Here is a 72,089-nt window from a genome sequence, read left to right on the forward strand (position 1 = left end):
CTCAGAGCCCGGCAGGCCCAGTGGAGTGTCACAAGCATTTAGGCCCAGGCCAAAGGGCGCTTTCTTTGTCTGCACAGCTGCCCAAACTCTCACCTTTCCACTCAGGCCGCCCACTTACTTGAAGTGTGTGTGGAACCTGTCCGCGCAGTACACCTCGCTGCACAGCTAAGCATAGGTCTGGGCATCGTAGCTTCCTGCCAGGTGACCGAGGCTCACAGGCAGATGGGTCCCTGGGACACACGCGGAGAGGCTCCTGCCCGGGCCACAGGCCGCCCACTACCCCTGCCCCAGATCGGGGGCCGCAAAGCAGCCCTGTCTGAGTCCCCTGCCTCTAGAGGGAGTATTGGACCAACACTTGTAGAAAACGGGGTCCTTGAGGGCCACTCATTGGAGGGACACAATTAAATCTTTGCCGACTTTCTGCTGAAACTTTCGAGCGTTCACACCTAAGCCTCTTACAAGGTCAGCTGTTTAGCTAAACATGAGCTCATGATCTAAATATACACAATAATGAAGAAAGCGGCTACAAGGGGAGACAATCAGCCAAAACAATCAATACCAGAATTAGATTCCCAAGGCCATCCATCAGATGTAGGAATAATCGGGTGCAAGGCAGAAAATATACATAAAACTGGAACTGAAACAAGGCACGAGGATGTTTTCAAAGACTGGTAGGATCTCTCAAACATTTTTAAAGGACATGTCATTGATAAAGCTAAATACACAAAGGTTGTGTAATACAACAGATTAATCATTTAGAAGAGTGAAATTATGCTGTTTTGAAAACTATGGCAGGTCAGATTTTCTGCCTAATTATAGAAGAAGATTTCTCTAAAAAATACACATTATTTCAAAGCCTTATTGGCTGTGAAATAAGTTAAGGGTATTTCAAATGGCTTGTCTGCAAAGAAAGGTGAGATGTAGTGGATCACAGAAAGTCGAGGGGAAAATAGGTCAATATATACATTGCTATATGGTGAACTAAGCCTTAGGCCGGCAACAGTGGAGAGAACCTGACCCTTAGAAACGTACAAGTAAGCTGGAAACTTCAAAAGTTCAAATCTTTATAAGTAAAAAGATTTATTAAAATGAATAACCGAGTGTTTTAATTGACATCAGAAGATGAAAACAATAAACCCTGAGAACATAGAAAAAAGTTAAATAAAGATATGAGCAGAACTTAATACAACAGAAAACGTTTAAAATTCAGGTGATTTAGTAGGTCCAAAGAATCTTCTTTGAAAAGATTTAAAAGACACACTTTGATTAAGGAAAACAAAAACATAAGTAAAGAATATACAGAAAGAGTCAGGACAATGTTAGAGCAGAGAATATATGAAATGCCAGTAAATTTGAACATTTCTGTCAAGTGGACCATTTCCTAGCTCCTAAAGTTTACCAAAACTGACACAAGAGGAAATCATTTAAGGTCATCATGTCTGCCCTTGGCATTCTCGGAACGCCCTGGCCTCAGAATGCAGCCTCTGTAGTCCATGGTACCCTGCGGAGTGGGGGCGGGGCTGAGGGAGGTTGGAACACTGCCCTCACTGAGGGAGTGGGTGTGGCCATCTCTGCTGTGACTGAACAAAGGGCAGGGGAGCAGGGGGCCCAGGGCAGGGCCCTCAGAGCCCGGCAGGCCCAGTGGAGTGTCACAAGCATTTAGGCCCAGGCCAAAGGGCGCTTTCTTTGTCTGCACAGCTGCCCAAACTCTCACCTTTCCACTCAGACCGCCCACTTACTTGAAGTGTGTGTGGAACCTGTCCGCGCAGTACACCTCGCTGCACAGCTAGGCATAGGTCTGGGCATCGTAGCTTCCTGCCAGGTGACCGAGGCTCACAGGCAGATGGGTCCCTGGGACACACGCGGAGAGGCTCCTGCCCGGGCCACAGGCCGCCCACTGCCCCTGCCCCAGATCGGGGGCCGCAAAGCAGCCCTGTCTGAGTCCCCTGCCTCTAGAGGGAGTATTGGACCAACACTTGTAGAAAACGGGGTCCTTGAGGGCCACTCATTGGAGGGACACAATTAAATCTTTGCCGACTTTCTGCTGAAACTTACGAGCGTTCACACCTAAGCCTCTTACAAGGTCAGCTGTTTAGCTAAACATGAGCTCATGATCTAAATTTACACAATAATGAAGAAAGCAGCTACAAGGGGAGACAATCAGCCAAAACAATCAATACCAGAATTAGATTCCCAAGGCCATCCATCAGATATAGGAATAATCGGGTGCAAGGCAGAAAATATACATAAAACTGGAACTGAAACAAGGCACGAGGATGTTTTCAAAGAGTGGTAGGATCTCTCAAACATTTTTAAAGGACATGTCATTGATAAATCTAAATACACAAATGTTGTGTAATACAACAGATTAATCATTGAGAAGAGTGAAATTATGCTGTTTTGAAAACTATGGCAGGTCAGATTTTCTGCCTAATTATAGAAGAAGATTTCTCTAAAAAATAAACATTATTTCAAAGCCTTATTGGCTGTGAAATAAGTTAAGGGTATTTCAAATGGCTTGTCTGCAAAGAAAGGTGAGATGTAGTGGATCACAGAAAGTCGAGGGGAAAATAGGTCAATATATACATTGCTATATGGTGAACTAAGCCTAAGGCCGGCAACAGTGGAGAGAACCTGACCCTTAGAAACGTACAAGTAAGCTGGAATCTTCAAAAGTTCAAATCTTTATAAGTAAAAAGATTTAGTAAAATGAATAACCGAGTGTTTTAATTGACATCAGAAGATGAAAACAATAAACCCTGAGAACATAGAAAAAAGTTAAATAAAGATATGAGCAGAACTTATTACAACAGAAAACGTATAAAATTCAGGTCATTTAGTAAGTCCAAAGAATCTTCTTTGAAAAGATTTGGAAGACACACTTTGATTAAGGAAAACAAAAACATAAGTAAAGAATATACAGAAAGAGTCAGGACAATGTTAGAGCAGAGAATATATGAAATGCCAGTAAATTTGAACATTTCTGTCAAGTGGACCATTTCCTAGCCCCTAAAGTTTACCAAAACTGAAACAAGAGGAAATCATTTAAGGTCATCATGTCTGCCCTTGGCATTCTTGGAACGCCCTGGACTCAGAATGCAGCCTCTGTAGTCCATGGTAACCAGCGGAGAGGGGGCGGGGCTGAGGGAGGTTGGAACACTGCCCTCACTGAGGGAGTGGGTGTGGATATCTATGCTGTGACTGAACAAAGAGCAGGGGAGCAGGGGCCCAAGGGCAGGGCCCTCAGAGACCGGCAGGCCCAGTGGAGTGTCATAAGCGTTTAGGCCCAGGCCAAAGGGCGCTTTCTTTGTCTGCACAGCTGCCCAAACTCTCACTTTTCCACTCAGGCCGCCCTCTTACTTGAAGTGTGTGTGGAACCAATCCGTGCAGTACACCTCGCTGCACAGCTAAGCATAAGTCTGGGCATCGTAGCTTCCTGCCAGGTGACCGAGGCTCACAGGCAGATGGGTCCCTGGGACACACGCGGAGAGGCTCCTGCCGAGGCCACAGGCACCCCACTGCCCCTGCCCCAGATCGGGGCCACAAAGCAGCCCTGTCTGAGTCTCCTGCATCTAGAGGGAGTATTGGACTAACACTTGTAGAGAACGGGGTCCTTGAGGGTCACTCATTGGAGGGACACAAATAAATCTTTGCCGACTTTCTGCTGAAACTTATGAGCGTTCACACCTAAGCCTGTTACAAGGTCAGCTGTTTAGCTAAACATGAGCTCATGATCTAAATTCACACAATAATGAAGAAAGCAGCTACAAGGGGAGACAATCAGCCAAAACAATCAATACCAGAATTAGATTCCCAAGGCAATCCATCAGATGTAGGAATAATCGGGTGCAAGGCAGAAAATAAACATAAAACTGGAACTGAAACAAGGCACAAGGATGTTTTCAAAGACTGGTAGGATCTCTAATACATTTTTAAAGGACATGTCATTGATAAAGCTAAATACACAAAGGTTGTGTAATACAACAGATTAATCATTGAGTAGAGTGAAATTATGCTGTTTTGAAAACTATGGCAGGTCAGATTTTCTGTCTAATTATATAAGAAGATTTCTCTAAAAAATACACATTATTTCAAAGCCTTATTGGCTGTGAAATAAGTTAAGGGTATTTCAAATGGCTTGTCTGCAAAGAAAGGTGAGATGTAGGGGATCACAGAAAGTCTAGGGGAAAATAGGTCAATATATTCATTGCTATATGGTGACCTAAGCCTTAGGCCGGCAACAATGGAGAGGACCTGACCCTTAGAAACGTACAAGTAAGCTGGAATCTTCAAAAGTTCAAATCTTTATAAGTAAAAAGATTTATTAAAATGAATAACCAAGTGTTTTAATTGACATCAGAAGATGAAAACAATAAACCCTGAGAACATAGAAAAAAGTTAAATAAAGATAGGAGCAGAACTTAATACAACAGAAAACGTATAAAATTCAGGTGATTTAGTAAGTCCAAAGAATCTTCTTTGAAAAGATTTAAAAGACACACTTTGATTAAGGAAAACAAAAACATAAGTAAAGAATATACAGAAAGAGTCAGGACATTGTTAGAGCAGAGAATATATGAAATGCCAGTAAATTTGAACATTTCTGTCAAGTGGACCATTTCCTAGCTCCTAAAGTTTACCAAAACTGACACAAGAGGAAATCATTTAAGGTCATCATGTCTGCCCTTGGCATTCTCAGAACGCCCTGGCCTCAGTATGCAGCCTCTCTAGTCCATGGTAACCTGCGGAGAGGGGGCGGGGCTGAGGGAGGTTGGAACACTGCCCTCACTGAGGGAGTGGGTGTGGTCATCTCTGCTGTGACTGAACAAAGGGCAGGGGAGCAGGGGGCCCAGGGCAGGGCCCTCAGAGCCCGGCAGGCCCAGTGGAGTGTCACAAGCATTTAGGCCCAGACCAAAGGGCGCTTTCTTTGTCTGCACAGCTGCCCAAACTCTCACCTTTCCAATCAGGCCGCCCTCTTAATTGAAGTGTGTGTGGAACCTGGCCGCGCAGTACACCTCGCTGTACAGCTAAGCATAGGTCTGTGCATCGTAGCTTCCTGCCAGGTGACCGAGGCTCACAGGCAGATGGGTCCCTGGGACACACGCGGAGAGGCTCCTGCCCGGGCCACAGGCCGCCCACTGCCCCTGCCCCAGATCGGGGGCCGCAAAGCAGCCCTGTCTTAGTCCCCTGACTCTAGGGGGAGTATTGGACCAACACTTGGAGAAAACGGGGTGCTGCGGGCCAGTCATTGGAGGGACACAAATAAATCTTTGCCGACGTTCTGCTGAAATTTACGAGCGTTCACACCTAAACCTCTTACAAGGTCAGCTGTTTAGCTAAACATGAGCTCATGATCTAAATTTACACAATAATGAAGAAAGCAGCTACAAGGGGAGACAATCAACCAAAACAATCAATACCAGAATTAGGTTCCCAAGGGCATCCATCATATGTAGGAATAATCGGGTGCAAGGCAGAAAATATACATAAAACTGGAACTGAAACAAGGCACAAGGATGTTTTCAAAGACTTGTAGGATCTCTAAAACATTTTTAAAGGACATGTCATTGATAAAGCTAAATACACAAAGGTTGTGTAATACAACAGATTAATCATTGAGAAGAGTGAAATTATGCTGTTTTGAAAAATATGGCAGGTCAGATTTTCTGCCTAATTATATAAGAAGATTTCTCTAAAAAATACACATTATTTCAAAGCCTTATTGGCTGTGAAATAAGTTAAGGGTATTTCAAATGGCTTGTCTGCAAAGAAAGGTGAGATGTAGTGGATCACAGAAAGCCGAGGGGAAAATAGGTCAATATATACATTGCTATATGGTGAACTAAGCCTTAGGCCGGCAACAATGGAGAGGACCTGACCCTTAGACACGTACAAGTAAGCTGGAATCTTCAAAAGTTCAAATCTTTATAAGTAAAAAAGATTTATTAAAAGGAATAACCAAGTGTTTTAATTGACATCAGAAGATGAAAACAATAAACCCTGAGAACATAGAAAAAATTTAAATAAAGATATGAGCAGAACTTAATACAACAGAAAATGTATAAATTTCAGGTGATTTAGTAAGTCCAAAGAATCTTCTTTGAAAAGATTTAAAAGACACACTTTGGTTAAGGAGAACGAAAACATAAGTAAAGAATATACAGAAAGAGTCAGGACAATGTTAGAGCAGAGAATATATGAAATGCCAGTAAATTTGAACATTTCTGGAAAGTGGACCATTTCCTAGCTCCTAAAGTTTACCAAAACTGACACAAGAGGAAATCATTTAAGGTCATCATGTCTGCCCTTGGCATTCTCGGAACGCCCTGGCCTCAGAATGCAGCCTCTGTTGTCCATGGTAACCAGCGGAGAGGGGGCGGGGCTGAGGGAGGTTGGAACACTGCCCTCACTGAGGGAGTGGGTGTGGCCATCTCTGCTGTGACTGAACAAAGTGCAGGGGTGCAGGGGGCCAATGGCAGGGCCCTCAGAGCCCGGCAGGCCCAGTGGAGTGTCACAAGCTTTTAGGCCCAGGCCAAAGGGCGCTTTCTTTGTCTGCACAGCTGCCCAAACTCTCACCTTTCCACTCAGGCCGCCCTCTTACTTGAAGTGTGTGTGGAACCTATCCGCGCAGTACACCTCGCTGCACAGCTAAGCATAGGTCTGGGCATCGTAGCTTCCTGCCAGGTGACCGAGGCTCACAGGCAGATGGGTCCCTGGGACACACGCGGAGAGGCTCCTGCCGGGGCCACAGGCCGCCCACTGCCCCTGCTCCAGATCGGGGCCACAAAGCAGCCATGTCTGAGTATCCTGCATCTAGAGGGAGTATTGGACTAACACTTGTAGAGAACGGGGTCCTTGAGGGTCACTCATTGGAGGGACACAAATAAATCTTTGCCGACTTTCTGCTGAAACTTATGAGCGTTCACACCTAAGCCTGTTACAAGGTCAGCTGTTTAGCTAAACATGAGCTCATGATCTAAATTTACACAATAATGAAGAAAGCAGCTACAAGGGGAGACAATCAGCCAAAACAATCAATACCAGAATTAGATTCCCAAGGCCATCCATCAGATGTAGGAATAATCGGGTGCAAGGCAGAAAATATACATAAAACTGGAACTAAAACAAGGCACGAGGATGTTTTCAAAGAGTGGTAGGATCTCTCAAACATTTTTAAAGGACATGTCATTGATAAATCTAAATACACAAAGGTTGTGTAATACAACAGATTAATCATTGAGAAGAGTGAAATTATGCTGTTTTGAAAACTATGGCAGGTCAGATTTTCTGCCTAATTATATAAGAAGATTTCTCTAAAAATACAAATTATTTCAAAGCCTTATTGGCTGTGAAATAAGTTAAGGGTATTTCATATGGCTTGTCTGCAAAGAAAGGTGAGATGTAGGGAATCACAGAAAGTCGAGGGGAAAATTGGTCAATATATACATTGCTATATGGTGAACTAAGCCTTAGGCCAGCAACAATGGAGAGGACCTGACCCGTAGAAACGTACAAGTAAGCTGTAATCTTCAAAAGTTCAAATCTTTATAAGTAAAAAGATTTATTAAAATGAATAACCAAGTGTTTTAATTGACATCAGAAGATGAAAACAATAAACCCTGAGAACATAGAAAAAAGTTAAATAAAGATATGAGCAGAATTTAATACAACAGAAAACATATAAAATTCAGGTGATTTAGTAAGTCCAGAGAATCTTCTTTGAAAAGTTTTAAAAGACACACTTTGATTAAGGAAAACAAAAACATAAGTAAAGAATATACAGAAAGAGTCAGGACAATGTTAGAGCAGAGAATATATGAAATGCCAGTAAATTTGAACATTTCTATAAAGTGGACCATTTCCTAGCTCCTAAACTTTACCAAAACTGACACAAGAGGAAATCATTTAAGGTTATCATGTCTGCCCTTGGCATTCTCGGAACGCCCTGGCCTCTGAATGCAGCCTCTGTAGTCCATGGTAACCTGCGGAGAGGGGGCGGGGCTGAGGGAGGTTGGAACACTGCCCTCACTGAGGGAGTGGGTGTGGTCATCTCTGCTGTGACTGAACAAAGGGCAGGGGAGCAGGGGGCCCAGGGCAGGGCCCTCAGAGCCTGGCAGGCTCATTGGAGTGTCACAAGCATTTAGGCCCAGACCAAAGGGCGCTTTCTTTGTCTGCACAGCTGCCCAAACTCTCACCTTTCCAATCAGGCCGCCCTCTTACTTGAAGTGTGTGTGGAACCTGGCCGCGCAGTACACCTCGCTGCACAGCTAAGCATAGGTCTGGGCATCGTAGCTTCCTGCCAGGTGACCGAGCCTCACAGGCAGATGGGTCCCTGGCACACACGCGGAGAGGCTCCTGCCCGGGCCACAGGCCGCCCACTGCCCCTGCCCCAGATCGGGGGCCGCAAAGCAGCCCTGTCTTAGTCCCCTGACTCTAGGGGGAGTATTGGACCAACACTTGTAGAAAACGGGGTGCTGCGGGCCAGTCATTGGAGGGACACAAATAAATCTTTGCTTACGTTCTGCTGAAACTTACGAGCGTTCACACCTAAACCTCTTACAAGGTCAGCTGTTTAGCTAAACATGAGCTCATGATCTAAATTTACACAATAATGAAGAAAGCAGCTACAAGGGGAGACAATCAACCAAAACAATCAATACCAGAATTAGATTCCCAAGGGCATCCATCAGATGTAGGAATAATCGGGTGCAAGGCAGAAAATATACATAAAACTGGAAGTGAAACAAGGCACAAGGATGTTTTCAAAGACTGGTAGGATCTCTAAAACATTTTTAAAGGACATGTCATTGATAAAGCTAAATACACAAAGGTTGTGTAATACAACAGATTAATCATTGAGAAGAGTGAAATTATGCTGTTTTGAAAACTATGGCAGGTCAGATTTTCTGCCTAATTATATAAGAAGATTTCTCTAAAAAATACACATTATTTCAAAGCCTTATTGGCTGTGAAATAAGTTAAGGGTATTTCAAATGGCTTGTCTGCAAAGAAAGGTGAGATGTAGTGGATCACAGAAAATCGAAGGGAAAATAGGTCAATATATACATTGCTATATGGTGAACTAAGCCTTAGGCCGGCAACAATGGAGAGGACCTGACCCTTAGACACGTACAAGTAAGCTGGAATCTTCAAAAGTTCAAATCTTTATAAGTAAAAAGATTTATTAAAAGGAATAACCAACTGTTTTAATTGACATCAGAAGATGAAAACAATAAACCCTGAGAACATAGAAAAAATTTAAATAAAGATATGAGCAGAACTTAATACAACAGAAAACGTATAAATTTCAGGTGATTTAGTAAGTCCAAAGAATCTTCTTTGAAAAGATTTAAAAGACACACTTTTGTTAAGGAGAACAAAAACATAAGTAAAGAATATACAGAAAGAGTCAGGACAATGTTAGAGCAGAGAATATATGAAATGCCAGTAAATTTGAACATTTCTGGAAAGTGGACCATTTCCTAGCTCCTAAAGTTTACCAAAACTGACACAAGAGGAAATCATTTAAGGTCATCATGTCTGCCCTTGGCATTCTCGGAACGCCCTGGCCTCAGAATGCAGCCTCTGTTGTCCATGGTAACCAGCGGAGAGGGGGCGGGGCTGAGGGAGGTTGGAACACTGCCCTCACTGAGGGAGTGGGTGTGGCCATCTCTGCTGTGACTGAACAAAGTGCAGGGGAGCAGGGGCCCAATGGCAGGGCCCTCAGAGCCCGGCAGGCCCAGTGGAGTGTCACAAGCATTTAGGCCCAGGCCAAAGGGCGCTTTCTTTGTCTGCACAGCTGCCCAAACTCTCACCTTTCCACTCAGGCCGCCCTCTTACTTGAAGTGTGTGTGGAACCTGTCCGCGCAGTACACCTCGCTGCACAGCTAAGCATAGGTCTGGGCATCGTAGCTTCCTGCCAGGTGACCGAGGCTCACAGGCAGATGGGTCCCTGGGACACACGCGGAGAGGCTCCTGCCGGGGCCACAGGCCGCCCACTGCCCCTGCTCCAGATCGGGGCCACAAAGCAGCCCTGTCTGAGTATCCTGCATCTAGAGGGAGTATTGGACTAACACTTGTAGAAAACGGGGTCCTTGAGCGTCACTCATTGGAGGGACACAAATAATTCTTTGCCGACTTTCTGCTGAAACTTATGAGCTTTCACACCTAAGCCTGTTACAAGGTCAGCTGTTTAGCTAAACATGAGATCATGATCTAAATTTACACAATAATGAAGAAAGCAGCTACAAGGGGAGACAATCAGCCAAAACAATCAATACCAGAATTAGATTCCCAAGGCCATCCATCAGATGTAGGAATAATCGGGTGCAAGGCAGAAAATATACATAAAACTGGAACTGAAACAAGGCACGAGGATGTTTTCAAGAGTGGTAGGATCTCTCAAACATTTTTAAAGGACATGTCATTGATAAAGCTAAATACTTACAGGTTGTGTAATACAACAGATTAATCATTGAGAAGAGTGAAATTATGCTGTTTTGAAAACTATGGCAGGTCAGATTTTCTGCCTAATTATATAAGAAGATTTCTCTAAAAATACAAATTATTTCAAAGCCTTATTGGCTGTGAAATAAGTTAAGGGTATTTCATATGGCTTGTCTGCAAAGAAAGGTGAGATGTAGGGAATCACAGAAAGTCGAGGGGAAAATAGGTCAATATATACATTGCTATATGGTGAACTAAGCCTTAGGCCAGCAACAATGGAGAGGACCTGACCCGTAGAAACGTACAAGTAAGTGGTAATCTTCAAAAGTTCAAATCTTTATAAGTAAAAAGATTTATTAAAATGAATAACCAAGTGTTTTAATTGACATCAGAAGATGAAAACAATAAACCCTGAGAACATAGAAAAAAGGTAAATAAAGATATGAGCAGAACTTAATACAACAGAAAACATATAAAATTCAGGTGATTTAGTAAGTCCAGAGAATCTTCTTTGAAAAGATTTAAAAGACACACTTTGATTAAGGAAAACAAAAACATAAGTAAAGAATATACAGAAAGAGTCAGGACAATGTTAGAGCAGAGAATATATGAAATGCCAGTAAATTTGAACATTTCTATAAAGTGGACCATTTCCTAGCTCCTAAACTTTACCAAAACTGACACAAGAGGAAATCATTTAAGGTTATCATGTCTGCCCTTGGCATTCTCGGAACGCCCTGGCCTCTGAATGCAGCCTCTGTAGTCCATGGTAACCTGCGGAGAGGGGGCGGGGCTGAGGGAGGTTGGAACACTGCCCTCACTGAGGGAGTGGGTGTGGTCATCTCTGCTGTGACTGAACAAAGGGCAGGGGAGCAGGGGGCCCAGGGCAGGGCCCTCAGAGCCTGGCAGGCCCATTGGAGTGTCACAAGCATTTAGGCCCAGACCAAAGGGTGCTTTCTTTGTCTGCACAGCTGCCCAAACTCTCACCTTTCCAATCAGGCCGCCCTCTTACTTGAAGTGTGTGTGGAACCTGGCCGCGCAGTACACCTCGCTGCACAGCTAAGCATAGGTCTGGGCATCGTAGCTTCCTGCAAGGTGACCGAGCCTCACAGGCAGATGGGTCCCTGGGACACACGCGGAGAGGCTCCTGCCCGGGCCACAGGCTGCCCACTGCCCCTGCCCCAGATCGGGGGCCGCAAAGCAGCCCTGTCTTAGTCCCCTGACTCTAGGGGGAGTATTGGACCAACACTTGTAGAAAACGGGGTGCTGCGGGCCAGTCATTGGAGGGACACAAATAAATCTTTGCCTACGTTCTGCTGAAACTTACGAGCGTTCACACCTAAACCTCTTACAAGGTCAGCTGTTTAGCTAAACATGAGCTCATGATCTAAATTTACACAATAATGAAGAAAGCAGCTACAAGGGGAGACAATCAACCAAAACAATCAATACCAGAATTAGATTCCCAAGGGCATCCATCAGATGTAGGAATAATCGGGTGCAAGGCAGAAAATATACATAAAACTGGAAGTGAAACAAGGCACAAGGATGTTTTCAAAGACTGGTAGGATCTCTAAAACATTTTTAAAGGACATGTCATTGATAAAGCTAAATACACAAAGGTTGTGTAATACAACAGATTAATCATTGAGAAGAGTGAAATTATGCTGTTTTGAAAACTATGGCAGGTCAGATTTTCTGCCTAATTATATAAGAAGATTTCTCTAAAAAATACACATTATTTCAAAGCCTTATTGGCTGTGAAATAAGTTAAGGGTATTTCAAATGGCTTGTCTGCAAAGAAAGGTGAGATGTAGTGGATCACAGAAAGTCGAAGGGAAAATAGGTCAATATATACATTGCTATATGGTGAACTAAGCCTTAGGCCGGCAACAATGGAGAGGACCTGACCCTTAGACACGTACAAGTAAGCTGGAATCTTCAAAAGTTCAAATCTTTATAAGTAAAAAGATTTATTAAAAGGAATAACCAAGTGTTTTAATTGACATCAGAAGATGAAAACAATAAACCCTGAGAACATAGAAAAAATTTAAATAAAGATATGAGCAGAACTTAATACAACAGAAAACGTATAAATTTCAGGTGATTTAGTAAGTCCAAAGAATCTTCTTTGAAAAGATTTAAAAGACACACTTTTGTTAAGGAGAACAAAAACATAAGTAAAGAATATACAGAAAGAGTCAGGACAATGTTAGAGCAGAGAATATATGAAATGCCAGTAAATTTGAACATTTCTGGAAAGTGGACCATTTCCTAGCTCCTAAAGTTTACCAAAACTGACACAAGAGGAAATCATTTAAGGTCATCATGTCTGCCCTTGGCATTCTCGGAACGCCCTGGCCTCAGAATGCAGCCTCTGTTGTCCATGGTAACCAGCGGAGAGGGGGCGGGGCTGAGGGAGGTTGGAACACTGCCCTCACTGAGGGAGTGGGTGTGGCCATCTCTGCTGTGACTGAACAAAGTGCAGGGGAGCAGGGGGCCAATGGCAGGGCCCTCAGAGCCCGGCAGGCCCAGTGGAGTGTCACAAGCATTTAGGCCCAGGCCAAAGGGCGCTTTCTTTGTCTGCACAGCTGCCCAAACTCTCACCTTTCCACTCAGGCCGCCCTCTTACTTGAAGTGTGTGTGGAACCTGTCCGCGCAGTACACCTCGCTGCACAGCTAAGCATAGGTCTGGGCATCGTAGCTTCCTGCCAGGTGACCGAGGCTCACAGGCAGATGGGTCCCTGGGACACACGCGGAGAGGCTCCTGCCGGGGCCACAGGCCGCCCACTGCCCCTGCTCCAGATCGGGGCCACAAAGCAGCCCTGTCTGAGTATCCTGCATCTAGAGGGAGTATTGGACTAACACTTGTAGAAAACGGGGTCCTTGAGGGTCACTCATTGGAGGGACACAAATAATTCTTTGCCGACTTTCTGCTGAAACTTATGAGCTTTCACACCTAAGCCTGTTACAAGGTCAGCTGTTTAGCTAAACATGAGATCATGATCTAAATTTACACAATAATGAAGAAAGCAGCTACAAGGGGAGACAATCAGCCAAAACAATCAATACCAGAATTAGATTCCCAAGGCCATCCATCAGATGTAGGAATAATCGGGTGCAAGGCAGAAAATATACATAAAACTGGAACTGAAACAAGGCACGAGGATGTTTTCAAGAGTGGTAGGATCTCTCAAACATTTTTAAAGGACATGTCTTTGATAAAGCTAAATACTTACAGGTTGTGTAATACAACAGATTAATCATTGAGAAGAGTGAAATTATGCTGTTTTGAAAACTATGGCAGGTCAGATTTTCTGCCTAATTATATAAGAAGTTTTCTCTAAAAAATACACATTATTTCAAAGACTTATTGGCTGTGAAATAAGTTAAGGGTATTTCAAATGGCTTGTCTGCAAAGAAAGGTGAGATGTAGGGAATCACAGAAAGTCGAGGGGAAAATAGGTCAATATATACATTGCTGTATGGTGAACTAAGCCTTAGGCCAGCAACAATGGAGAGGACCTGACCCTTAGACACCTACAAGTAAGCTGGAATCTTCAAAAGTTCAAATCTTTATAAGTAAAAAGATTTATTAAAATGAATAACCAAGTGTTTTAATTGACATCAGAAGATGAAAACAATAAACCCTGAGAACATAGAGAAAAGATAAATAAAGATATGAGCAGAACTTAATACAACAGAAAACGTATAAAATTGAGGTGATTTAGTAAGTCCAAAGAATCTTCTTTGAAAAGAATTAAAAGACACACTTTGATTAAGGAAAACCAAAACATAAGTAAAGAATATACAGAAAGAGTCAGGACAATGTTAGAGCAGAGAATATATGAAATGCCAGTAAATTTGAACATTTCTGTCAAGTGGACCATTTCCTAGCTCCTAAAGTTTACCAACACTGACACAAGAGGAAATCACTTAAGGTCATCATGTCTGCCCTTGGCATGCTCGGAACGCCCTGGCCTCAGAATGCAGCCTCTGTAGTCCATGGTAACCTGCGGAGAGGGGGCAGGGCTGAGGGAGGTTGGAACACTGCCCTCACTGAGGGAGTGTGTGTGGCCATCTCTGCTGTGACTGAACAAAGGGCAGGGGAGCAGGGGGCCCAGGGCTGGGCACTCAGAGCCCGGCAGGCCCAGTGGAGTGTCACAAGCTTTTAGGCCCAGGCCAAAGTGCGCCTTCTTTGTCTGCACAGCTGCCCAAACTCTCACCTTTCCACTCAGGCCGCCCTCTTACTTGAAGTGTCTGTGGAACGTGTCCGCGCAGTACACCGCGCTGCACAGCTAAGCATAGTTCTGGGCATCGTAGCTTCCTTTAGTTGACCGAAGTTCGCAGGCAGTTGGGTCCCTGGGACACACACGGAGGTGCTCGTGCCCGGGTCACAGGCCGCCCACTTCCCCTGCCCCAGATCGGGGGCCGCAAATCAGCCCTGTCTGAGTCCCCTGCCTCTAGAGGGAGTATTGGACCAACACTTGTAGAAAACGGGGTCCTTGCGGGCCACTCATTGGAGGGACACAAATAAATCTTTGCCGACTTTCTGCTGAAACTTACGAGCGTTCACACCTAAGCCTCTTACAATGTCAGCTGTTTCGCTAAACATGAGCTCATGATCTAAATTTACTCAATATTGAAGAAAGCAGCTACAAGGGGAGACAATCAGCCAAAACCATTAATACCAGAATTAGATTCCCAAGGCCATCCATCAGATGTAGGAATAATCGGGTGCAAGGCAGAAAATATACATAAAACTGGAACTGAAACAAGGCACAAGGATGTTTTCAAAGACTGGTAGGATCTCTAAAACATTTTTCAGGGACATGTCATTGATAAAGCTAAATACTCCAAGGTTGTGTAATACAACAGATTAATCATTGAGAAGAGTGAAATTATGCTGTTTTGAAAACTATGGCAGGTCAGATTTTCTGCCTAATTATAGAAGAAGATTTCTCTAAAAAATACACATTATTTCAAAGACTTATTGGCTGTGAAATAAGTTAAGGGTATTTCAAATGGCTTGTCTGCAAAGAAAGGTGAGATGTAGGGAATCACAGAAAGTCGAGGGGAAAATAGGTCAATATATACATTGCTGTATGGTGAACTAAGCCTTAGGCCAGCAACAATGGAGAGGACCTGACCCTTAGACACGAACAAGTAAGCTGGAATCTTCAAAAGTTCAAATCTTTACAAGTAAAAAGATTTATTAAAATGAATAACCAAGTGTTTTAATTGACATCAGAAGATGAAAACAATAAACCCTGAGAACATAGAAAAAAGATAAATAAAGATATGAGCAGAACTTAATACAACAGAAAACGTATAAAATTCAGGTGATTTAGTAAGTCCAAAGAATCTTCTTTGAAAAGAATTAAAAGACACACTTTGATTAAGGAAAACCAAAACATAAGTAAAGAATATACAGAAAGAGTCAGGACAATGTTAGAGCAGAGAATATATGAAATGCCAGTAAATTTGAACATTTCTGTAAAGTGGACCATTTCCTAGCTCCTAAAGTTTACCAACACTGACACAAGAGGAAATCATTTAAGGTCATCATGTCTGCCCTTGGCATTCTTGGAACGCCCTGGCCTCAGAATGCAGCCTCTGTAGTCCATGGTAACCTGCGGAGAGGGGGCGGGGCTGAGGGAGGTTGGAACACTGCCCTCACTGAGGGAGTGGGTGTGGCCATCTCTGCTGTGACTGAACAAAGGGCAGGGGAGCAGGGGGCCCAGGGCAGGGCCCTCAGAGCCCGGCAGGCCCAGTGGAGTGTCACAAGCTTTTAGGCCCAGGCCAAAGGGCGCCTTCTTTGTCTGCACAGCTGCCCAATCTCTCACCTTTCCACTCAGGCCGCCCTCTTACTTGAAGTGTGTGTGGAACGTGTCCGTGCAGTATACCGCGCTGCACAGCTAAGCATAGGTCTGGGCATCGTAGCTTCCTGCCAGGTGACCGAAGTTCGCAGGCAGATGGGTCCCTGGGACACACGCGGAGAGGCTCCTGCCCGGACCACAGGCCGCCCACTGCCCCTGCCCCAGATCGGGGGCCGCAAACAGCCCTGTCTGAATCCCCTGCCTCTAGAGGGAGTATTGGACCAACACTTGTAGAAAACGGTGTCCTTGCGGGCCACTCATTGGAGGGACACAAATAAATCTTTGCCGACTTTCTGCTGAAACTTACGAGCGTTCACACCTAAGCCTCTTACAATATCAGCTGTTTAGCTAAACATGAGCTCATGATCTAAATTTACTCAATATTGAAGAAAGCAGCTACAAGGGGAGACAATCAGCCAAAACCATCAATACCAGAATTAGATTCCCAAGGCCATCCATCAGATGTAGGAATAATCGGGTGCAAGGCAGAAAATATACATAAAACTGGAACTGAAACAAGGCACAAGGATGTTTTCAAAGACTGGTAGGATCTCTAAAACATTTTTAAAGGACATGTCATTGATAAAGCTAAATACTCCAAGGTTGTGTAATACAACAGATTAATCATTGAGAAGAGTGAAATTATGCTGTTTTGAAAACTATGGCAGGTCAGATTTTCTGCCTAATTATATAAGAAGATTTCTCTAAAAAATACACATTATTTCAAAGACTTATTGGCTGTGAAATAAGTTAAGGGTATTTCAAATGGCTTGTCTGCAAAGAAAGGTGAGATGTAGGGAATCACAGAAAGTCGAGGGGAAAATAGGTCAATATATACATTGCTGTATGGTGAACTAAGCCTTAGGCCAGCAACAATGGAGAGGACCTGACCCTTAGACACCTACAAGTAAGCTGGAATCTTCAAAAGTTCAAATCTTTATAAGTAAAAAGATTTATTAAAATGAATAACCAAGTGTTTTAATTGACATCAGAAGATGAAAACAATAAACCCTGAGAACATAGAGAAAAGATAAATAAAGATATGAGCAGAACTTAATACAACAGAAAACGTATAAATTTCAGGTGATTTAGTAAGTCCAAAGAATCTTCTTTGAAAAGATTTAAAAGACACACTTTTGTTAAGGAGAACTAAAACATAAGTAAAGAATATACAGAAAGAGTCAGGACAATGTTAGAGCAGAGAATATATGAAATGCCAGTAAATTTGAACATTTCTGGAAAGTGGACCATTTCCTAGCTCCTAAAGTTTACCAAAACTGACACAAGAGGAAATCATTTAAGGTCATCATGTCTGCCCTTGGCATTCTCGGAACGCCCTGGCCTCAGAATGCAGCCTCTGTTGTCCATGGTAACCAGCGGAGAGGGGGCGGGGCTGAGGGAGGTTGGAACACTGCCCTCACTGAGGGAGTGGGTGTGGCCATCTCTGCTGTGACTGAACAAAGTGCAGGGGAGCAGGGGGCCAATGGCAGGGCCCTCAGAGCCCGGCAGGCCCAGTGGAGTGTCACAAGCATTTAGGCCCAGGCCAAAGGGCGCTTTCTTTGTCTGCACAGCTGCCCAAACTCTCACCTTTCCACTCAGGCCGCCCTCTTACTTGAAGTGTGTGTGGAACCTGTCCGCGCAGTACACCTCGCTGCACAGCTAAGCATAGGTCTGGGCATCGTAGCTTCCTGACAGGTGACCGAGGCTCACAGGCAGATGGGTCCCTGGGACACACGCGGAGAGGCTCCTGCCGGGGCCACAGGCCGCCCACTGCCCCTGCTCCAGATCGGGGCCACAAAGCAGCCCTGTCTGAGTATCCTGCATCTAGAGGGAGTATTGGACTAACACTTGTAGAAAACGGGGTCCTTGAGGGTCACTCATTGGAGGGACACAAATAATTCTTTGCCGACTTTCTGCTGAAACTTATGAGCATTCACACCTAAGCCTGTTACAAGGTCAGCTGTTTAGCTAAACATGAGATCATGATCTAAATTTACACAATAATGAAGAAAGCAGCTACAAGGGGAGACAATCAGCCAAAACAATCAATACCAGAATTAGATTCCCAAGGCCATCCATCAGATGTAGGAATAATCGGGTGCAAGGCAGAAAATATACATAAAACTGGAACTGAAACAAGGCACGAGGATGTTTTCAAAGAGTGGTAGGATCTCTAAAACATTTTTCAAGGACATGTCATTGATAAAGCTAAATACTTACAGGTTGTGTAATACAACAGATTAATCATTGAGAAGAGTGAAATTATGCTGTTTTGAAAACTATGGCAGGTCAGATTTTCTGCCTAATTATATAAGAAGTTTTCTCTAAAAAATACACATTATTTCAAAGACTTATTGGCTGTGAAATAAGTTAAGGGTATTTCAAATGGCTTGTCTGCAAAGAAAGGTGAGATGTAGGGAATCACAGAAAGTCGAGGGGAAAATAGGTCAATATATACATTGCTGTATGGTGAACTAAGCCTTAGGCCAGCAACAATGGAGAGGACCTGACCCTTAGACACCTACAAGTAAGCTGGAATCTTCAAAAGTTCAAATCTTTATAAGTAAAAAGATTTATTAAAATGAATAACCAAGTGTTTTAATTGACATCAGAAGATGAAAACAATAAACCCTGAGAACATAGAGAAAAGATAAATAAAGATATGAGCAGAACTTAATACAACAGAAAACGTATAAAATTGAGGTGATTTAGTAAGTCCAAAGAATCTTCTTTGAAAAGATTTAAAAGACACACTTTGATTAAGGAAAACCAAAACATAAGTAAAGAATATACAGAAAGAGTCAGGACAATGTTAGAGCAGAGAATATATGAAATGCCAGTAAATTTGAACATTTCTGTCAAGTGGACCATTTCCTAGCTCCTAAAGTTTACCAACACTGACACAAGAGGAAATCATTTAAGGTCATCATGTCTGCCCTTGGCATGCTCGGAACGCCCTGGCCTCAGAATGCAGCCTCTGTAGTCCATGGTAACCTGCGGAGAGGGGGCAGGGCTGAGGGAGGTTGGAACACTGCCCTCACTGAGGGAGTGTGTGTGGCCATCTCTGCTGTGACTGAACAAAGGGCAGGGGAGCAGGTGGCCCAGGGCTGGGCCCTCAGAGCCCGGCAGGCCCAGTGGAGTGTCACAAGCTTTTAGGCCCAGGCCAAAGTGAGCCTTCTTTGTCTGCACAGCTGCCCAAACTCTCACCTTTCCACTCAGGCCGCCCTCTTACTTGAAGTGTGTGTGGAACGTGTCTGCGCAGTACACCGCGCTGCACAGCTAAGCATAGTTCTGGGCATCGTAGCTTCCTTTAGTTGACCGAAGTTCGCAGGCAGTTGGGTCCCTGGGACACACACGGAGGTGCTCGTGCCCGGGTCACAGGCCGCCCACTGCCCCTGCCCCAGATCGGGGGCCGCAAATCAGCCCTGTCTGAGTCCCCTGCCTCTAGAGGGAGTATTGGACCAACACTTGTAGAAAACGGGGTCCTTGCGGGCCACTCATTGGAGGGACACAAATAAATCTTTGCCGACTTTCTGCTGAAACTTACGAGCGTTCACACCTAAGCCTCTTACAATGTCAGCTGTTTCGCTAAACATGAGCTCATGATCTAAATTTACTCAATATTGAAGAAAGCAGCTACAAGGGGAGACAATCAGCCAAAACCATTAATACCAGAATTAGATTCCCAAGGCCATCCATCAGATGTAGGAATAATCGGGTGCAAGGCAGAAAATATACATAAAACTGGAACTGAAACAAGGCACAAGGATGTTTTCAAAGACTGGTAGGATCTCTAAAACATTTTTCAGGGACATGTCATTGATAAAGCTAAATACTCCAAGGTTGTGTAATACAACAGATTAATCATTGAGAAGAGTGAAATTATGCTGTTTTGAAAACTATGGCAGGTCAGATTTTCTGCCTAATTATAGAAGAAGATTTCTCTAAAAAATACACATTATTTCAAAGACTTATTGGCTGTGAAATAAGTTAAGGGTATTTCAAATGGCTTGTCTGCAAAGAAAGGTGAGATGTAGGGAATCACAGAAAGTCGAGGGGAAAATAGGTCAATATATACATTGCTGTATGGTGAACTAAGCCTTAGGCCAGCAACAATGGAGAGGACCTGACCCTTAGACACGAACAAGTAAGCTGGAATCTTCAAAAGTTCAAATCTTTACAAGTAAAAAGATTTATTAAAATGAATAACCAAGTGTTTTAATTGACATCAGAAGATGAAAACAATAAACCCTGAGAACATAGAAAAAAGATAAATAAAGATATGAGCAGAACTTAATACAACAGAAAACGTATAAAATTCAGGTGATTTAGTAAGTCCAAAGAATCTTCTTTGAAAAGAATTAAAAGACACACTTTGATTAAGGAAAACCAAAACATAAGTAAAGAATATACAGAAAGAGTCAGGACAATGTTAGAGCAGAGAATATATGAAATGCCAGTAAATTTGAACATTTCTGTAAAGTGGACCATTTCCTAGCTCCTAAAGTTTACCAACACTGACACAAGAGGAAATCATTTAAGGTCATCATGTCTGCCCTTGGCATTCTTGGAACGCCCTGGCCTCAGAATGCAGCCTCTGTAGTCCATGGTAACGTGCGGAGAGGGGGCGGGGCTGAGGGAGGTTGGAACACTGCCCTCACTGAGGGAGTGGGTGTGGCCATCTCTGCTGTGACTGAACAAAGGGCAGGGGAGCAGGGGGCCCAGGGCAGGGCCCTCAGAGCCCGGCAGGCCCAGTGGAGTGTCACAAGCTTTTAGGCCCAGGCCAAAGGGCGCCTTCTTTGTCTGCACAGCTGCCCAAACTCTCACCTTTCCACTCAGGCCGCCCTCTTACTTGAAGTGTGTGTGGAACGTGTCCGTGCAGTATACCGCGCTGCACAGCTAAGCATAGGTCTGGGCATCGTAGCTTCCTGCCAGGTGACCGAAGTTCGCAGGCAGATGGGTCCCTGGGACACACGCGGAGAGGCTCCTGCCCGGACCACAGGCCGCCCACTGCCCCTGCCCCAGATCGGGGGCCGCAAACAGCCCTGTCTGAATCCCCTGCCTCTAGAGGGAGTATTGGACCAACACTTGTAGAAAACGGGGTCCTTGCGGGCCACTCATTTGAGGGACACAAATAAATCTTTGCCGACTTTCTGCTGAAACTTACGAGCGTTCACACCTAAGCCTCTTACAATATCAGCTGTTTAGCTAAACATGAGCTCATGATCTAAATTTACTCAATATTGAAGAAAGCAGCTACAAGGGGAGACAATCAGCCAAAACCATCAATACCAGAATTAGATTCCCAAGGCCATCCATCAGATGTAGGAATAATCGGGTGCAAGGCAGAAAATATACATAAAACTGGAACTGAAACAAGGCACAAGGATGTTTTCAAAGACTGGTAGGATCTCTAAAACATTTTTAAAGGACATGTCATTGATAAAGCTAAATACTCCAAGGTTGTGTAATACAACAGATTAATCATTGAGAAGAGTGAAATTATGCTGTTTTGAAAACTATGGCAGGTCAGATTTTCTGCCTAATTATATAAGAAGATTTCTCTAAAAAATACACATTATTTCAAAGACTTATTGGCTGTGAAATAAGTTAAGGGTATTTCAAATGGCTTGTCTGCCAAGAAAGGTGAGATGTAGGGAATCACAGAAAGTCGAGGGGAAAATAGGTCAATATATACATTGCTGTATGGTGAACTAAGCCTTAGGCCAGCAACAATGGAGAGGACCTGACCCTTAGACACCTACAAGTAAGCTGGAATCTTCAAAAGTTCAAATCTTTATAAGTAAAAAGATTTATTAAAATGAATAACCAAGTGTTTTAATTGACATCAGAAGATGAAAACAATAAACCCTGAGAACATAGAGAAAAGATAAATAAAGATATGAGCAGAACTTAATACAACAGAAAACGTATAAAATTCAGGTGATTTAGTAAGTCCAAAGAATCTTCTTTGAAAAGATTTAAAAGACACACTTTGATTAAGGAAAACCAAAACATAAGTAAAGAATATACAGAAAGAGTCAGGACAATGTTAGAGCAGAGAATATATGAAATGCCAGTAAATTTGAACATTTCTGTAAAGCGCACCATTTCCTAGCTCCTAAAGTTTACCAACACTGACACAAGAGGAAATCATTTAAGGTCATCATGTCTGCCCTTGGCATTCTCGGAATGCCCTGGCCTCAGAATGCAGCCTCTGTAGTCCATGGTAACGTGCGGAGAGGGGGCGGGGCTGAGGGAGGTTGGAACACTGCCCTCACTGAGGAAGTGGGTGTGGTCATCTCTGCTGTGACTGAACAAAGGGCAGGGGAGCAGGGGGCCCAGGGCAGGGCCCTCAGAGCCCGGCAGGCCCAGTGGAGTGTCACAAGCTTTTAGGCCCAGGCCAAAGGGCGCCTTCTTTGTCTGCACAGCTGCCCAAACTCTCACCTTTCCACTCAGGCCGCCCTCTTACTTGAAGTGTGTGTGGAACCTGTCCGCGCAGTATACCGCGCTGCACAGATAAGCATAGGTCTGGGCATCGTAGCTTCCTGCCAGGTGACCGAAGTTCGCAGGCAGATGGGTCCCTGGGACACACGCGGAGAGGCTCCTGCCCGGGACACAGGCCGCCCACTGCCCCTGCCCCAGATCGGGGGCCGCAAAGCAGCCCTGTCTGAGTCCCCTGCCTCTAGAGGGAGTATTGGACCAACACTTGTAGAAAACGGGGTCCTTGCGGGCCACTCATTGGAGGGACACAAATAACTCTTTGCCAACTTTCTGCTGAAACTTACAAGCGTTCACACCTAAGCCTCTTACAAGGTCAGCTGTTTAGCTAAACATGAGCTCATGATCTAAATTTACACAATATTGAAGAAAGCAGCTACAAGGGGAGACAATCAGCCAAAACCATCAATACCAGAATTAGATTCCCAAGGCCATCCATCAGATGTAGGAATAATCGGGTGCAAGGCAGAAAATATACATAAAACTGGAACTGAAACAAGGCACAAGGATGTTTTCAAAGACTGGTAGGATCTCTAAAACATTTTTAAAGGACATGTCATTGATAAAGCTAAATACTCCAAGGTTGTGTAATACAACAGATTAATCATTGAGAAGAGTGAAATTATGCTGTTTTGAAAACTATGGCAGGTCAGATTTTCTGCCTAATTATATAAGAAGATTTCTCTAAAAAATACACATTATTTCAAAGACTTATTGGCTGTGAAATAAGTTAAGGGTATTTCAAATGGCTTGTCTGCAAAGAAAGGTGAGATGTAGGGAATCACAGAAAGTCGAGGGGAAAATAGGTCAATATATACATTGCTGTATGGTGAACTAAGCCTTAGGCCAGCAACAATGGAGAGGACCTGACCCTTAGACTCGTACAAGTAAGCTGGAATCTTCAAAAGTTCAAATCTTTATAAGTAAAAAGATTTATTAAAATGAATAACCAAGTGTTTTAATTGACATCAGAAGATGAAAACAATAAACCCTGAGAACATAGAGAAAAGATAAATAAAGATATGAGCAGAACTTAATACAACAGAAAACGTATAAAATTCAGGTGATTTAGTAAGTCCAAAGAATCTTCTTTGAAAAGAATTAAAAGACACACTTTGATTAAGGAAAACCAAAACATATGTAAAGAATATACAGAAAGAGTCAGGACAATGTTAGAGCAGACAATATAGGAAATGCCAGTAAATTTGAACATTTCTGTCAAGTGGACCATTTCCTAGCTCCTAAAGTTTACCAACACTGACACAAGAGGAAATCATTTAAGGTCATCATGTCTGCCCTTGGCATTCTCGGAAAGCCCTGGCCTCAGAATGCAGCCTCTGTAGTCCATGGTAACGTGCGGAGAGGGGGCGGGGCTGAGGGAGGTTGGAACACTGCCCTCACTGAGGGAGTGGGTGTGGCCATCTCTGCTGTGACTGAACAAAGGGCAGGGGAGCAGGGGGCCCAGGGCAGGGCCCTCAGAGCCCGGCAGGCCCAGTGGAGTGTCACAAGCTTTTAGACCCAGGCCAAAGGGCGCCTTCTTTGTCTGCACAGCTGCCCAAACTCTCACCTTTCCACTCAGGCCGCCCTCTTACTTGAAGTGTGTGTGGAACGTGTCCGCGCAGTATACCGCGCTGCACAGCTAAGCATAGGTCTGCGCATCGTAGCTTCCTGCCAGGTGACCGAAGTTCGCAGGCAGATGGGTCCCTGGGACACACGCGGAGAGGCTCCTGCCCGGGTCACAGGCCGCCCACTGCCCCTGCCCCAGATCGGGGGCCGCAAAGCAGCCCTGTCTGAGTCCCCTGCCTCTAGAGGGAGTATTGGACCAACACTTGTAGAAAACGGGGTCCTTGCGGGCCACTCATTGGAGGGACACAAATAAATCTTTGCCGACTTTCTGCTGAAACTTACGAACGTTCACACGTAAGCCTCTTACAACGTCAGCTGTTTAGCTAAACATGAGCTCATGATCTAAATTTACACAATATTGAAGAAAGCAGCTACAAGGGGAGACAATCAGCCAAAACCATCAATACCAGAATTAGATTCCCAAGGCCATCCATCAGATGTAGGAATAATCGGGTGCAAGGCAGAAAATATACATAAAACTGGAACTGAAACAAGGCACAAGGATGTTTTCAAAGACTGGTAGGATCTCTAAAACATTTTTCAAGGACATGTCATTGATAAAGCTAAATAATCCAAGGTTGTGTAATACAACAGATTAATCATTGAGAAGAGTGAAATTATGCTGTTTTGAAAACTATGGCAGGTCAGATTTTCTGCCTAATTATAGAAGAAGATTTCTCTAAAAAATACACTTTATTTCAAAGAGTTATTGGCTGTGAAATAAGTTAAGGGTATTTCAAATGGCTTGTCTGCAAAGAAAGGTGAGATGTAGGGAATCACAGAAAGTCGAGGGGAAAATAGGTCAATATATACATTGCTGTATGGTGAACTAAGCCTTAGGCCAGCAACAATGGAGAGGACCTGACCCTTAGACACCTACAAGTAAGCTGGAATCTTCAAAAGTTCAAATCTTTATAAGTAAAAAGATTTATTATAATGAATAACCAAGTGTTTTAATTGACATCAGAAGATGAAAACAATAAACCCTGAGAACATAGAAAAAAGATTAATAAAGATATGAGCAGAACTTAATACAACAGAAAACGTATAAAATTCAGGAGATTTAGTAAGTCCAAAGAATCTTCTTTGAAAAGAATTAAAAGACACACTTTGATTAAGGAAAACCAAAACATAAGTAAAGAATATACAGAAAGAGTCAGGACAATGTTAGAGCAGAGAATATATGAAATGCCAGTAAATTTGAACATTTCTGTAAAGTGGACCATTTCCTAGCTCCTAAAGTTTACCAACACTGACACAAGAGGAAATCATTTAAGGTCATCATGTCTGCCCTTGGCATTCTCGGAACGCCCTGGCCTCAGAATGCAGCCTCTGTAGTCCATGGTAACCTGCGGAGAGGGGGAGGGGCTGAGGGAGGTTGGAACACTGCCCTCACTGAGGGAGTGGGTGTGGCCATTTCTGCTGTGACTGAACAAAGGGCAGGGGAGCAGGGGGCCCAGGGCAGGGCCCTCAGAGCCCGGCAGGCCCAGTGGAGTGTCACAAGCTTTTAGGCCCAGGCCAAAGTGCGCCTTCTTTGTCTGCACAGCTGCCCAAACTCTCACCTTTCCACTCAGGCCGCCCTCTTACTTAAAGTGTGTGTGGAACGTGTCCGCGCAGTACACCGCGCTGCACAGATAAGCATAGGTCTTGGCATCGTAGCTTCCTGCCAGGTGACCGAAGTTCGCAGGCAGATGGGCCCCTGGGACACACGCTGAGAGGCTCCTGCCCGGGACACAGGCCGCCCACTGCCACTGCCCCTCATCGGGGGTCGCATAGCAGCCCTGTCTGAGTCCCCTGCCTCTAGAGGGAGTATTGGACCAACACTTGTAGAAAACGGGGTCCTTGCGGGCCACTCATTGGAGGGACACAAATAAATCTTTGCCGACTTTCTGCTGAAACTTACGAGCGTTCACACCTAAGCCTCTTACAAGGTCAGCTGTTTAGCTAAACATGAGCTCATGATCTAAATTTACACAATAATGAAGAAAGCAGCTACAAGGGGAGACAATCAGCCAAAACCATCAATACCAGAATTAGATTCCCAAGGCCATCCATCAGATGTAGGAATAATCGGGTGCAAGGCAGAAAATATACATAAAACTGGAACTGAAACAAGGCACGAGGATGTTTTCAAAGACTGGTAGGATCTCTAAAACATTTTTCAAGGACATGTCATTGATAAAGCTAAATACTCCAAGGTTGTGTAATACAACAGATTAATCATTGAGAAGAGTGAAATTATGCTGTTTTGAAAACTATGGCAGGTCAGATTTTCTGCCTAATTATATAAGAAGATTTCTCTAAAAAATACACATTATTTCAAAGACTTATTGGCTGTGAAATAAGTTAAGGGTATTTCAAATGGCTTGTCTGCAAAGAAAGGTGAGATGTAGGGAATCACAGAAAGTCGAGGGGAAAATAGGTCAATATATACATTGCTGTATGGTGAACCAAGCCTTAGGCCAGCAACAATGGAGAGGACCTGACCCTTAGACACGTACAAGTAAGCTGGAATCTTCAAAAGTTCAAATCTTTATAAGTAAAAAGATTTAGTAAAATGAATAACCAAGTGTTTTAATTGACATCAAAAGATGAAAACAATAAACCCTGAGAACATAGAGAAAAGATAAATAAAGATATGAGCAGAACTTAATACAACAGAAAACGTATAAAATTCAGGTGATTTAGTAAGTCCAAAGAATCTTCTTTGAAAAGAATTAAAAGACACACTTTGATTAAGGAAAACCAAAACATATGTAAAGAATATACAGAAAGAGTCAGGACAATGTTAGAGCAGACAATATAGGAAATGCCAGTAAATTTGAACATTTCTGTAAAGTGGACCATTTCCTACCTCCTAAAGTTTACCAACACTGACACAAGAGGAAATCATTTAAGGTCATCATGTCTGCCCTTGGCATTCTCGGAACGCCCTGGCCTCAGAATGCAGCCTCTGTAGTCCATGGTAACCTGCCAAGAGGGGGCGGGGCTGAGGGAGGTTGGAACACTGCCCTCACTGAGGGAGTGGGTGTGGCCATCTCTGCTGTGACTGAACAAAGGGCAGGGGAGCAGGGGGCCCAGGGCAGGGCCCTCAGAGCCCGGCAGGCCCAGTGGAGTGTCACAAGCTTTTAGACCCAGGCCAAAGGGCGCCTTCTTTGTCTGCACAGCTGCCCAAACTCTCACCTTTCCACTCAGGCCGCCCTCTTACTTGAAGTGTGTGTGGAACGTGTCCGTGCAGTATACCGCGCTGCACAGCTAAGCATAGGTCTGGGCATCGTAGCTTCCTGCCAGGTGACCGAAGTTCGCAGGCAGATGGGTCCCTGGGACACACGCGGAGAGGCTCCTGCCCGGACCACAGGCCGCCCACTGCCCCTGCCCCAGATCGGGGGCAGCAAAGCAGCCCTGTCTGAGTCCCCTGCCTCTAGAGGGAGTATTGGACCAACACTTGTAGAAAACGGGGTCCTTGCGGGCCACTCATTGGAGGGACACAAATAAATCTTTGCCGACTTTCTGCTGAAACTTACGAGCGTTCACACCTAAGCCTCTTACAATGTCAGCTGTTTAGCTAAACATGAGCTCATGATCTAAATTTACTCAATATTGAAGAAAGCAGCTACAAGGGGAGACAATCAGCCAAAACCATTAATACCAGAATTAGATTCCCAAGGCCATCCATCAGATGTAGGAATAATCGGGTGCAAGGCAGAAAATATACATAAAACTGGAACTGAAACAAGGCACAAGGATGTTTTCAAAGACTGGTAGGATCTCTAAAACATTTTTCAAGGACATGTCATTGATAAAGCTAAATACTCCAAGGTTGTGTAATACAACAGATTAATCATTGAGAAGAGTGAAATTATGCTGTTTTGAAAACTATGGCAGGTCAGATTTTCTGCCTAATTATATAAGAAGATTTCTCTAAAAAATACACATTATTTCAAAGACTTCTTGGCTGTGAAATAAGTTAAGGGTATTTCAAATGGCTTGTCTGCAAAGAAAGGTGAGATGTAGGGAATCACAGAAAGTCGAGGGGAAAATAGGTCAATATATACATTGCTGTATGGTGAACTAAGCCTTAGGCCAGCAACAATGGAGAGGACCTGACCCTTAGACACGTACAAGTAAGCTGGAATCTTCAAAAGTTCAAATCTTTATAAGTAAAAAGATTTAGTAAAATGAATAACCAAGTGTTTTAATTGACATCAGATCAAAACAATGAACCCTGAGAACATAGAGAAAAGATAAATAAAGGTATGAGCAGAACTTAATACAACAGAAAACGAATAAAATTGAGGTGATTTAGTAAGTCCAAAGAATCTTCTTTGAAAAGAATTAAAAGACACACTTTGATTAAGGAAAACCAAAACATATGTAAAGAATATACAGAAAGAGTCAGGACAATGTTAGAGCAGACAATATAGGAAATGCCAGTAAATTTGAACATTTCTGTCAAGTGGACCATTTCCTAGCTCCTAAAGTTTACCAACACTGACACAAGAGGAAATCATTTAAGGTCATCATGTCTGCCCTTGGCATGCTCGGAACGCCCTGGCCTCAGAATGCAGCCTCTGTAGTCCATGGTAACCTGCGGAGAGGAGGCGGGGCTGAGGGAGGTTGGAACACTGCCCTCACTGAGGGAGTGGGTGTGGCCATCTCTGCTGTGACTGAACAAAGGGCAGGGGAGCAGGGGGCCCAGGGCTGGGCCCTCAGAGCCCGGCAGGCCCAGTGGAGTGTCACAAGCTTTTAGGCCCAGGCCAAAGGGTGCCTTCTTTGTCTGCACAGCTGCCCAAACTCTCACCTTTCCACTCAGGCCGCCCTCTTACTTGAAGTGTGTGTGGAACGTGTCCGCGCAGTATACCGCGCTGCACAGCTAAGCATAGGTCTGGGCATCGTAGCTTCCTGCCAGGTGACCGAAGTTCGCAGGCAGATGGGTCCCTGGGACACCCGCGGAGAGGCTCCTGCCCGGGACACAGGCCGCCCACTGCCCCTGCCCCAGATCGGGGGCCGCAAAGCAGCCCTGTCTGAGTCCCCTGCCTCTAGAGGGAGTATTGGACCAACACTTGTAGAAAACGGGGTCCTTGCGGGCCACTCATTGGAGGGACACAAATAACTCTTTGCCAACTTTCTGCTGAAACTTACAAGCGTTCACACCTAAGCCTCTTACAAGGTCAGCTGTTTAGCTAAACATGAGCTCATGATCTAAATTTACACAATATTGAAGAAAGCAGCTACAAGGGGAGACAATCAGCCAAAACCATCAATACCAGAATTAGATTCCCAAGGCCATCCATCAGATGTAGGAATAATCGGGTGCAAGGCAGAAAATATACATAAAACTGGAACTGAAACAAGGCACAAGGATGTTTTCAAAGACTGGTAGGATCTCTAAAACATTTTTCAAGGACATGACATTGATAAAGCTAAATACTCCAAGGTTGTGTAATACAACAGATTAATCATTGAGAAGAGTGAAATTATGCTGTTTTGAAAACTATGGCAGGTCAGATTTTCTGCCTAATTATAGAAGAAGATTTCTCTAAAAAATACACATTATTTCAAAGACTTATTGGCTGTGAAATAAGTTAAGGGTATTTCAAATGGCTTGTCTGCAAAGAAAGGTGAGATGTAGGGAATCACAGAAAGTCGAGGGGAAAATAGGTCAATATATACATTGCTGTATGGTGAACTAAGCCTTAGGCCAGCAACAATGGAGAGGACCTGACCCTTAGACTCGTACAAGTAAGCTGGAATCTTCAAAAGTTCAAATCTTTATAAGTAAAAAGATTTATTAAAATGAATAACCAAGTGTTTTAATTGACATCAAAAGATGAAAACAATAAACCCTGAGAACATAGAGAAAAGATAAATAAAGATATGAGCAGAACTTAATACAACACAAAACGTATAAAATTCAGGTGATTTAGTAAGTCCAAAGAATCTTCTTTGAAAAGAATTAAAAGACACACTTTGATTAAGGAAAACCAAAACATATGTAAAGAATATACAGAAAGAGTCAGGACAATGTTAGAGCAGACAATATAGGAAATGCCAGTAAATTTGAACATTTCTGTCAAGTGGACCATTTCCTAGCTCCTAAAGTTTACCAACACTGACACAAGAGGAAATCATTTAAGGTCATCATGTCTGCCCTTGGCATTCTCGGAAAGCCCTGGCCTCAGAATGCAGCCTCTGTAGTCCATGGTAACGTGCGGAGAGGGGGCGGGGCTGAGGGAGGTTGGAACACTGCCCTCACTGAGGGAGTGGGTGTGGCCATCTCTGCTGTGACTGAACAAAGGGCAGGGGAGCAGGGGGCCCAGGGCAGGGCCCTCAGAGCCCGGCAGGCCCAGTGGAGTGTCACAAGCTTTTAGACCCAGGCCAAAGGGCGCCTTCTTTGTCTGCACAGCTGCCCAAACTCTCACCTTTCCACTCAGGCCGCCCTCTTACTTGAAGTGTGTGTGGAACGTGTCCGCGCAGTATACCGCGCTGCACAGCTAAGCATAGGTCTGGGCATCGTAGCTTCCTGCCAGGTGACCGAAGTTCGCAGGCAGATGGGTCCCTGGGACACACGCGGAGAGGCTCCTGCCCGGGTCACAGGCCGCCCACTGCCCCTGCCCCAGATCGGGGGCCGCAAAGCAGCCCTGTCTGAGTCCCCTGCCTCTAGAGGGAGTATTGGACCAACACTTGTAGAAAACGGGGTCCTTGCGGGCCACTCATTGGAGGGACACAAATAAATCTTTGCCGACTTTCTGCTGAAACTTACGAACGTTCACACGTAAGCCTCTTACAATGTCAGCTGTTTAGCTAAACATGAGCTCATGATCTAAATTTACACAATATTGAAGAAAGCAGCTACAAGGGGAGACAATCAGCCAAAACCATCAATACCAGAATTAGATTCCCAAGGCCATCCATCAGATGTAGGAATAATCGGGTGCAAGGCAGAAAATATACATAAAACTGGAACTGAAACAAGGCACAAGGATGTTTTCAAAGACTGGTAGGATCTCTAAAACATTTTTCAAGGACATGTCATTGATAAAGCTAAATAATCCAAGGTTGTGTAATACAACACATTAATCATTGAGAAGAGTGAAATTATGCTGTTTTGAAAACTATGGCAGGTCAGATTTTCTGCCTAATTATAGAAGAAGATTTCTCTAAAAAATACACATTATTTCAAAGACTTCTTGGCTGTGAAATAAGTTAAGGGTATTTCAAATGGCTTGTCTGCAAAGAAAGGTGAGATGTAGGGAATCACAGAAAGTCGAGGGGAAAATAGGTCAATATATACATTGCTGTATGGTGAACTAAGCCTTAGGCCAGCAACAATGGAGAGGACCTGACCCTTAGACACCTACAAGTAAGCTGGAATCTTCAAAAGTTCAAATCTTTATAAGTAAAAAGATTTATTAAAATGAATAACCAAGTGTTTTAATTGACATCAGAAGATGAAAACAATAAACCCTGAGAACATAGAAAAAAGATTAATAAAGATATGAGCAGAACTTAATACAACAGAAAACGTATAAAATTCAGGAGATTTAGTAAGTCCAAAGAATCTTCTTTGAAAAGAATTAAAAGACACACTTTGATTAAGGAAAACCAAAACATAAGTAAAGAATATACAGAAAGAGTCAGGACAATGTTAGAGCAGAGAATATATGAAATGCCAGTAAATTTGAACATTTCTGTAAAGTGGACCATTTCCTTGCTCCTAAAGTTTACCAACACTGACACAAGAGGAAATCATTTAAGGTCATCATGTCTGCCCTTGGCATTCTCGGAACGCCCTGGCCTCAGAATGCAGCCTCTGTAGTCCATGGTAACCTGCGGAGAGGGGGAGGGGCTGAGGGAGGTTGGAACACTGCCCTCACTGAGGGAGTGGGTGTGGCCATTTCTGCTGTGACTGAACAAAGGGCAGGGGAGCAGGGGCCCCAGGGCAGGGCCCTCAGAGCCAGGCAGGCCCAGTGGAGTGTCACAAGCTTTTAGGCCCAGGCCAAAGTGCGCCTTCTTTGTCTGCACAGCTGCCCAAACTCTCACCTTTCCACTCAGGCCGCCCTCTTACTTAAAGTGTGTGTGGAACGTGTCCGCGCAGTACACCGCGCTGCACAGATAAGCATAGGTCTTGGCATCGTAGCTTCCTGCCAGGTGACCGAAGTTCGCAGGCAGATGGGCCCCTGGGACACACGCTGAGAGGCTCCTGCCCGGGACACAGGCCGCCCACTGCCACTGCCCCTCATCGGGGGCCGCATAGCAGCCCTGTCTGAGTCCCCTGCCTCTAGAGGGAGTATTGGACCAACACTTGTAGAAAACGGGGTCCTTGCGGGCCACTCATTGGAGGGACACAAATAAATCTTTGCCGACTTTCTGCTGAAACTTACGAGCGTTCACACCTAAGCCTCTTACAAGGTCAGCTGTTTAGCTAAACATGAGCTCATGATCTAAATTTACACAATAATGAAGAAAGCAGCTACAAGGGGAGACAATCAGCCAAAACCATCAATACCAGAATTAGATTCCCAAGGCCATCCATCAGATGTAGGAATAATCGGGTGCAAGGCAGAAAATATACATAAAACTGGAACTGAAACAAGGCACAAGGATGTTTTCAAAGACTGGTAGGATCTCTAAAACATTTTTCAAGGACATGTCATTGATAAAGCTAAATACTCCAAGGTTGTGTAATACAACAGATTAATCATTGAGAAGAGTGAAATTATGCTGTTTTGAAAACTATGGCAGGTCAGATTTTCTGCCTAATTATATAAGAAGATTTCTCTAAAAAATACACATTATTTCAAAGACTTATTGGCTGTGAAATAAGTTAAGGGTATTTCAAATGGCTTGTCTGCAAAGAAAGGTGAGATGTAGGGAATCACAGAAAGTCGAGGGGAAAATAGGTCAATATATACATTGCTGTATGGTGAACCAAGCCTTAGGCCAGCAACAATGGAGAGGACCTGACCCTTAGACACGTACAAGTAAGCTGGAATCTTCAAAAGTTCAAATCTTTATAAGTAAAAAGATTTAGTAAAATGAATAACCAAGTGTTTTAATTGACATCAGATCAAAACAATAAACCCTGAGAACATAGAGAAAAGATAAATAAAGGTATGAGCAGAACTTAATACAACAGAAAACGAATAAAATTGAGGTGATTTAGTAAGTCCAAAGAATCTTCTTTGAAAAGAATTAAAAGACACACTTTGATTTAGGAAAACCAAAACATAAGTAAAGAATATAAAGAAAGAGTCAGGACAATGTTAGAGCAGAGAATATATGAAATGCCAGTAAATTTGAACATTTCTGTCAAGTGGACCATTTCCTAGCTCCTAAAGTTTACCAACACTGACACAAGAGGAAATCATTTAAGGTCATCAGGTCTGCCCTTGGCATGCTCGGAACGCCCTGGCCTCAGAATGCAGCCTCTGTAGTCCATGGTAACCTGCGGAGAGGAGGCGGGGCTGAGGGAGTTTGGAACACTGCCCTCACTGAGGGAGTGGGTGTGGCCATCTCTGCTGTGACTGAACAAAGGGCAGGGGAGCAGGGGGCCCAGGGCTGGGCCCTCAGAGCCCGGCAGGCCCAGTGGAGTGTCACAAGCTTTTAGGCCCAGGCCAAAGGGCACATTCTTTGTCTGCACAGCTGCCCAAACTCTCACCTTTCCACTCAGGCCGCCCTCTTACTTGAAGTGTGTGTGGAACGTGTCCTCGCAGTATACCGTGCTGCACAGCTAAGCATAGTTCTGGGCATCGTAGCTTCCTGCCAGGTGACCGAAGTTCGCAGGCAGATGGGTCCCTGGGACACACGCGGAGGGGCTCCTGCCCGGGTCACAGGCCGCCCACTGCCGCTGCCCCAGATCGGGGGCCGCAAAGCAGCCCTGTCTGAGTCCCCTGCCACTAGAGGGAGTATTGGACCAACACTTGTAGAAAACGGGGTCCTTGCGGGCCACTCATTGGAGGGACACAAATAAATCTTTGCCGACTTTCTGCTGAAACTTACGAGCGTTCACACCTAAGCCTCTTACAAGGTCAGCTGTTTAGCTAAACATGAGCTCATGATCTAAATTTACACAATAATGAAGAAAGCAGCTACAAGCGGAGACAATCAGCCAAAACCATCAATACCAGAATTAGATTCCCAAGGCCATCCATCAGATGAAGGAATAATCGGGTGCAAGGCAGAACATATACATAAAACTGGAACTGAAACAAGGCACAAGGATATTTTCAAAGACTGGTAGGATCTCTAAAACATTTTTCAAGGACATGTCATTGATAAAGCTAAATACTCCAAGGTTGTGTAATACAACAGATTAATCATTGAGAAGAGTGAAATTATGCTGTTTTGAAAACTATGGCAGGTCAGATTTTCTGCCTAATTATAGAAGAAGATTTCTCTAAAAAATACACATTATTTCAAAGACTTATTGGCTGTGAAATAAGTTAAGGGTATTTCAAATGGCTTGTCTGCAAAGAAAGGTGAGATGTAGGGAATCACAGAAAGTCGAGGGGAAAATAGGTCAATATATACATTGCTGTATGGTGAACTAAGCCTTAGGCCAGCAACAATGGAGAGGACCTGACCCTTAGACACGTACAAGTAAGCTGGAATCTTCAAAAGTTCAAATCTTTATAAGTAAAAATATTTATTAAAATCAATAACCAAGTGTTTTAATTGACATCAGAAGATGAAAACAATAAACCCTGAGAACATAGAAAAAAGATAAATAAAGATATGAGCAGAACTTAATACAACAGAAAACGTATAAAATTGAGGTGATTTAGTAAGTCCAAAGAATCTTCTTTGAAAAGATTTAAAAGACACACTTTGATTAAGGAAAACCAAAACATAAGTAAAGAATATACAGAAAGAGTCAGGACAATGTTAGAGCAGACAATGTATGAAATGCCAGTAAATTTGAACATTTCTGTCAAGTGGACCATTTCCTAGCTCCTAAAGTTTACCAACACTGACACAAGAGGAAATCATTTAAGGTCATCATGTCTGCCCTTGGCATTCTCGGAACGCCCTGGCCTCAGAATGCAGCCTCTGTAGTCCATGGTAACCTACGGAGAGTGGGCGGGGCTGAGGGAGGTTGGAACACTGCCCTCACTGAGGGAGTGGGTGTGGCCATCCCTGCTGTGACTGAACAAAGGGCAGGGGAGCAGGGGGCCCAGGGCAGGGCCCTCAGATCCTGGCAGGCCCTGTGGAGTGTCACAAGCTTTTAGGCCCAGGCCAAAGGGCACATTCTTTGTCTGCACAGCTGCCCAAACTCTCACCTTTCCACTCAGGCCGACCTCTTACTTGAAGTGTGTGTGGAACGTGTCCGTGCAGTACACCGCGCTGCACAGCTAAGCATAGGTCTGGGCATCGTAGCTTCCTGCCAGGTGACCGAAGTTCGCAGGCAGATGGGTCCCTGGGACACACGCGGAGGGGCTCCTGCCCGGGTCACAGGCCACCCACTGCCCTAGCCCCAGATCGGGGGCTGCAAAGCACCCCTGTCTGAGTCCCCTGCCTCTAGAGGGAGTATTGGACCACCACTTGTAGAAAACGGGGTCCTTGCGGGCCACTCATTTGAGGGACACAAATAAATCTTTGCCGACTTTCTGCTGAAACTTACGAGCGTTCACACCTAAGCCTCTTACAAGGTCAGCTGTTTAGCTAAACATGAGCCCATGATCTAAATTTACACAATAATGAAGAAAGCAGCTACAAGGGGAGACAATCAGCCAAAACCATCAATACCTGAATTAGATTCCCAAGGCAATCGATCAGATGAAGGAATAATCGGGTGCAAGGCAGAAAATATACATAAAACTGGAACTGAAACAAGGCACAAGGATGTTTTCAAAGACTGGTAGGATCTCTAAAACATTTTTCAAGGACATGTCATTGATAAAGCTAAATACTCCAAGGTTGTGTAATACAACAGATTAATCATTGAGAAGAGTGAAATTATGCTGTTTTGAAAACTATGGCAGGTCAGATTTTCTGCCTAATTATATAAGAAGATTTCTCTAAAAAATACACTTTATTTCAAAGAGTTATTGGCTGTGAAATAAGTTAAGTGTATTTCAAATGGCTTGTCTGCAAAGAAAGGTGAGATGTAGGGAATCACAGAAAGTCGAGGGGAAAATAGGTCAATATATACATTGCTGTATGGTGAACTAAGTCTTAGGCCAGCAACAATGGAGAGGACCTGACCCTTGGACACGTACAAGTAAGCTGGAATTTCAAAAGTTCAAATCTTTATAAGTAAAAAGATTTATTAAAATGAATAACCAAGTGTTTTAATTGACATCAGAAGATGAAAACAATAAACCCTGAGAACATAGAAAAAAGATAAATAAAGATATGAGCAGAACTTAATACAACAGAAAACGTATAAAATTCAGGTGATTTAGTAAGTCCAAAGAATCTTCTTTGAAAAGATTTAAAAGACACACTTTGATTAAGGAAAACCAAAACATAAGTAAAGAATATACAGAAAGAGTCAGGACAATGTTAGAGCAGACAATATATGAAATGCCAGTAAATTTGAACATTTCTGTCAAGTGGACCATTTCCTAGCTCCTAAAGTTTACCAACACTGACACAAGAGGAAATCATTTAAGGTCATCATGTCTGCCCTTGGCATTCTCAGAACGCCCTGGCCTCAGAATGCAGCCTCTGTAGTCCATGGTAACCTGCGGAGAGGGGGCGGGGCTGAGGTAGGTTGGAACACTGCCCTCACTGAGGGAGTGGGTGTGGCCATCTCTGCTGTGACTGAACAAAGGGCAGGGGAGCAGGGGGCCCAGGGCAGGGCCCTCAGAGCCCGGCAGGCCCAGTGGAGTGTCACAAGCTTTTAGGCCCAGGCCACAGTGCGCCTTCTTTGTCTGCACAGCTGCCCAAACTCTCACCTTTCCACTCAGGCCGCCCTCTTACTTGAAGTGTGTGTGGAACGTGTCCGTGCAGTATACCGCGCTGCACAGCTAAGCATAGGTCTGGGCATCGTAGCTTCCTGCCAGGTGACCGAAGTTCGCAGGCAGATGGGTCCCTGGGACACACGCGGAGAGGCCCCTGCCTGGGCCACAGGCCGCCCACTGCCCCTGCCCCAGATCGGGGGCCGCAAAGCAGCCCTGTCTGAGTCCCCTGCCTCTAGAGGGAGTATTGGACCAACACTTGTAGAAAACGGGGTCCTTGCGGGCCACTCATTGGAGGGACACAAATAAATCTTTGCCGACTTTCTGCTGAAACTTACGAGCGTTCACACCTAAGCCTCTTACAATGTCAGCTGCTTAGCTAAACATGAGCTCATGATCTAAATTTACTCAATATTGAAGAAAGCAGCTACAAGGGGAGACAATCAGCCAAAACCATCAATACCAGAATTAGATTCCCAAGGCCATCCATCAGATGTAGGAATAATCGGGTGCAAGGCAGAAAATATACATAAAACTGGAACTGAAACAAGGCACAAGGATGTTTTCAAAGACTGGTAGGATCTCTAAAACATTTTTCAAGGACATGTCATTGATAAAGCTAAATACTCCAAGGTTGTGTAATACAACAGATTAATCACTGAGAAGAGTGAAATTATGCTGTTTTGAAAACTATGGCAGGTCAGATTTTCTGCCTAATTATATAAGAAGATTTCTCTAAAAAATACACATTATTTCAAAGACTTCTTGGCTGTGAAATAAGTTAAGGGTATTTCAAATGGCTTGTCTGCAAAGAAAGGTGAGATGTAGGGAATCACAGAAAGTCGAGGGGAAAATAGGTCAATATATACATTCCTGTATGGTGAACTAAGCCTTAGGCCAGCAACAATGGAGAGGACCTGACCCTTAGACACGTACAAGTAAGCTGGAATCTTCAAAAGTTCAAATCTTTATAAGTAAAAAGATTTATTAAAATCAATAACCAAGTGTTTTAATTGACATCAGAAGATGAAAACAATAAACCCTGAGAACATAGAAAAATGATAAATAAAGATATGCGCAGAACTTAATACAACAGAAAACGTATAAAATTCAGGTGATTTAGTAAGTCCAAAGAATCTTCTTTGAAAAGATTTAAAAGACAGACTTTGATTAAGGAAAACCAAAACATAAGTAAAGAATACACAGAAAGAGTCAGGACAATGTTAGAGCAGAGAATATATGAAATGCCAGTAAATTGGAACATTTCTGTAAAGTGGACCATTTCCTAGCTCCTAAAGTTTAACAACACTGACACAAGAGGAAATCATTTAAGGTCATCATGTCTGCCCTTGGCATTATCGGAACGCCCTGGCCTCAGAATGCAGCCTCTGTAGTCCATGGTAAGCTGCGGAGAGGGGGCGGGGCTGAGGGAGGTTGGAACACTGCCCTCACTGAGGGAGTGGGTGTGGCCATCTCTGCTGTGACTGAACAAAGGGCAGGGGAGCAGGGGGCCCAGGGCAGGGCCCTCAGAGCACGGCAGGCCCAGTGGAGTGTCACAAGTTTTTAGGCCCAGGCCAAAGTGCGCCTTCTTTGTCTGCACAGCTGCCCAAACTCTCACCTTTCCACTCAGGCCGCCCTCTTCCTTAAAGTGTTTGTGGAACGTGTCCGTGCAGTATACCGCACTGCACAGCTAAGCATAGGTCTGGGCATCGTAGCTTCCTGCCAGGTGACCGAAGTTCGCAGGCAGATGGGTCCCTGGGACACACGTGGAGAGGCTCCTGCCCGGGCCACAGGCCGCCCACTGCCCCTGCCCCAGATCGGGGGCCGCAAAGCAGCCCTGTCTGAGTCCCCTGCCACTAGAGGGAGTATTGGACCAACACTTGTAGAAAACGGGGTCCTTGTGGGCAACTCATTGGAGGGACACAAATAAATCTTTGCCGACTTTCTGCTGAAACTTACGAGCGTTCACACCTAAGCCTCTTACAAGGTCAGCTGTTTCGCTAAACATGAGCTCATGATCTAAATTTACACAATATTGAAGAAAGCAGCTACAAGGGGAGACAATCAGCCAAAACCATCAATACCAGAATTAGATTCCCAAGGCCATCCATCAGATGTAGGAATAATCGGGTGCAAGGCAGAAAATATACATAAAACTGGAACTGAAACAAGGCACAAGGATGTTTTCAAAGACTGGTAGGATCTCTAAAACATTTTTCAAGGACATGTCATTGATAAAGCTAAATACTCCAAGGTTGTGTAATACAACAGATTAATCATTGAGAAGAGTGAAATTATGCTGTTTTGAAAACTATGGCAAGTCAGATTTTCTGCCTAATTATATAAGAAGATTTCTCTAAAAAATACACATTATTTCAAAGACTTATTGGCTGTGAAATAAGTTAAGGGTTTTTCAAATGGCTTGTGTGCAAAGAAAGGTGAGATGTAGGGAATCAGACAAAGTCGAGGGGAAAATAGGTCAATATATACATTGCTGTATGGTGAACTAAGCCTTAGGCCAGCAACAATGGAGAGGACCTGACCCTTAGACACGTACAAGTAAGCTGGAATCGTCAAAAGTTCAAATCTTTATAAGTAAAAAATTTATTAAAATGAATAACAAAGTGTTTTAATTTACATCAGAAGATGAAAACAATAAACCCTGAGAACATAGAAAACTGATAAATAAAGATATGAGCAGAACTTAATACAACAGAAAACGTATAAAATTCAGGTGATTTAGTAAGTCCAAAGAATCTTCTTTGAAAAGATTTAAAAGACAGACTTTGATTAAGGAAAACAAAAACATAAGTAAAGAATATACAGAAAGAGTCAGGACAATGTTAGATCAGAGAATATATGAAATGCCAGTAAATTGGAACATTTCTGTCAAGTGGACCATTTCCTAGCTCCTAAAGTTTACCAACACTGACACAAGAGGAAATCATTTAAGGTCATCATGTCTGCCCTTGGCATTCTTGGAACGCCATGGCCTCAGAATGCAGCCTCTGTAGTCCATGGTAACCTGTGGAGAGGGGGCGGGGCTGAGGGAGGTTGGAACACTGCCCTCACTGAGGGAGTGGGTGTGGCCATCTCTGCTGTGACTGAACAAAGGGCAGAGGAGCAGGGGGCCCAGGGCAGGGCCCTCAGAGCCCGGCAGGCCCAGTGGTGTGTCACAAGTTTTTAGGCCCAAGCCAAAGGGCGCCTTCTTTGTCTGCACAGCTGTCCAAACTCTCACCTTTCCACTCAGGCCGCCCTCTTACTTAAAGTGTGTGTGGAACGTGTCCACGCAGTACACCGCGCTGCACAGATAAACATAGGTCTGGGCATCGTAGCTTCCTGCCAGGTGACCGAAGTTCGCAGGCAGATGGGTCTCTGGGACACACGGGGAGAGGCTCCTGCCCGGGCCACAATCCGCCCACTGCACCTGCCCCAGATCGGGGGCGGCAAAGCAGCCCTGTCTGAGTCCCCTGCCTCTAGAGGGAGTATTGGACCAACACTTGTAGAAAACGGGGTCTTTGCGGGCCACTCATTGGAGGGACACAAATAACTCTTTGCCGACTTTCTTCTGAAACTTACGAGCATTCACACCTAAGCCTCTTACAAGGTCAGCTGTTTAGCTAAACATGAGCTCATGATCTAAATTTACACAATAATGAAGAAAGCAGCTACAATGGGAGACAATCAGCCAAAACCATCAATACCAGAATTAGATTCCCAAGGCCATCCATCAGATGAAGGAATAATCGGGTGCAAGGCAGAAAATATACATAAAACTGGAACTGAAACAAGGCACAAGGATGTTTTCAAAGACTGGTAGGATCTCTAAAACATTTTTCAAGGACATGTCATTGATAAAGCTAAATACTCCAAGGTTGTGTAATACAACAGATTAATCATTGAGAAGAGTGAAATTATGCTGTTTTGAAAACTATGGCAGGTCAGATTTTCTGCCTAATTATATAAGAAGATTTCTCTAAAAAATACACATTATTTCAAAGACTTATTGGCTGTGAAATAAGTTAAGGGTATTTCAAATGGCTTGTCTGCAAAGAAAGGTGAGATGTAGGGAATCACAGAAAGTCGAGGGGAAAATAGGTCAATATATACATTGCTGTATGGTGAACTAAGCCTTAGGCCAGCAACAATGGAGAGGACCTGACCCTTAGACACGAACAAGTAAGCTGGAATCTTCAAAAGTTCAAATCTTTATAAGTAAAAAGATTTATTAAAATGAATAACCAAGTGTTTTAATTGACATCAGAAGATGAAAACAATAAACCCTGAGAACATAGAAAAAAGATAAATAAAGATATGAGCAGAACTTAATACAACAGAAAACGTATAAAATTCAGGTGATTTAGTAAGTCCAAAGAATCTTCTTTGAAAAGATTTAAAAGACACACTTTGATTAAGGAAAACCAAAACATAAGTAAAGAATATACAGAAAGAGTCAGGACAATGTTAGAGCAGAGAATATATGAAATGCCAGTAAATTTGAACATTTCTGTAAAGTGGACCATTTCCTAGCTCCTAAAGTTTACCAACACTGACACAAGAGGAAATCATTTAAGGTCATCATGTCTGCCCTTGGCATTCTCGGAACGCCCTGGCCTCAGAATGCAGCCTCTGTAGTCCATGGTAACCTGCGGAGAGGGGGCGGGGCTGAGGGAGGTTGGAACACTGCCCTCACTGAGGGAGTGGGTGTGGCCATCTCTGCTGTGACTGAACAAAGGGCAGGGGAGCCGGGGGCCCAGGGCAAGGCTCTCAGAGCCCGGCAGGCCAAGTGGACTGTCACAAGCTTTTAGGCCCAGGCCAAAGGGCGCCTTCTTTGTCTGCACAGCTGCCCAAACTCTCACCTTTCCACTCAGGCCGCCCTCTTACTTGAAGTGTGTGTGCAATATGTCCGCGCAGTACACCGTGCTGCACAGCTAAGCATAGGTCTGGGCATTGTATCTTCCTGCCAGGTGACCGAAGTTCGCAGGCAGATGGGTCCCAGGGACACACGCCGAGAGGCTCCTGCCCGGGCCACAGGCCGCCCACTGAACCTGCCCCAGATCGGGGGCCGCAAAGCAGCCCTGTCTGAGTCCCCTGCCTCTAGAGGGAGTATTGGACCAACACTTGTAGAAAACGGGGTCCTTGCGGGCCACTCATTGGAGGTACACAAATAAATCTTTGCCGACTCTCTGCTGAAAATTACGAGCGTTCACACCTAAGCCTCTTACAAGGTCAGCTGTTTAGCTAAACATGAGCTCATGATCTAAATTTACACAATAATGAAGAAAGCAGCTACAAGGGGAGACAATCAGCCAAAACCATCAATACCAGAATTAGATTCCCAAGGCCATCCATCAGATGAAGGAATAATCGGGTGCAAGGCAGAAAATATACATAAAACTGGAACTGAAACAAGGCACAAGGATGTTTTCAAAGACTGGTAGGATCTCTAAAACATTTTTCAAGGACATGTCATTGATAAAGCTAAATACTCCAAGGTTGTGTAATACAACAGATTAATCATTGAGAAGAGTGAAATTATGCTGTTTTGAAAAATATGGCAGGTCAGATTTTCTGCCTAATTATATAAGAAGATTTCTCTAAAAAATACACATTATTTCAAAGACTTATTGGCTGTGAAATAAGTTAAGGGTATTTCAAATGGCTTGTCTGCAAAGAAAGGTGAGATGTAGGGAATCACAGAAAGTCGAGGGGAAAATAGGTCAATATATACATTGCTGTATGGTGAACTAAGCCATAGGCCAGCAACAATGGAGAAGACCTGACCCTTAGACACGTACAAGTAAGATGGAATCTTCAAAAGTTCAAATCTTTATAAGTAAAAAGATTTATTAAAATGAATAACCAAGTGTTTTAATTGACATCAGAAGATGAAAACAATAAACCCTGAGAACATAGAGAAAAGATAAATAAAGATATGAGCAGAACTTAATACAACAGAAAACGTATAAAATTCAGGTGATTTAGTAAGACCAAAGAATCTTCTTTGAAAATATTTAAAAGACACACTTTGATTAAGGAAAACCAAAACATAAGTAAAGAATATACAGAAAGAGTCAGGACAATGTTAGAGCAGACAATATATGAAATGCCAGTAAATTTGAACATTTCTGTCAAGTGGACCATTTCCTAGCTCCTAAAGTTTACCAACACTGACACAAGAGGAAATCATTTAAGGTCATCATGTCTGCCCTTGGCATTCTCAGAACGCCCTGGCCTCAGAATGCAGCCTCTGTAGTCCATGGTAACCTGCGGAGAGGGGGCGGGGCTGAGGTAGGTTGGAACACTGCCCTCACTGAGGGAGTGGGTGTGGCCATCTCTGCTGTGACTGAACAAAGGGCAGGGGAGCAGGGGGCCCAGGGCAGGGCCCTCAGAGCCCGGCAGGCCCAGTGGAGTGTCACAAGCTTTTAGGCCCAGGCCACAGTGCGCCTTCTTTGTCTGCACAGCTGCCCAAACTCTCACCTTTCCACTCAGGCCGCCCTCTTACTTGAAGTGTGTGTGGAACGTGTCCGTGCAGTATACCGCGCTGCACAGCTAAGCATAGGTCTGGGCATCGTAGCTTCCTGCCAGGTGACCGAAGTTCACAGGCAGATGGGTCCCTGGGACACACGCGGAGAGGCCCCTGCCTGGGCCACAGGCCGCCCACTGCCCCTGCCCCAGATCGGGGGCCGCAAAGCAGCCCTGTCTGAGTCCCCTGCCTCTAGAGGGAGTATTGGACCAACACTTGTAGAAAACGGGGTCCTTGCGGGCCACTCATTGGAGGGACACAAATAAATCTTTGCCGACTTTCTGCTGAAACTTACGAGCGTTCACACCTAAGCCTCTTACAAGGTCAGCTGTTTAGCTAAACATGAGCTCATGATCTAAATTTACTCAATATTGAAGAAAGCAGCTACAAGGGGAGACAATCAGCCAATACCATCAATACCAGAATTAGATTCCCAAGGCCATCCATCAGATGTAGGAATAATCGGGTGCAAGGCAGAAAATATACATAAAACTGGAACTGAAACAAGGCACAAGGATGTTTTCAAAGACTGGTAGGATCTCTAAAACATTTTTCAAGGACATGTCATTGATAAAGCTAAATACTCCAAGGTTGTGTAATACAACAGATTAATCACTGAGAAGAGTGAAATTATGCTGTTTTGAAAACTATGGCAGGTCAGATTTTCTGCCTAATTATATAAGAAGATTTCTCTAAAAAATACACATTATTTCAAAGACTTATTGGCTGTGAAATAAGTTAAGGGTATTTCAAATGGCTTGTCTGCAAAGAAAGGTGAGATGTAGGGAATCACAGAAAGTCGAGGGGAAAATAGGTCAATATATACATTCCTGTATGGTGAACTAAGCCTTAGGCCAGCAACAATGGAGAGGACCTGACCCTTAGACACGTACAAGTAAGCTGGAATCTTCAAAAGTTCAAATCTTTATAAGTAAAAAGATTTATTAAAATCAATAACCAAGTGTTTTAATTGACATCAGAAGATGAAAACAATAAACCCTGAGAACATAGAAAAATGATAAATAAAGATATGCGCAGAACTTAATACAACAGAAAACGTATAAAATTCAGGTGATTTAGTAAGTCCAAAGAATCTTCTTTGAAAAGATTTAAAAGACAGACTTTGATTAAGGAAAACCAAAACATAAGTAAAGAATACACAGAAAGAGTCAGGACAATGTTAGAGCAGAGAATATATGAAATGCCAGTAAATTGGAACATTTCTGTAAAGTGGACCATTTCCTAGCTCCTAAAGTTTAACAACACTGACACAAGAGGAAATCATTTAAGGTCATCATGTCTGCCCTTGGCATTATCGGAACGCCCTGGCCTCAGAATGCAGCCTCTGTAGTCCATGGTAAGCTGCGGAGAGGGGGCGGGGCTGAGGGAGGTTGGAACACTGCCCTCACTGAGGGAGTGGGTGTGGCCATCTCTGCTGTGACTGAACAAAGGGCAGGGGAGCAGGGGGCCCAGGGCAGGGCCCTCAGAGCACGGCAGGCCCAGTGGAGTGTCACAAGTTTTTAGGCCCAGGCCAAAGTGCGCCTTCTTTGTCTGCACAGCTGCCCAAACTCTCACCTTTCCACTCAGGCCGCCCTCTTCCTTAAAGTGTTTGTGGAACGTGTCCGTGCAGTATACCGCACTGCACAGCTAAGCATAGGTCTGGGCATCGTAGCTTCCTGCCAGGTGACCGAAGTTCGCAGGCAGATGGGTCCCTGGGACACACGTGGAGAGGCTCCTGCCCGGGCCACAGGCCGCCCACTGCACCTGCCCCAGATCGGGGGCCGCAAAGCAGCCCTGTCTGAGTCCCCTGCCACTAGAGGGAGTATTTGACCAACACTTGTAGAAAACGGGGTCCTTGTGGGCCACTCATTGGAGGGACACAAATAAATCTTTGCCGACTTTCTGCTGAAACTTACGAGCGTTCACACCTAAGCCTCTTACAAGGTCAGCTGTTTCGCTAAACATGAGCTCATGATCTAAATTTACACAATATTGAAGAAAGCAGCTACAAGGGGAGACAATCAGCCAAAACCATCAATACCAGAATTAGATTCCCAAGGCCATCCATCAGATGTAGGAATAATCGGGTGCAAGGCAGAAAATATACATAAAACTGGAACTGAAACAAGGCACAAGGATGTTTTCAAAGACTGGTAGGATCTCTAAAACATTTTTCAAGGACATGTCATTGATAAAGCTAAATACTCCAAGGTTGTGTAATACAACAGATTAATCATTGAGAAGAGTGAATTTATGCTGTTTTGAAAACTATGGCAAGTCAGATTTTCTGCCTAATTATATAAGAAGATTTCTCTAAAAAATACACATTATTTCAAAGACTTATTGGCTGTGAAATAAGTTAAGGGTTTTTCAAATGGCTTGTCTGCAAAGAAAGGTGAGATGTAGGGAATCAGACAAAGTCGAGGGGAAAATAGGTCAATATATACATTGCTGTATGGTGAACTAAGCCTTAGGCCAGCAACAATGGAGAGGACCTGACCCTTAGACACGTACAAGTAAGCTGGAATCGTCAAAAGTTCAAATCTTTATAAGTAAAAAATTTATTAAAATGAATAACAAAGTGTTTTAATTTACATCAGAAGATGAAAACAATAAACCCTGAGAACATAGAAAACTGATAAATAAAGATATGAGCAGAACTTAATACAACAGAAAACGTATAAAATTCAGGTGATTTAGTAAGTCCAAAGAATCTTCTTTGAAAAGATTTAAAAGACAGACTTTGATTAAGGAAAACAAAAACATAAGTAAAGAATATACAGAAAGAGTCAGGACAATGTTAGATCAGAGAATATATGAAATGCCAGTAAATTGGAACATTTCTGTCAAGTGGACCATTTCCTAGCTCCTAAAGTTTACCAACACTGACACAAGAGGAAATCATTTAAGGTCATCATGTCTGCCCTTGGCATTCTTGGAACGCCATGGCCTCAGAATGCAGCCTCTGTATTCCATGGTAACCTGCGGAGAGGGGGCGGGGCTGAGGGAGGTTGGAACACTGCCCTCACTGAGGGAGTGGGTGTGGCCATCTCTGCTGTGACTGAACAAAGGGCAGAGGAGCAGGGGGCCCAGGGCAGGGCCCTCAGAGCCCGGCAGGCCCAGTGGTGTGTCACAAGTTTTTAGGCCCAAGCCAAAGGGCGCCTTCTTTGTCTGCACAGCTGTCCAAACTCTCACCTTTCCACTCAGGCCGCCCTCTTACTTAAAGTGTGTGTGGAACGTGTCCACGCAGTACACCGCGCTGCACAGATAAACATAGGTCTGGGCATCGTAGCTTCCTGCCAGGTGACCGAAGTTCGCAGGCAGATGGGTCTCTGGGACACACGGGGAGAGGCTCCTGCCCGGGCCACAATCCGCCCACTGCACCTGCCCCAGATCGGGGGCCGCAAAGCAGCCCTGTCTGAGTCCCCTGCCTCTAGAGGGATTATTGGACCAACACTTGTAGAAAACGGGGTCTTTGCGGGCCACTCATTGGAGGGACACAAATAACTCTTTGCCGACTTTCTTCTGAAACTTACGAGCATTCACACCTAAGCCTCTTACAAGGTCAGCTGTTTAGCTAAACATGAGCTCATGATCTAAATTTACACAATAATGAAGAAAGCAGCTACAAGGGGAGACAATCAGCCAAAACCATCAATACCAGAATTAGATTCCCAAGGCCATCCATCAGATGAAGGAATAATCGGGTGCAAGGCAGAAAATATACATAAAACTGGAACTGAAACAAGGCACAAGGATGTTTTCAAAGACTGGTAGGATCTCTAAAACATTTTTCAAGGACATGTCATTGATAAAGCTAAATACTCCAAGGTTGTGTAATACAACAGATTAATCATTGAGAAGAGTGAAATTATGCTGTTTTGAAAACTATGGCAGGTCAGATTTTCTGCCTAATTATATAAGAAGATTTCTCTAAAAAATACACATTATTTCAAAGACTTATTGGCTGTGAAATAAGTTAAGGGTATTTCAAATGGCTTGTCTGCAAAGAAAGGTGAGATGTAGGGAATCACAGAAAGTCGAGGGGAAAATAGGTCAATATATACATTGCTGTATGGTGAACTAAGCCTTAGGCCAGCAACAATGGAGAGGACCTGACCCTTAGACACGAACAAGTAAGCTGGAATCTTCAAAAGTTCAAATCTTTATAAGTAAAAAGATTTATTAAAATGAATAACCAAGTGTTTTAATTGACATCAGAAGATGAAAACAATAAACCCTGAGAACATAGAAAAAAGATAAATAAAGATATGAGCAGAACTTAATACAACAGAAAACGTATAAAATTCAGGTGATTTAGTAAGTCCAAAGAATCTTCTTTGAAAAGATTTAAAAGACACACTTTGATTAAGGAAAACCAAAACATAAGTAAAGAATATACAGAAAGAGTCAGGACAATGTTAGAGCAGAGAATATATGAAATGCCAGTAAATTTGAACATTTCTGTAAAGTGGACCATTTCCTAGCTCCTAAAGTTTACCAACACTGACACAAGAGGAAATCATTTAAGGTCATCATGTCTGCCCTTGGCATTCTCGGAACGCCCTGGCCTCAGAATGCAGCCTCTGTAGTCCATGGTAACCTGCGGAGAGGGGGCGGGGCTGAGGGAGGTTGGAACACTGCCCTCACTGAGGGAGTGGGTGTGGCCATCTCTGAAGTGACTGAACAAAGGGCAGGGGAGCAGGGGGCCCAGGGCAGGGCCCTCAGAGCCCGGCAGGCCCAGTGGAGTGTCACAAGTTTTTAGGCCCAGGCCAAAGGGCGCATTCTTTGTCTGCACAGCTGCCCAAACTCTCACCTTTCCACTCAGGCCGACCTCTTAATTGAAGTGTGTGTGGAACGTGTCCGCGCAGTACACCGCGCTGCACAGCTAAGCATAGTTCTGGGCATCGTAGCTTCCTGACAGGTGACCGAAGTTCGCAGGCAGATGGGTCCCTGGGACACACGCGGAGGGGCTCCTGCCCGGGTCACAGTCCGCCCACGGCCCCTGCCCCAGATCGGGGGCCGCAAAACAGCCCTGTCTGAGTCCCCTGCCTCTAGAGGGAGTATTGGACCAACACTTGTAGAAAACGGGGTCCTTGCGGGCCACTCATTGGAGGGACACAAATAAATCTTTGCCGACTTTCTGCTGAAACTTACGAGCGTTCACACCTAAGCCTCTTACAAGGTCAGCTGTTTAGATAAACATGAGCTCATGGTCTAAATTTACACAATAATGAAGAAAGCAGCTACAAGGGGAGACAATCAGCCAAAACCATCAATACCAGAATTAGATTCCCAAGGCCATCCATCAGATGAAGTAGTAATCAGGTGCAAGGCAGAAAATATACATAAAACTGGAACTGAAACAAGGCACAAGGATGTTTTCAAAGACTGGTAGGATCTCTAAAACATTTTTCAAGGACATGTCATTGATAAAGCTAAATAATCCAAGGTTGTGTAATACAACAGATTAATCATTGAGAAGAGTGAAATTATGCTGTTTTGAAAACTATGGCAGGTCAGATTTTCTGCCTAATTATATAAGAAGATTTCTCTAAAAAATACACATTATTTCAAAGACTTATTGGCTGTGAAATAAGTTAAGGGTATTTTAAATGGCTTGTCTGCAAAGAAAGGTGAGATGTAGGGAATCACAGAAAGTCGAGGGGAAAATAGGTCAATATATACATTGCTGTATGGTGAACTAAGCCTTAGGCCAGCAACAATGGAGAAGACCTGACCCTTAGACACGTACAAGTAAGCTGGAATCTTCAAAACTTCAAATCTTTATAAGTAAAAAGATTTATTAAAATGAATAACCAAGTGTTTTATTTGACATCAGAAGATGAAAACAATAAACCCTGAGAACATAGAAAAAAGATAAATAAAGATATGAGCAGAACTTAATACAACAGAAAACGTATAAAATTCAGGTGATTTAGTAAGTCCAAAGAATCTTCTTTGAAAAGATTTAAAAGACACACTTTGATTAAGGAAAACCAAAACATAAGTAAAGAATATACAGAAAGGGTCAGGACAATGTTAGAGCAGAGAATATATGAAATGCCAGTAAATTTGAACATTTCTGTGAAGTGGACCATTTCCTAGCTCCTAAAGTTTACCAACACTGACACAAGAGGAAATCATTTAAGGTCATCATGTCTGCCCTTGGCATTCTCGGAACGCCCTGGCCTCAGAATGCAGCCTCTGTAGTCCATGGTAACCTGCGGAGAGGGGGCGGGGCTGAGGGAGGTTGGAACACTGCCCTCACTGAGGGAGTGGGTGTGGCCATCTCTGAAGTGACTGAACAAAGGGCAGGGGAGCAGGGGGCCCAGGGCAGGGCCCTCAGAGCCCGGCAGGCCCAGTGGAGTGTCACAAGTTTTTAGGCCCAGGCCAAAGGGCGCCTTCTTTGTCTGCTCAGCTGCCCAAACTCTCACCTTTCCACTCAGGCCGCCCTCTTACTTGAAGTGTGTGTGCAATATGTCCGCGCAGTACACCGTGCTGCACAGCTAAGCATAGGTCTGGGCATCGTATCTTCCTGCCAGGTGACCGAAGTTCGCAGGCAGATGGGTCCCAGGGACACACGCGGAGAGGCTCCTGCCCGGGCCACAGGCCGCCCACTGCCCCTGCCCCAGATCGGGGGCCGCAAAGCAGCCCTGTCTGAGTCCCCTGCCTCTAGAGGGAGTATTGGACCAACACTTGTAGAAAACGGGGTCCTTGCGGGCCACTCATTGGAGGGACACAAATAAATCTTTGCCGACTCTCTGCTGAAAATTACGAGCGTTCACACCTAAGCCTCTTACAAGGTCAGCTGTTTAGCTAAACATGAGCTCATGATCTAAATTTACACAATAATGAAGAAAGCAGCTACAAGGGGAGACAATCAGCCAAAACCATCAATACCAGAATTAGATTCCCAAGGCCATCCATCAGATGAAGGAATAATCGGGTGCAAGGCAGAAAATATACATAAAACTGGAACTGAAACAAGGCACAAGGATGTTTTCAAAGACTGGTAGGATCTCTAAAACATTTTTCAAGGACATGTCATTGATAAAGCTAAATACTCCAAGGTTGTGTAATACAACAGATTAATCATTGAGAAGAGTGAAATTATGCTGTTTTGAAAAATATGGCAGGTCAGATTTTCTGCCTAATTATATAAGAAGATTTCTCTAAAAAATACACATTATTTCAAAGACTTATTGGCTGTGAAATAAGTTAAGGGTATTTCAAATGGCTTGTCTGCAAAGAAAGGTGAGATGTAGGGAATCACAGAAAGTCGAGGGGAAAATAGGTCAATATATACATTGCTGTATGGTGAACTAAGCCGTAGGCCAGCAACAATGGAGAAGACCTGACCCTTAGACACGTACAAGTAAGCTGGAATCTTCAAAAGTTCACATCTTTATAAGTAAAAAGATTTATTAAAATGAATAACCAAGTGTTTTAATTGACATCAGAAGATGAAAACAATAAACCCTGAGAACATAGAGAAAAGATAAATAAAGATATGAGCAGAACTTAATACAACAGAAAACGTATAAAATTCAGGTGATTTAGTAAGTCCAAAGAATTTTCTTTGAAAAGATTTAAAAGACACACTTTGATTAAGGAAAACCAAAACATAAGTAAAGAATATACAGAAAGAGTCAGGACAATGTTAGAGCAGAGAATATATGAAATGCCAGTAAATTTGAACATTTCTGTAAAGTGGACCATTTCCTAGCTCCTAAAGTTTACCAACACTGACACAAGAGGAAATCATTTAAAGTCATCATGTCTGCCCTTGGCATTCTCGGAACGCCCTGGCCTCAGAATGCAGCCTCTGTAGTCCATGGTAACCTGCGGAGAGGGGGCGGGGCTGAGGGAGGTTGGAACACTGCCCTCACTGAGGGAGTGGGTGTGGCCATCTCTGCTGTGACTGAACAAAGGGCAGGGGAGCAGGGGGCCCAGGGCAAGGCCCTCAGAGCCCGGCAGGCCCAGTGGAGTGTCACAAGTTTTTAGGCCCAGGCCAAAGGGCGCCTTCTTTGTCTGCACAGCTGCCCAAACTCTCACCTTTCCACTCAGGCCGCCCTCTTACTTGAAGTGTGTGTGGAACGTGTCCGTGCAGTATACCGCGCTGCACAGCTAAGCATAGGTCTGGGCATCGTAGCTTCCTGCAAGGTGACCGAAGTTCGCAGGCAGATGGGTCCCTGTGACACACGCGGAGGGGCTCCTGCCCGGGTCACAGGCCGCCCACTGCCCCTGCCCCAGATCGGGGGCCGCAAAGCAGCCCTGTCTGAGTCCCCTGCCTCTAGAGGGAGTATGGGACCAACACTTGTAGAAAACGGGGTCCTTGCGGGCCACTGATTGGAGGGACACAAACAAATCTTTGCCGACTTTCTGCTGAAAATTACGAGTGTTCACACCTAAGCCTCTTACAAGGTCAGCTGTTTAGCTAAACATGAGCTCATGATCTAAATTTACACAATATTGAAGAAAGCAGCTACAAGGGGAGACAATCAGCCAAAACCATCAATACCAGAATTAGATTCCCAAGGCCATCCATCAGATGTAGGTATAATCGGGTGCAAGGCAGAAAATATACATAAAACTGGAACTGAAACAAGGCACGAGGATGTTTTCAAAGACTGGTAGGATCTCTAAAACATTTTTCAAGGACATGTCATTGATAAAGCTAAATACTCCAAGGTTGTGTAATACAACAGATTAATCATTGAGAAGAGTGAAATTATGCTGTTTTGAAAACTATGCCAGGTCAGATTTTCTGCCTAATTATATAAGAAGATTTCTCTAAAAAATACACATTATTTCAAAGACTTATTGGCTGTGAAATAAGTTAAGGGTATTTCAAATGGCTTGTCTGCAAAGAAAGGTGAGATGTAGGGAATCACAGAAAGTCGAGGGGAAAATAGGTCAATATATACATTGCTGTATGGTGAACTAAGCCTTAGGCCAGCAACAATGGAGAGGACCTGACCCTTAGACACGTACAAGTAAGCTGGAATCTTCAAAAGTTCACATCTTTATAAGTAAAAAGATTTATTAAAATGAATAACCAAGTGTTTTAATTGACATCAGAAGATGAAAACAATAAACCCTGAGAACATAGAGGAAAGATAAATAAAGATATGAGCAGAACTTAATACAACAGAAAACCTATAAAATTCAGGTGATTTAGTAAGTCCAAAGAATCTTCTTTGAAAAGATTTAAAAGACACACTTTGATTAAGGAAAACCAAAACATAAGTAAAGAATATACAGAAAGAGTCAGGACAATGTTAGAGCAGAGAATATATGAAATGCCAGTAAATTTGAACATTTCTGTAAAGTGGACCATTTCCTAGCTGCTAAAGTTTACCAACACTGACACAAGAGGAAATCATTTAAGGTCGTCATGTCTGCCTTTGGCATTCTCGGAACGCCCTGGCCTCAGAATGCAGCCTCTGTAGTCCATGGTAACCTGCGGAGAGGGGGCGGGGCTGAGGGAGGTTGGAACACTGCCCTCACTGAGGGAGTGGGTGTTGCCATCTCTGCTGTGACTGAACAAAGGGCAGGGGAGCAGGGGGCCCAGGGCAGGGCCCTCAGAGCCCGGCAGGTCCAGTGGAGTGTCACAAGTTTTTAGGCCCAGGCCAAAGGGCGCCTTCTTTGTCTGCACAGCTGCCCAAACTCTCACCTTTCCACTCAGGCCGACCTCTTAATTGAAGTGTGTGTGGAACGTGTCCGCGCAGTACACCGCGCTGCACAGCTAAGCATAGTTCTGGGCATCGTAGCTTCCTGTCAGGTGACCGAAGTTCGCAGGCAGATGGGTCCCTGGGACACACGCGGAGGGGCTCCTGCCCGGGTCACAGGCCGCCCACGGCCCCTGCCCCAGATCGGGGGCCGCAAAGCAGCCCTGTCTGAGTCCCCTGCCTCTGGAGGGAGTATTGGACCAACACTTGTAGAAAACGGGGTCCTTGCGGGCCACTCATTGGAGGGACACAAATAAATCTTTGCCAACTTTCTGCTGAAACTTACGAGCGTTCACACCTAAGCCTCTTACAAGGTCAGCTGTTTAGCTAAACATGAGCTCATGATCTAAATTTACACAATAATGAAGAAAGCAGCTACAAGGGGAGACAATCAGCCAAAACCATCAATACCAGAATTAGATTCCCAAGGCCATCCATCAGATGAAGGAATAATCGGGTGCAAGGCAGAAAATATACATAAAACTGGAACTGAAACAAGGCACAAGGATGTTTTCAAAGACTGGTAGGATCTCTAAAACATTTTTCAAGGACATGTCATTGATAAAACTAAATACTCCAAAGTTGTGTAATACAACAGATTAATCATTGAGAAGAGTGAAATTATGCTGTTATGAAAACTATGGCAGGTCAGATTTTCTGCCTAATTATAGAAGAAGATTTCTCTAAAAAATACACTTTATTTCAAAGAGTTATTGGCTGTGAAATAAGTTAAGGGTATTTCAAATGGCTTGTCTGCAAAGAAAGGTGAGATGTAGGGAATCACAGAAAGTCGAGGGGAAAATAGGTCAATATATACATTGCTGTATGGTGAACTAAGCCTTAGGCCAGCAACAATGGAGAGGACCTGACCCTTAGACACGTACAAGTAAGCTGGAATCTTCAAAAGTTCAAATCTTTATAAGTAAAAAGATTTATTAAAATGAATAACCAAGTGTTTTAATTGACATCAGAAGATGAAAACAATAAACCCTGAGAACATAGAGAAAAGATAAATAAAATATGAGCAGAACTTAATACAACAGAAAACGTATAAAATTGAGGTGATTTAGTATGTCCAAAGAATCTTCTTTGAAAAGAATTAAAAGACACACTTTGATTAAGGAAAACCAAAACATAAGTAAAGAATATACAGAAAGAGTCAGGACAATGTTAGAGCAGAGAATATATGAAATGCCAGTAAATTTGAACATATCTGTCAAGTGGACCATTTCCTAGCTCCTAAAGTTTACCAACACTGACACAAGAGGAAATCATTTAAGGTCATCATATCTGCCCTTGGCATTCTCGGAACGCCCTGGCCTCAGAATGCAGCCTCTGTAGTCCATGGTAACCTGCAGAGAGGGGGCGGGGCTGAGGGAGGTTGGAACACTGCCCTCACTGAGGGAGTGGGTGTGGCCATCTCTGCTGTGACTGAACAAAGGGCAGGGTAGCAGGGGGCCCAGGGCTGGGCCCTCAGAGCCCGGCAGGCCCAGTGGAGTGTCACAAGCTTTTAGGCCCAGGCCAAAGGGCGCCTTCTTTGTCTGCACAGCTGCCCAAACTCTCACCTTTCCACTCAGGCCGCCCACTTACTTGAAGTGTGTGTGGAATATGTCCGCGCAGTACACCGTGCTGCACAGCTAAGCATAGGTCTGGGCATTGTATCTTCCTGCCAGGTGACCGAAGTTCGCAGGCAGATGGGTCCCAGGGACACACGCGGAGAGGCTCCTGCCCGGGTCACAGGCCGCCCACTGCCCCTGCCCCAGATCGGGGGCCGCAAAGCAGCCCTGTCTGAGTCCCCTGCCTCTAGAGGGAGTATTGGACCAACACTTGTAGAAAACGGGGTCCTTGCGGGCCACTCATTGGAGGGACACAAATAAATCTTTGCCGACTCTCTGCTGAAAATTACGAGCGTTCACACCTAAGCCTCTTACAAGGTCAGCTGTTTAGCTAAACATGAGCTCATGATCTAAATTTACACAATAATGAAGAAAGCAGCTACAAGGGGAGACAATCAGCCAAAACCATCAATACCAGAATTACATTCCCAAGGCCATCCATCAGATGAAGGAATAATCGGGTGCAAGGCAGAAAATATACATAAAACTGGAACTGAAACAAGGCACAAGGATGTTTTCAAAGACTGGTAGGATCTCTAAAACATTTTTCAAGGACATGTCATTGATAAAACTAAATACTCCAAGGTTGTGTAATACAACAGATTAATCATTGAGAAGAGTGAAATTATGCTGTTTTGAAAACTATGGCAGGACAGATTTTCTGCCTAATTATATAAGAAGATTTCTCTAAAAAATACACATTATTTCAAAGACTTCTTGGCTGTGAAATAAGTTAAGGGTATTTCAAATGGCTTGTCTGCAAAGAAAGGTGAGATGTAGGGAATCACAGAAAGTCGAGGGGAAAATAGGTCAATATATACATTGCTGTATGGTGAACTAAGCCGTAGGCCAGCAACAATGGAGAAGACCTGACCCTTAGACACGTACAAGTAAGCTGGAATCTTCAAAAGTTCACATCTTTATAAGGAAAAAGATTTATTAAAATGAATAACCAAGTGTTTTAATTGACATCAGAAGATGAAAACAATAAACCCTGAGAACATAGAGAAAAGATAAATAAAGATATGAGCAGAACTTAATACAACAGAAAACGTATAAAATTCAGGTGATTTAGTAAGTCCAAAGAATTTTCTTTGAAAAGATTTAAAAGACACACTTTGATTAAGGAAAACCAAAACATAAGTAAAGAATATACAGAAAGAGTCAGGACAATGTTAGAGCAGAGAATATATGAAATGCCAGTAAATTGGAACATTTCTGTAAAGTGGACCATTTCCTAGCTCCTAAAGTTTACCAACACTGACACAAGAGGAAATCATTTAAGGTCATCATGTCTGCCCTTGGCATTCTCGGAACGCCCTGGCCTCAGAATGCAGCCTCTGTAGTCCATGGTAACCTGCGGAGAGGGGGCGGGGCTGAGGGAGGTTGGAACACTGCACTCACTGAGGGAGTGGGTGTGGCCATCTCTGCTGTGACTGAACAAAGGGCAGGGGAGCAGGGGGCCCAGGGCAGGGCCCTCAGAGCCCGGCAGGCCCAGTGGAGTGTCACAAGCTTTTAGGCCCAGGCCAAAGGGCGCCTTCTTTGTCTGCACAGCTGCCCAAACTCTCACCTTTCCACTCACGCCGCCCTCTTACTTGAAGTGTGTGTGGAACGTGTCCGTGCAGTATACCGCGCTGCACAGCTAAGCATAGGTCTGGGCATCATAGCTTCCTGCAAGGTGACCGAAGTTCGCAGGCAGATGGGTCCCTGTGACACACGCGGAGGGGCTCCTGCCCGGGTCACAGGCCGCCCACTGCCCCTGCCCCAGATCGGGGGCCGCAAAGCAGCCCTGTCTGAGTCCCCTGCCTCTAGAGGGAGTATGGGACCAACACTTGTAGAAAACGGGGTCCTTGCGGGCCACTCATTGGAGGGACACAAATAAATCTTTGCCGACTTTCTGCTGACAATTACGAGTGTTCACAACTAAGCCTCTTACAAGGTCAGCTATTTAGCTAAACATGAGCTCATGATCTAAATTTACACAATATTGAAGAAAGCAGCTACAAGGGGAGACAATCAGCCAAAACCATCAATACCAGAATTAGATTCCCAAGGCCATCCATCAGATGTAGGAATAATCGGGTGCAAGGCAGAAAATATACATAAAACTGGAACTGAAACAAGGCACAAGGATGTTTTCAAAGACTGGTAGGATCTCTAAAACATTTTTCAAGGACATGTCATTGATAAAGCTAAATACTCCAAGGTTGTGTAATACAACAGATTAATCATTGAGAAGAGTGAAATTATGCTGTTTTGAAAACTATGGCAGGTCAGATTTTCTGCCTAATTATATAAGAAGATTTCTCTAAAAAATACACATTATTTCAAAGACTTATTGGCTGTGAAATAAGTTAAGGGTATTTCAAATGGCTTGTCTGCAAAGAAAGGTGAGATGTAGGGAATCACAGAAAGTCGAGGGGAAAATAGGTCAATATATACATTGCTGTATGGTGAACTAAGCCTTAGGCCAGCAACAATGGAGAGGACCTGACCCTTAGACACGAACAAGTAAGCTGGAATTTTCAAAAGTTCTAATCTTTATAAGTAAAAAGATTTATTAAAATGAATAACCAAGTGTTTTAATTGACATCAGAAGATGAAAACAATAAACCCTGAGAACATAGAGAAAAGATAAATAAAGATATGAGCAGAACATAATACAACAGAACACGTATAAAATTCAGGTGATTTAGTAAGTCCAAAGAATCTTCTTTGAAAAGAATTAAAAGACACACTTTGATTAAGGAAAACCAAAACATAAGTAAAGAATATACAGAAAGAGTCAGGAAAATATTAGAGCAGAGAATATATGAAATGCCAGTAAATTTGAACATTTCTGTAAAGTGGACCATTTCCTAGCTCCTAAAGTTTACCAACACTGACACAAGAGGAAATCATTTAAAGTCATCATGTCTGCCCTTGGCATTCTCGGAACGCCCTGGCCTCAGAATGCAGCCTCTGTAGTCCATGGTAACCTGCGGAGAGGGGGCGGGGCTGAGGGAGGTTGGAACACTGCCCTCACTGAGGGAGTGGGTGTGGCCATCTCTGCTGTGACTGAACAAAGGGCAGGGGAGCAGGGGGCCCAGGGCAGGGCCCTCAGAGCCCGGCAGGCCCAGTGGAGTGTCACAAGTTTTTAGGCCCAGGACAAAGGGCGCCTTCTTTGTCTGCACAGCTGCCCAAACTCTCACCTTTCCACTCAGGCCGCCCTCTTACTTGAAGTGTGTGTGGAACCTGTCCGCGCAGTACACCGCGCTGCACAGCTAAGCATAGGTCTGGGCATCGTAGCTTCCTGCCAGGTGACCGAAGTTCGCAGGCAGATGGGTCTCTTGGACACACGCGGAGAGGCTCCTGCCCAGGTCACAGGCCGCCCACTGCCCCTGCCCCAGATCTGGGGCGGCAAAGCAGTCCTGTCTGATTCCGCTGCCTCTACAGGGAGTATTGGTCGAACACTTGTAGAAAACGGGGTCCTTGCGGGCCACTCATTGGAGGGACACAAATAAATCTTTGCTGACTTTCTGCTGAAACTTACAAGCGTTCACACCTAAGCCTCTTACAAGGTCAGCTGTTTAGCTAAACATGAGCTCATGATCTAAATTTACACAATAATGAAGAAAGCAGCTACAAGGGGAGACAATCAGCCAAAACCATCAATACCAGAATTAGATTCCCAAGGCCATCCATCAGATGTAGTGTTAATCGGGTGCAAGGCAGAAAATATACATAAAACTGGAACTGAAACAAGGCACAAGGATGTTTTCAAAGACTGGTAGGATCTCTAAAACATTTTTCAAGGACATGTCATTGATAAAGCTAAATACTCCAAGGTTGTGTAATACAACAGATTAATCATTGAGAAGAGTGAAATTATGCTGTTTTGAAAACTATGGCAGGTCAGATTTTCTGCCTAATTATATAAGAAGATTTCTCTAAAAAATACACATTATTTCAAAGACTTCTTGGCTGTGAAATAAGTTAAGGGTATTTCAAATGGCTTGTCTGCAAAGAAAGGTGAGATGTAGGGAATCACAGAAATTCGAGGGCAAAATAGGTCAATATATACATTGCTGTATGGTGAACTAAGCCTTAGGCCAGCAACAATGGAGAGGACCTTACCCTTAGACACATACAAGTAAGCTGGAATATTCAAAAGGTCAAAACTTTATAAGTAAATAGATTTATTATACTGAATAACCAAGTGTTTTAATTGACATCAGAAAATGAAAACAATAAACCCTGAGAACATAGAGAAAAGATAAAGATATGAGCAGAACTTAATACAACAGAAAACGTATAAAATTCAGGTGATTTAGTAAGTCCAAAGAATCTTCTTTGAAAAGATTTAAAAGACACACTTTGATTAAGGAAAACCAAAACATAAGTAAAGAATATACAGAAAGATTCAGGACAATGTTAGAGCAGAGAATATATGAAATGCCAGTAAATTTGAACATTTCTGTAAAGTGGACCATTTCCTAGCTCCTAAAGTTTACCAACACTGACACAAGAGGAAATCATTTAAGGTCATCATGTCTGCCCTTGGCATTCTCGGAACGCCCTGGCCTCAGAATGCAGCCTCTGTAGTCCATGGTAACCTGCGGAGAGGGGGTGGGGCTGAGGGAGGTTGGAACACTGCCCTCACTGAGGGAGTGGGTGTGGCCATCTCTGCTGTGACTGAACAAAGGGCAGGGGAGCAGGGGGCCCAGGGCAGGGCTCTCAGAGCCCGGCAGGCCAAGTGGACTGTCACAAGCTTTTAGGCCCAGGCCAAAGGGCGCCTTCTTTGTCTGCACAGCTGCCCAAACTCTCACCTTTCCACTCAGGCCGCCCTCTTACTTGAAGTGTGTGTGGAATATGTCCGCGCAGTACACCGTGCTGCACAGCTAAGCATAGGTCTGGGCATTGTATCTTCCTGCCAGGTGACCGAAGTTCGCAGGCAGATGGGTCCCAGGGACACACGCGGAGAGGCTCCTGCCCGGGTCACAGGCCGCCCACTGCCCCTGCCCCAGATCGGGGGCCGCAAAGCAGCCCTGTCTGAGTCCCCTGCCTCTAGAGGGAGTATTGGACCAACACTTGTAGAAAACGGGGTCCTTGCGGGCCACTCATTGGAGGGACACAAATAAATCTTTGCCGACTCTCTGCTGAAAATTACGAGCGTTCACACCTAAGCCTCTTACAAGGTCAGATGTTTAGCTAAACATGAGCTCATGATCTAAATTTACACAATAATGAAGAAAGCAGCTACAAGGGGAGACAATCAGCCAAAACCATCAATACCAGAATTAGATTCCCAAGGCCATCCATCAGATGAAGGAATAATCGGGTGCAAGGCAGAAAATATACATAAAACTGGAACTGAAACAAGGCACAAGGATGTTTTCAAAGACTGGTAGGATCTCTAAAACATTTTTCAAGGACATGTCATTGATAAAGCTAAATTCTCCAAGGTTGTGTAATACAACAGATTAATCATTGAGAAGAGTGAAATTATGCTGTTTTGAAAACTATGGCAGGTCAGATTTTCTGCCTAATTATATAAGAAGATTTCTCTAAAAAATACACATTATTTCAAAGACTTATTGGCTGTGAAATAAGTTAAGGGTATTTCAAATGGCTTGTCTGCAAAGAAAGGTGAGATGTAGGGAATCACAGAAAGTCGAGGGGAAAATAGGTCTATATATACATTGCTGTATGGTGAACTAAGCCGTAGGCCAGCAACAATGGAGAGGACCTGACCCTTAGACACGTACAAGTAAGCCGGAATCTTCAAAAGTTCAAATCTTTATAAGTAAAAAGATTTATTAAAATGAATAACCAAGTGTTTTAATTGACATCAGAAGATGAAAACAATAAACCCTGAGAACATAGAGAAAAGATAAATAAAGATATGAGCAGAACTTAATACAACAGAAAACGTATAAAATTCAGGTGATTTAGTAAGTCCAAAGAATCTTCTTTGAAAAGAATTAAAAGACACACTTTGATTAAGGAAAACCAAAACATAAGTAAAGAATATACAGAAAGAGTCAGGACAATGTTAGAGCAGAGAATATATGAAATGCCAGTAAATTTGAACATTTCTGTCAAGTGGACCATTTCCTAGCTCCTAAAGTTTACCAACACTGACACAAGAGGTAATCATTTAAGGTCATCATGTCTGCCCTTGGCATACTCGGAACGCCCTGGCCTCAGAATGCAGCCTCTGTAGTCCATGGTAACCTGCGGAGAGGGGGCGGGGCTGAGGGAGGTTGGAACACTGCCCTCACTGAGGGAGTGGTTGTGGCCATCTCTGCTGTGACTGAACAAAGGGCAGGGGAGCAGGGGGCCCAGGGCAGGGCCCTCAGAGCCCGGCAGGCCCAGGGGAGAGTCACAAGCTTTTAGGCCCAGGCCAAAGGGCGCCTTCTTTGTCTGCACAGCTGCCCAAACTCTCACCTTTCCACTCAGGCCGCCCTCTTACTTGAAGTGTGTGTGGAACGTGTCCGCGCAGTATACCGCGCTGCAAAGCTAAGCATAGGTCTGGGCATCGTAGCTTCCTGCCAGGTGACCGAAGTTTGCAGGCAGATGGGTCCCTGGGTCACACGCGGAGAGGCTCCTGCCCGGGTCACAGGCCGCCCACAGCCCCTGCCCCAGATCGGGGGCCGCAAAGCAGCCCTGTCTGAGTCCCCTGCCTCTAGAGGGAGTATTGGACCAACACTTGTAGAAAACGGGGTCCTTGCGGGCCACTCATTGGAGGGACACAAATAAATCTTTGCCGACTTTCTGCTGAAACTTACGAGCGTTCACACCTAAGCCTCTTACAAGGTCAGCTGTTTCGCTAAACATGAGCTCATGATCTAAATTTACACAATATTGAAGAAAGCAGCTACAAGGGGAGACAATCAGCCAAAACCATCAATACCAGAATTAGATTCCCAAGGCCATCCATCAGATGTAGGAATAATCGGGTGCAAGGCAGAAAATATACATAAAACTGGAACTGAAACAAGGCACAAGGATGTTTTCAAAGACTGGTAGGATCTCTAAAACATTTTTCAAGGACATGTCATTGATAAAGCTAAATACTCCAAGGTTGTGTAATACAACAGATTAATCATTGAGACGAGTGAAATTATGCTGTTTTGAAAACTATGGCAGGTCAGATTTTCTGCCTAATTATATAAGAAGATTTCTCTAAAAAATACACATTATTTCAAAGACTTATTGGCTGTGAAATAAGTTAAGGGTATTTCAAATGGCTTGTCTGCAAAGAAAGGTGAGATGTAGGGAATCACAGAAAGCCGAGGGGAAAATAGGTAAATATATACATTGCTGTATGGTGAACTAAGCCTTAGGCCAGCAACAATGGAGAGGACCTGACCCTTAGACACGTACAAGTAAGCTGGAATCTTCAAAAGTTCAAATCTTTACAAGTAAAAAGATTTATTAAAATGAATAACCAAGTGTTTTAATTGACATCAGAAGATGAAATCAATAAACCCTGAGAACATAGAGAAAAGATAAATAAAGATATGAGCAGAACTTAATACAACAGAAAACGTATAAAATTGAGGAGATTTAGTAAGTCCAAAGAATCCTCTTTGAAAAGAATTAAAAGACACACTTTGATTAAGGAAAACCAAAACATAAGTAAAGAATATACAGAAAGAGTCAGGACAATGTTAGAGCAGAGAATATATGAAATGCCAGTAAATTTGAACATTTCTGTAAAGTGGACCATTTCCTAGCTCCTAAAGTTTACCAACACTGACACAAGAGGAAATCATTTAAGGTCATCATGTCTGCGCTTGGCATTCTCGGAACGCCCTGGCCTCAGAATGCAGCCTCTGTAGTCCATGGTAACCTGCTGAGAGGGGGCGGGGCTGATGGAGCTTGGAACACTGCCCTCACTGAGGGAGTGGGTGTGGCCATCTCTGCTGTGACTGAACAAAGGGCAGGGGAGCAGGCGGCCCAGGGCAGGGCCCTCAGAGCCTGGCAGGCCCAGTGGTGTGTCACAAGATTTTAGGCCCAGGCCAAAGTGCGCCTTCTTTGTCTGCACAGCTGCCCAAACTCTCACCTTTCCACTCAGGCCGCCCTCTTACTTGAAGTGTGTGTGGACCGTGTCCGCGCTGTACACCGCACTGCACAGCTAAGCATAGTTCTGGGCATCGTAGCTTCCTGCCAGGTGACCGAAGTTCGCAGGCAGATGGGTCCCTGGGACTCAGGCGGAGGGGCTCCTACCCGCATCACAGGCCGCCCACTGCCCCTGCCCCAGATCGGGGGCCGCAAAGCAGCCCTGTCTGAGTCCCCTGCCTCTAGAGGGAGTATTGGACCAACACTTGTAGAAAACGGGGTCCTTGCGGGCCACTCATTGGAGGGACACAAATAAATCTTTGCCGACTTTCTGCTGAAACTTACGAGCGTTCACACCTTAGCCTCTTACAAGGTCAGCTGTTTAGCTAAACATGAGCTCATGATCTAAATTTACACAATAATGAAGAAAGCAGCTACAAGGGGAGACAATCAGCCAAAACCATCAATACCTGAATTAGATTCTCAAGGCCATCCATCAGATGAAGGAATAATCGGGTGCAAGGCAGAAAATATACATAAAACTGGAACTGAAACAAGGCACAAGGATGTTTTCAAAGACTGGTAGGATCTCTCAAACATTTTTCAAGGAGATGTCATTGATAAAGCTATATACTCCAAGGTTGTGTAATACAACAGATTAATCATTGAGAAGAGTGAAATTATGCTGTTTTGAAAACTATGGCAGGTCAGATTTTCTGCCTAATTATATAAGAAGTTTTCTCTAAAAAATACACTTTATTTCAAAGAGTTATTGGCTGTGAAATAAGTTAAGGGTATTTCAAATACTTGTCTGCAAAGAAAGGTGAGATGTAGGGAATCACAGAAAGTCGAGGGGAAAATAGGTCAATATATACATTCCTGTATGGTGAACTAAGCCTTAGGCCAGCAACAATGGAGAGGACCTGACCCTTAGACACGTACAAGTAAGCCGGAATCTTCAAAAGTTCAAATCTTTATAAGTAAAAAGATTTATTAAAATGAATAACCAAGTGTTTTATTTGACATCAGAAGATGAAAACAATAAACCCTGAGATCATAGAGAAAAGATAAATAAAGATATGAGCAGAACTTAATACAACAGAAAACGTATAAAATTCAGGTGATTTAGTAAGTCCAAAGAATCTTCTTTGAAAAGATTGAAAAGACACACTTTGATTAAGGAAAACCAAAACATAAGTAAAGAATATACAGAAAGAGTCAGGACAATGTTAGAGCAGAGAATATATGAAATGCCAGTAAATTGGAACATTTCTGTAAAGTGGACCATTTCCTAGCTCCTAAAGTTTACCAACACTGACACAAGAGGAAATCATTTAAGGTCATCTTGTCTGCCCTTGGCATTCTCGGAACACCCTGGCCTCAGAATGCAGCCTCTGTTGTCCATGGTAACCTGCGGAGAGGGGGCGGGGCTGAGGGAGGTTGGAACACTGCCCTCACTGAGGGTGTGGGTGTGGCCATCTCTGCTGTGACTGAACAAAGCGCAGGGGAGAAGGGGGCCCAGGGCAGGGCCCTCAGAGCCCGGCAGGCCCAGTGGAGTGTCACAAGCATTTAGGCACAGGCCAAAGGGCGCATTCTTTGTCTGCCCAGCTGCCCAAACTCTCACCTTTCCACTCAGGCCGCCCTCTTACTTGAAGTGTGTTTGGACCGTGTCCGCGCAGTACACCGCGCTGCACAGCTAAGCATAGTTCTGGGCATCGTAGCTTCCTGCCAGGTGACCGAAGTTCGCAGGCAGATGGGTCCCTGGGACTCACGCGGAGGGGCTCCTGCCCGGATCACAGGCCGCCCACTCCCCCTGCCCCAGATCGGGGGCCGCAAAGCAGCCCTGTCTGAGTCCCCTGCCTCTAGAGGGAGTATTGGACCAACACTTGTAGAAAACGGGGTCCTTGCGGGCCACTCATTGGAGGGACACAAATAAATCTTTGCCGACTTTCTGCTGAAACTTACGAGCGTTCACACCTAAGCCTCTTACAAGGTCAGCTGTTTAGCTAAACATGAGCTCATGATCTAAATTTACACAATAATGAAGAAAGCAGCTACAAGGGGAGACAATCAGCCAAAACCATCAATACCTGAATTAGATTCCCAAGGCCATCCATCAGATGAAGGAATAATCGGGTGCAAGGCAGAAAATATACATAAAACTGGAACTGAAACAAGGCACAAGGATGTTTTCAAAGACTGGTAGGATCTCTCAAACATTTTTCAATGAGATGTCATTGATAAAGCTAAATACTCCAAGGTTGTGTAATACAACAGATTAATCATTGAGAAGAGTGAAATTATGCTGTTTTGAAAACTATGGCAGGTCAGATTTTCTGCCTAATTATATAAGAAGATTTCTCTAAAAAATACACTTTATTTCAAAGAGTTATTGGCTGTGAAATAAGTTAAGGGTATTTCAAATGGCTTGTCTGCAAAGAAAGGTGAGATGTAGGGAATCACAGAAAGTCGAGGGGAAAATAGGTCAATATATACATTGCTGTATGGTGAACTAAGCCTTAGGCCAGCAACAATGGAGAGGACCTGACCCTTAGACACGTACAAGTAAGCTGGAATCTTCAAAAGTTCAAATCTTTATAAGTAAAAAGATTTATTAAAATGAATAACCAAGTGTTTTAATTGACATCAGAAGATGAAAACAATAAACCCTGAGAACATAGAAAAATGATAAATAAAGATATGCGCAGAACTTAATACAACAGAAAACGTATAAAATTCAGGTGATTTAGTAAGTCCAAAGAATCTTCTTTGAAAAGATTTAAAAGACACACTTTGATTAAGGAAAACCAAAACATAAGTAAAGAATATACAGAAAGAGTCAGGACAATGTTAGAGCAGAGAATATATGAAATGCCAGTAAATTGGAACATTTCTGTAAAGTGGACCATTTCCTAGCTCCTAAAGTTTACCAACACTGACACAAGAGGAAATCATTTAAGGTCATCTTGTCTGCCCTTGGCATTCTCGGAACACCCTGGCCTCAGAATGCAGCCTCTGTTGTCCATGGTAACCTGCGGAGAGGGGGCGGGGCTGAGGGAGGTTGGAACACTGCCCTCACTGAGGGTGTGGGTGTGGCCATCTCTGCTGTGACTGAACAAAGCGCAGGGGAGAAGGGGGCCCAGGGCAGGGCCCTCAGAGCCCGGCAGGCCCAGTGGAGTGTCACAAGCATTTAGGCACAGGCCAAAGGGCGCATTCTTTGTCTGCCCAGCTGCCCAAACTCTCACCTTTCCACTCAGGCCGCCCTCTTACTTGAAGTGTGTTTGGACCGTGTCCGCGCAGTACACCGCGCTGCACAGCTAAGCATAGTTCTGGGCATCGAAGCTTCCTGCCAGGTGACCGAAGTTCGCAGGCAGATGGGTCCCTGGGACTCACGCGGAGGGGCTCCTGCCCGGATCACAGGCCGCCCACTGCCCCTGCCCCAGATCGGGGGCCGCAAAGCAGCCCTGTCTGAGTCCCCTGCCTCTAGAGGGAGTATTGGACCAACACTTGTAGAAAACGGGGTCCTTGCGGGCCACTCATTGGAGGGACACAAATAAATCTTTGCCGACTTTCTGCTGAAACTTACGAGCGTTCACACCTAAGCCTCTTACAAGGTCAGCTGTTTAGCTAAACATGAGCTCATGATCTAAATTTACACAATAATGAAGAAAGCAGCTACAAGGGGAGACAATCAGCCAAAACCATCAATACCTGAATTAGATTCCCAAGGCCATCCATCAGATGAAGGAATAATCGGGTGCAAGGCAGAAAATATACATAAAACTGGAACTGAAACAGGCACAAGGATGTTTTCAAAGACTGGTAGGATCTCTCAAACATTTTTCAATGAGATGTCATTGATAAAGCTAAATACTCCAAGGTTGTGTAATACAACAGATTAATCATTGAGAAGAGTGAAATTATGCTGTTTTGAAAACTATGGCAGGTCAGATTTTCTGCCTAATTATATAAGAAGATTTCTCTAAAAAATACACTTTATTTCAAAGAGTTATTGGCTGTGAAATAAGTTAAGGGTATTTCAAATGGCTTGTCTGCAAAGAAAGGTGAGATGTAGGGAATCACAGAAAGTCGAGTGGAAAATAGGTCAATATATACATTGCTGTATGGTGAACTAAGCCTTAGGCCAGCAACAATGGAGAGGACCTGACCCTTAGACACGTACAAGTAAGCTGGAATCTTCAAAAGTTCAAATCTTTATAAGTAAAAAGATTTATTAAAATGAATAACCAAGTGTTTTAATTGACATCAGAAGATGAAAACAATAAACCCTGAGAACATAGAAAAATGATAAATAAAGATATGCGCAGAACTTAATACAACAGAAAACGTATAAAATTCAGGTGATTTAGTAAGTCCAAAGAATCTTCTTTGAAGAGATTTAAAAGACACACTTTGATTAAGGAAAACCAAAACATAAGTAAAGAATATACAGAAAGAGTCAGGACAATGTTAGAGCAGAGAATATATGAAATGCCAGTAAATTGGAACATTTCTGTAAAGTGGACCATTTCCTAGCTCCTAAAGTTTACCAACACTGACACAAGAGGAAATCATTTAAGGTAATCATGTCTGCCCTTGGCATTCTCGGAACGCCCTGGCCTCAGAATGCAGCCTCTGTAGTCCATGGTAACCTGCGGAGAGGGGGCGGGGCTGAGGGAGGTTGGAACACTGCCCTCACTGAGGGAGTGGGTGTGGCCATCTCTGCTGTGACTGAACAAAGGGCAGGGGAGCAGGGGGCCCAGGGCAGGGCCCTCAGAGCCCGGCAGGCCCAGTGGAGTGTCACAAGCTTTTAGGCCCAGGCCAAAGTGCGCCTTCTTTGTCTGCACAGCTGCCCAAACTCTCACCTTTCCACTCAGGCCGCCCTCTTACTTGAAGTGTGTGTGGAACCTGCCCGTGCAGTATACCGCGCTGCACAGCTAAGCATAGGTCTGGGCATCGTAGCTTCCCGCCAGGTGACCGAAGTTCGCAGGCAGATGGGTCCCTGGGACACACGCGGAGAGGCTCTTGCCCGGGCCACAGGCCGCCCACTGCCCCTGCCCCAGATCGGGGGCCGCAAAGCAGCCCTGTCTGAGTCCCCTGCCTCTAGAGGGAGTATTGGACCAACACTTGTAGAAAACGGGGTCCTTGCGGGCCACTCATTGGAGGGACACAAATAAATCTTTGCCGACTTTCTGCTGAAACTTACGAGCGTTCACACCTAAGCCTCTTACAAGGTCAGCTGTTTCGCTAAACATGAGCTCATGATCTAAATTTACACAATATTGAAGAAAGCAGCTACAAGGGGAGACAATCAGCCAAAACCATCAATACCAGAATTAGATTCCCAAGGCCATCCATCAGATGTAGGAATAATCGGGTGCAAGGCAGAAAATATACATAAAACTGGAACTGAAACAAGGCACAAGGATGTTTTCAAAGACTGGTAGGATCTCTAAAACATTTTTCAAGGACTTGTCATTGATAAAGCTAAATACTCCAAGGTTGTGTAATACAACAGATTAATCATTGAGAAGAGTGAAATTATGCTGTTTTGAAAACTATGGCAGGTCAGATTTTCTGCCTAATTATATAAGAAGATTTCTCTAAAAAATACACATTATTTCAAAGACTTATTGGCTGTGAAATAAGTTAAGGGTATTTCAAATGGCTTGTCTGCAAAGAAAGGTGAGATGTAGGGAATCACAGAAAGCCGAGGGGAAAATAGGTCAATATATACATTGCTGTATGGTGAACTAAGCCTTAGGCCAGCAACAATGGAGTGGACCTGACCCTTAGACACGTACAAGTAAGCTGGAATCTTCAAAAGTTCAAATCTTTACAAGTAAAAAGATTTATTAAAATGAATAACCAAGTGTTTTAATTAACATCAGAAGATGAAATCAATAAACCCTGAGAACATAGAGAAAAGATAAATAAAGATATGAGCAGAACTTAATACAACAGAAGACGTATAAAATGGAGGAGATTTAGTAAGTCCAAAGAATCTTCTTTGAAAAGAATTAAAAGACACACTTCGATTAAGGAAAACCAAAACATAAGTAAAGAATATACAGAAACAGTCAGGACAATGTTAGAGCAGAGAATATATGAAATGCCAGTAAATTTGAACATTTCTGTAAAGTGGACCATTTCCTAGCTCCTAAAGTTTACCAACACTGACACAAGAGGAAATCATTTAAGGTCATCATGTCTGCGCTTGGCATTCTCGGAATGCCCTGGCCTCAGAATGCAGCCTCTGTAGTCCATGGTAACCTGCGGAGAGGGGGCGTGGCTGATGGAGCTTGGAACACTGCCCTCACTGAGGGAGTGGGTGTGGCCATCTCTGCTGTGACTGAACAAAGGGCAGGGGAGCAGGCGGCCCAGGGCAGGGCCCTCAGAGCCTGGCAGGCCCAGTGGTGTGTCACAAGTTTTTAGGCACAGGCCAAAGTGCGCCTTCTTTGTCTGCACAGCTGCCCAAACTCTCACCTTTCCACTCAGGCCGCCCTCTTACTTGAAGTGTGTGTGGACCGTGTCCGCGCAGTACACCGCACTGCACAGCTAAGCATAGTTCTGGGCATCGTAGCTTCCTGCCAGGTGACCGAAGTTCGCAGGCAGATGGGTCCCTGGGACTCAGGCGGAGGGGCTCCTGCCCGGATCACAGGCCGCCCACTGCCCCTGCCCCAGATCGGGGGCCGCAAAGCAGCCCTGTCTGAGTCCCCTGCCTCTAGAGGGAGTATTGGACCAACACTTGTAGAAAACGGGGTCCTTGCGGGCCACTCATTGGAGGGACACAAATAAATCTTTGCCGACTTTCTGCTGAAACTTACGAGCGTTCACACCTAAGCCTCTTACAAGGTCAGCTGTTTAGCTAAACATGAGCTCATGATCTAAATTTACACAATAATGAAGAAAGCAGCTACAAGGGGAGACAATCAGCCAAAACCATCAACATCTGAATTAGATTCTCAAGGCCATCCATCAGATGAAGGAATAATCGGGTGCAAGGCAGAAAATATACATAAAACTGGAACTGAAACAAGGCACAAGGATGTTTTCAAAGACTGGTAGGATCTCTCAAACATTTTTCAAGGAGATGTCATTGATAAAGCTATATACTCCAAGGTTGTGTAATACAACAGATTAATCATTGAGAAGAGTGAAATTATGCTGTTTTGAAAACTATGGCAGGTCAGATTTTCTGCCTAATTATATAAGATGTTTTCTCTAAAAAATACACTTTATTTCAAAGAGTTATTGGCTGTGAAATAAGTTAAGGGTATTTCAAATACTTGTCTGCAAAGAAAGGTGAGATGTAGGGAATCACAGAAAGTCGAGGGGAAAATAGGTCAATATATACATTCCTGTATGGTGAACTAAGCCTTAGGCCAGCAACAATGGAGAGGACCTGACCCTTAGACACGTACAAGTAAGCTGGAATCTTCAAAAGTTCAAATCTTTATAAGTAAAAAGATTTATTAAAATGAATAACCAAGTGTTTTAATTGACATCAGAAGATGAAAACAATAAACCCTGAGAACATAGAAAAATGATAAATAAAGATATGCGCAGAACTTAATACAACAGAAAACGTATAAAATTCAGGTGATTTAGTAAGTCCAAAGAATCTTCTTTGAAAAGATTTAAATACAGACTTTGATTAAGGAAAACCAAAACATAAGTAAAGAATACACAGAAAGAGTCAGGACAATGTTAGAGCAGAGAATATATGAAATGCCAGTAAATTGGAACATTTCTGTAAAGTGGACCATTTCCTAGCTCCTAAAGTTTACCAACACTGACACAAGAGGAAATCATTTAAGGTCATCATGTCTGCCCTTGGCATTCTCGGAACGCCCTGGCCTCAGAATGCAGCCTCTGTAGTCCATGGTAACCTCCGGAGAGGGGGCGGGGCTGAGGGAGGTTGGAACACTGCCCTCACTGAGGGAGTGGGTGTGGCCATCTCTGCTGTGACTGAACAAAGGGCAGGGGAGCAGGGGGCCCAGGGCAGGGCCCTCAGAGCCCGGCAGGCCCAGTGGAGTGTCACAAGTTTTTAGGCCCAGGCCAAAGTGCGCCCTCTTTGTCTGCACAGCTGCCCAAACTCTCACCTTTCCACTCAGGCCGCCCTCTTCCTTGAAGTGTGTGTGGAACGTGTCCGTGCAGTATACCGCACTGCACAGCTAAGCATAGGTCTGGGCATCGTAGCTTCCTGCCAGGTGACCGAAGTTCGTAGGCAGATGGTTCCCTGGGACACACGTGGAGAGGCTCCTGCCCGGGCCACAGGCCGCCCACTGCCCCTGCCCCAGATCGGGGGCCACAAAGCAGCCCTGTCTGAGTCCCCTGCCTCTAGAGGGAGTATTGGACCAACACTTGTAGAAAACGGGGTCCTTGTGGGCCACTCATTGGAGGGACACAAATAAATCTTTGCCGACTTTCTGCTGAAACTTACGAGCGTTCACACCTAAGCCTCTTACAAGGTCAGCTGTTTCGCTAAACATGAGCTCATGATCTAAATTTACACAATATTGAAGAAAGCAGCTACAAGGGGAGACAATCAGCCAAAACCATCAATACCAGAATTAGATTCCCAAGGCCATCCATCAGATGTAGGAATAATCGGGTGCAAGGCAGAAAATATACATAAAACTGGAACTGAAAAAAGGCACAAGGATGTTTTCAAAGACTGGTAGGATCTCTAAAACATTTTTCAAGGACATGTCATTGATAAAGCTAAATACTCCAAGGTTGTGTAATACAACAGATTAATCATTGAGAAGAGTGAAATTATGCTGTTTTGAAAACTATGGCAAGTC

Source organism: Mesoplodon mirus (genome assembly GCF_964341445.2).
Source record: "Mesoplodon mirus genome assembly, chromosome: 1".
In the NCBI taxonomy this organism is placed as follows: Eukaryota; Metazoa; Chordata; class Mammalia; order Artiodactyla; family Ziphiidae; genus Mesoplodon; species Mesoplodon mirus.